This window comes from Coptis chinensis, chromosome 4, assembly GCF_015680905.1.
Source record: "Coptis chinensis isolate HL-2020 chromosome 4, ASM1568090v1, whole genome shotgun sequence".
In the NCBI taxonomy this organism is placed as follows: domain Eukaryota; kingdom Viridiplantae; phylum Streptophyta; class Magnoliopsida; order Ranunculales; family Ranunculaceae; genus Coptis; species Coptis chinensis.
Genome location: NC_141459.1, coordinates 56,000,468 through 56,072,556, shown reverse-complemented (window position 1 = coordinate 56,072,556; position 72,089 = coordinate 56,000,468). Strand labels below are relative to the sequence as shown.

The 72,089-nt window shown below is 35.7% G+C and overlaps 2 protein-coding genes and 1 pseudogene across 40 annotated transcripts in view; 1 reads left to right on the top strand and 2 right to left on the bottom strand.

Annotated features, from left to right (window-relative positions):
* The first annotated feature begins 31,378 nt into the window (after positions 1 to 31,378).
* Positions 31,379 to 43,925, top strand: LOC147504080 (uncharacterized). Of its 38 annotated transcripts, none has more exons than XM_086557165.1 (13): positions 31,380 to 31,735; positions 33,415 to 33,697; positions 34,035 to 35,017; positions 35,895 to 36,517; positions 37,474 to 37,575; positions 37,666 to 37,812; positions 38,747 to 38,809; positions 38,927 to 39,043; positions 39,126 to 39,223; positions 39,965 to 40,066; positions 41,671 to 41,757; positions 41,855 to 41,971; positions 42,423 to 42,570. In XM_086557165.1, the coding sequence occupies exons 8-13, from the start codon at positions 38,929 to 38,931 to the stop codon at positions 42,495 to 42,497; spliced, it is 594 nt and encodes a 197-aa protein (XP_086413291.1). In that variant the 5' UTR covers positions 31,380 to 31,735; positions 33,415 to 33,697; positions 34,035 to 35,017; positions 35,895 to 36,517; positions 37,474 to 37,575; positions 37,666 to 37,812; positions 38,747 to 38,809; positions 38,927 to 38,928; the 3' UTR covers positions 42,498 to 42,570. The 38 variants fall into 38 exon arrangements, 16 of the variants coding, with proteins under 16 accessions (XP_086413294.1, XP_086413291.1, XP_086413290.1 ...); XM_086557164.1 differs by having other exon boundaries at positions 34,025 to 35,017; XR_015192937.1 differs by lacking the exons at positions 33,415 to 33,697; positions 42,423 to 42,570 and adding exons at positions 42,587 to 42,704; positions 42,850 to 43,054 and having other exon boundaries at positions 31,384 to 31,735; positions 34,025 to 35,017.
* A 6,199-nt stretch (positions 43,926 to 50,124) lies between these two features.
* Positions 50,125 to 58,127, bottom strand: LOC147504079 (uncharacterized). The gene is given in 12 exon segments (XM_086605057.1): positions 50,125 to 50,494; positions 50,820 to 51,095; positions 51,412 to 51,480; positions 51,655 to 51,759; positions 51,846 to 51,884; positions 51,998 to 52,250; positions 52,252 to 52,295; positions 52,371 to 52,434; positions 56,044 to 56,085; positions 57,199 to 57,283; positions 57,433 to 57,476; positions 58,006 to 58,127. Coding segments are annotated over 11 exon segments (1,143 nt in total). The 3' UTR covers positions 50,125 to 50,494.
* A 10,507-nt stretch (positions 58,128 to 68,634) lies between these two features.
* The window catches only part of LOC147504078 (uncharacterized), a 4,913-nt pseudogene continuing 1,458 nt past the window's right edge, over positions 68,635 to 72,089 (bottom strand). The window contains exons 3-8 of the transcript XR_015220986.1: positions 71,672 to 71,792; positions 70,516 to 70,644; positions 70,165 to 70,271; positions 69,919 to 70,077; positions 69,148 to 69,322; positions 68,635 to 69,029 (exon numbers count right to left, since the gene is read on the bottom strand). The product of XR_015220986.1 is annotated as an uncharacterized LOC147504078 (transcript). The remainder of the gene's footprint in view (positions 69,030 to 69,147; positions 69,323 to 69,918; positions 70,078 to 70,164; positions 70,272 to 70,515; positions 70,645 to 71,671; positions 71,793 to 72,089) is intronic.

Sequence of the window (72,089 nt, the reverse complement as noted above, 5' to 3'; positions counted from 1 at the left end):
TTAATTGTTTTTATATTCATTGGAATTTTTGGGATCGTAGTGCTGGTGGGTTATCTTGTAAAATGAAGAGGAGGATTTTGTGGTGGGGATTGAATGTCGTCTCATTACCGTTTCCTAGTGGTGGGGGAGGCAAAGATGAGGTGTTCTTTGATGGCGGAGTCACAATAGTTGGATTCGACCTGGGGGATAGGCAATATGTGCTACATGGATTCTTTGTAATATTGAACTTCCTTAGGTTGCATGGCATGAGAAGGCTGGCTTGAATCCAATATATGATCCCTATGTAGTGTGTTGGGTGACTAAAGTAGTGTAAACTGTGCTCTCTCAACAGTGAGTTGAGTGAAGAGCATGTTGTGAGGAAGCTAGGTAGAACGTAGACCATGCAGGACGTATGATCGGTCAGCTCAGATTATCTAGGAGCCCTTGCGTCATCTGATTCTTCAATACCTGAGTTTGGCGGTGGTTGTTTGCTTTAATGCATCTGTGGTGTCTTCAACATTTTGATTGGTTGGGGATGGCCTTAGTGAAGCTTCCTTAAGGTGCGCAGCCCTGTTGTAGCCACCGAAACCTGTTGGGATCGTTTAAGGATGGGTATAACTTCTTGTGGCAATACCAAAAAAGAATGGCACAATTAGAGTATATGCATCAACTTCATAGATATCAACAAAGCATGCACCAAAGATAGTTTTCCCTCACCTCGCATCGACTGGCTTGTTAACAAAACATGCGGCTACGCCCTCTTATCATTCATGGATGCATACAATGGTTACAATCGAATTCTATTTAGACGACCAAGAAAAGAAAACATTGAAAATGACTGCTATGGTGCAGTGAACATTCATCATTGAAGACGGTTTATACTGCAGCACCGTACACTGCTGTTCGGCCTAAAAAATATAGGAACCACATTTGGACGACTCGTCAACAACATTTTCAATGACATGCCGGGAAAAACAATGGAAATCTACATTAACGATATGCTAGTTAAAAAACATAGAAGGAGCTGACCACATCACGCACCTAGAAGCAATAAATTATTTCCAAAATCTATAATAATGTCTTCTTTCAATGAAAAATAATTATGGATATATTTTCCAAATGCTACTCGTCTTCCAGATGTTATAAGATCTGGTATGGTGATTCAACTACTATAAGTATGTGTTAAACAAAAAATGCAAAATAGAGGAGATACATTGCCTATCATAACAACACCTTCTTTCAATTAATAGTATAGTAATTATGGATGGGTCTTCCAAATGCTACATAAGGTATATAAGTGTGAACCTATAGACATATTACAAAGCATCCTCATCATTAACCACCACTAAGTATTGAAATGTGCTCTATGGCTTGTAATGTGTGTTTTATTACCTTTATATTACTGCATTACAGTCTTTCTTACGCATAATAAACAAACAACTCATAGTTTTTACAGGTTATATACCATTTCAAACCACTTATCATAAAAGATGCATTTTAGCACCAAAATGGGCTCTATTAATGCTTCTTATGAAGACTCGAGCTTATATGAAAAAGTGCTAAAAAGTCAAAGTCAACGGTCAACGGTAAAAGACTCAAACCCAGAAAACGAAAGATTATGTCCTTAACTCAGAAGGCTAGAGATGGATGACCTTGTCTCAAAAGTAGCCTTGCTCAAACCCTAGCTTGTTTAAGAAGAAAGAAGAAAAACAAAAGCATAAAAGAAAAAACAAATGTGTGAGGTATCTCAATTGTAGAGGGCAAATCAATCATTGTAAAAGTAGGAGTATAAAAGCAATAGCAGGGAGAGAAAGCATTATCCAATTTTTGGTTTGACAACCCAAAAATTGAGATCAAATTTTATCATGTTTTCTTAGGTAGATTTACATTATTGCAATTTATTTTTCTTGTCTTGGTATTTCTTTTATTTCAATATATTTCTTTTTCTTTGTTTTCAATTCTTCATTGCGATTAATATTTGTTTTCAATACTTGTTTTTAATACTTGTTGAAATCTTTCATTCCAATCTACTTGTTTTTACTTCATTGTCATTTAAATCTCAAGAACACAAATTGTACTCATTTGAAGACATCAAATGAGTGTGACTTGGTGATAAAGTTATCCCCGTTATTTTCTTCCTACTTCATGTTTTAATCCCACAACAACTTCAATGCTTTCAATGTTTTCTCCTTTATAAGCAACTTGTTTTTCCATACCCTTTAAATCTAGAACAATGAATAAGAAAAGTTGAAAAAGTTTTTGTTTTTAATCATCAACCATTCTTCCCATCTTAAGATTTAGGATGAACTTCAAATACTCACCACTTATCACAAAACTTCAAATGGCGCGGCCGTCATGGACCTGAGCTTGGGAAGAGGATGAAGACAAACAACCATTTCTAAACTTTTTTTCTTCATTCTTTGTCATTTATTTTCTTATCAAGTTTTCAAGTTTTTTTTTTTATTTTTTTTTAGCAATTATTGATTCATGTTTTCTTGTTTTACTGCAGATTAAATCAAACGGAGACCACCATTAGAACACGGCGGAGATCCTGAAGATACCGTCAGAAGCTTGGAGAAAAAGGAGAAACAAGAGCCGCGACTATGCCTCCTCTTTAACGGAATGAGATTCCGTAGGTACAAGTCCTTTTTCGTTTCCAGTAGATTAATTTCGTAGGGTTTGATTAGTCAAACTGTTAGCCTTTTGAATGTTTAATGTTTTAAAATAAAATAAAAAAATATTGTTTACATGATAAATTTGGTTATTTTTTTTGGGTTTTGTAGTCTTCCATCCATATGACACATTTGTATTTGCAGTCACTACTCTCCAACAGATTTATAGCTATTGGTATTGCCCACTACTTGAGTTTCCTTAAAAATATTAACTTTATTTCTCTTTTACCAAAGCTTGGATCTGGATTCAAGTAAATTATTGTTAACATTTATAAAAAAAATGTTGTATTATTTTTAGATAATCAGCCGTATTATTGTTTTGAGTTTATTTTTTTGTGCATTTGATTGAACTTAATGACTTTCATTGGGTTTAATGGTGTTATTTTTCGAAATACATGGTCTATGTCTACCAAATTATCTGGTCCATTTCTCTAGGAATTAAAAGAAATTGCTGACAATAGTGTCTTTTGTTTGTTATTTTTAGGCTTAATTACATAAATATGCAACGTACTTAGGTCCTCTTAACACTTGTTTCAACATACAAGTTTTTTTAACAAATGTATCAACGTACTAATATCGATTTAACAAAAATAGCAATCCGTTAGGATCTGTCAGTCAAGTGCTGATGTGTCTGTTTTTTTTTCAATTTCATTTTTTTTGCATTTTCCACTCGACATAATACAAGGACATAATGTGGCAAAATGTTGGTTACAAAATATGGATCTTTATGAAACCCAAAGTTCGAGTTAGAATGGGTCTCAAACCGACCCATTTGTCATTCTTCTTCACCCATTAAACCCGTTTTCACCAACTCATCAAATCTGACATAGAGAGCATAATCCCCCAAAGTATGCACCTTTTCCCATTTCTATGCGGCAATCAAAAGATGGAAATTCTAAATCCACTGTCTCGTGTTAGTTTTCTTCTCCCACCAATCTCTATGTTGGAAGACTTTGTTGGTTCAGATCCCTCATATTGTATTAACAGTACCCATTTAGTCATTCTCCCTTCTTCCTCATCAACAGTCCCTTTAAAAGAACTATTTGTTGCTTTTGTACTTTTTCGTGAAGACAAGAAATTGGCTTTTGCTAGACCAACTAATAGAGCCTAGACAACCATGAAAATCTCAAATACTTCTCATGAAGACATCTTACTGTTCAATAATAAGTTTTACATTATTGATACGGAAGGTGTGTTGTGGTGTTTTGACATTACCAGGCGTGTTGGAATTGAAATCGCTTTACCTCCCAAAGATATAAAAGATGAATGTCAGAACCTTTATCTTGTGGAATTGTTTGGTGATCTGCATATGGTTGTGAAATTTTTTAGTTATGAGATTCGCGTGGTTCGGAAGACGATGAGGATGAGGGCTGTTATTACTTCAAAGTCTTTAAATTGGATTTTGGCAGCAAAAAATGGGAAGAGGTGCATACTTTGGGGGATTATGCTCTGTGTGTCAGATCTGCTGAGTTGGTGAAAACAGGTTTAATGGGTGAAGAAGGACAAATGGGTCGGTTTGAGACCCATTCTTACTCAAACTGTGGGTTTTAAAAAGATCCATATTTTGTAACCAACATTTTGCCACATCATGTCCTTGTATTATGTCGGGCGGAAAATGCAAAAAAATGAAATTGAAAAAAAAAACCAGACACATCAGCATTTAACTAACAGATCCTAATGGATTGCTATTTTTGTTAAATTGATATTAGTACGTCGATACATTTGTTAAAAAAAATTGTATGTTGATACAAGTGTTAAGAGGACCTAAGTACATTGCATATTTATGTAATTAAGCCTTATTTTTATCAATAGATGGAGGCATTACTTTGAGTGAGTTCTTATTATGGGCTGTTTCTTGAGGTCATTTTGGCTAGATAACATGATATATATATATATATATATATATATATATATAAACAAAAAAAAATTATTTTCAGTATTAGATAAATAATAGTTGCTCATATGTTTAGATTCCTTCTATAATCTTAACACATCTGTATTTACTTGGAAAAACATCATAGGACACACTATTGTATTCTCCCGTACTTCCGCTTTTGTCCAAATTAAGCAATAGCAAACATGATTTCAATGAACTAAAGCTGAATAATATTACTAATTATGGAATCAAAACAAAACAATTTCCATAGCTAAGAATACAATAAAACTAAACATAAAATATCATAACATATTACAAGAAAGCAAGAGCACTTCCCATTTACAATTCAAGGTTTTTCAATCCTGATTATATATAATCAACTTTCATACTCATAAATGTAAATGTAGAATGATTTTTTTTATTTAAAAAATGACTGAAAAGGTAAATATTAATCAAACATATAGCTACATAGAAGACCAAATCGACAATCACCAAAGATATTTACGTCAAAAAATACATTGGTGATTAATACTACCATGGTGGAAGCGAGAAGTAGCATACTTTCAATGTATGTATGTTGTGGGTGATAAGCACCAAAAACAGTGTTATAAACCCTGTAGAGACACTACATATTGGTTGATTATATGTTTAATAAAAGTAAATTAATTGTATTTTCGTGCTTTCACAGGTTTCGCAGTTAACGACAAAATTGTAGCAAAACCTGCATTTTAGCATGAAAAAGTTGTATGGAATAGTGCTTGAACATGAAGTCTTCTCTCTCTGCCCTTTTGAAGCTCAAAAACGGCTAGAATAAAGCCCGTGTACTCAACACCGACCATTTCCAGGTCAAATCAAGACAATGATGCAGAAAAGTTGTGGAACTTCTGTTGATTATATATTCTGATTATGGACTCCAAATTTGGCATGGGAGTTGTCAAAACGATCAGTGCGGCAAGCTCTACGCAAAGACATGAAGTTGTAAAAATCACCAGGGCCCACATAGACCCACCATTGGTCAAAAAATGTGGGGCCATCACTTAGTGGTTGCTCCATTATTTGAGCACTAATTAAAGACAAAGTGAAGTGGAGCACTAAATGAATAAGTGGAGCACAAAAGGAAATGGAGAGAGCACTTGTGATTTGTACTAATTTCCATTTTTAGATATAAGTTAGTTTTTGTAAAACATCTTTTTTTGGTTTTTTGTTTTCTAGTTTTAGAATAGAAAGCTTGTAACTTGTTAATGAAGTCTTCTCCATAGGAAATAGGAATTTTTCTCTCTCAACCTATTTTCTCTCTTACTTCTTCTTCTTATTTAGTTCATACATTCTATGATCATGAGCTAAAACCCTCCTTGCGGAGGGTTAATGAAGCTCATGTGAGGAATTCGACTCTGCTTCTATCTTCTAGTCATTTTCTCAGGGCGTTCAAACCTGATCTTACATCCTATCACAAAATGGTAGCAAACGGCCGAATTTGAGGACTTGGATTCAGAATTCCATAGTGGGGCGTGACTACTTTAGTAGCGCCCACGACTCGTTTGTAAGAGTAGACTCCGATCTTTGAACGATAGGTGTAAAGTTACGCTAGGAGTTGAAAAATACTCTTAGAGATGAGGTATGTGTTTAACTCCTCATGCTAACAGGATGTTCTCAGAGATGAGTTCATCGTGTTAGGGATCACGACTCAAAACTCACATTTGATTTGTCTATGAATCAAATGAGAGATTAGAGATGCAAGACAAGTTGTAAGCAGTGTAGGAGTAACCTACATGAGTGGATTTAACTCTCCAAAATTTTCTTTCTCTCTTAATTCTCTTTGTATAAGTGTTTAAAAGTTGAGTTTATGTAATTTATAAGTTAAGGTAAAAAGAATTCAAGTGTAGTGTAAAAACTTCCAAACAAAATCCTTCTCTCATTTAAGTTCTCTCTTGAGTAGTCTAGCAAAGGTATGAACAAGTGCTTTAATGTTTAGGCATGGGACAATTCCCTTACTCGAACTAAATTTCAACATGAATCGAGAGTAATGTACTTGACTTAAGTGTGAGTTAGAGTAACATCTAATAAACTCTTATCAGTGGGCATTATTGTAATTAAGATTGAAGATTACATATACATAGCTGAAATAAACGAAAATCAACAACAATTAACAAATGAATTCAAAAGCAAAGTTAGGGAAAAAAACTGCTGATGTACAGTAAAAAAAAAAAAAAAAGGATCGTGAATTGACCTCATTATTTGATCTTGGAAGTATTATGATTGTGAACCTCATTTTTGGAATTCAAAGGATCGTAATCGAGTTGACCGTATTTAATAATAGTGTGCATGTGAGCATTCTGAGTTACACCAAGTCATATGACAGTCCTAATCAATTATTCAGTGAATTATGAATAAGATGTAAAGCCAATTGCCTGAGTTCTAAAGAAGTTTCACCCTAGATAGCAAATGTATCATATATTCCATTCAATACAACATACGATATATGAGATTAATTTATTTTGATTTCAACTTTCAACTACTATTTAGTAGTATGGCAAAACAATAAAACTAACCTTTGGAGCCGAAACAGATGCTTGGCATTGGTAAATACTTATATACACCCCAAGCAACAAATTTACATACTGGATGAAAAAAAGAAAGAAACCAAACAATGAGAACATATAGAGCACCTTTCTATGTGCCTTATTAGAGGAAAAACAAATGACTTCGATTATGGAGTTCCTATAGAACTCCCACATGCGGCAGTTGTACGTGTGTGTGTACTAAACATTGCAATAAAATAAAAATCCACATGGCATTTTCTTGGAAAAAGCTATGCAAAAGGCCGATGCCAGTGAATCATTATTATTGGGAACCAAATCTCTCTCCTATATAAAATTTCATCAAATACTCTAGTCTAATAATCATGATTTGGCCAAATCTTTCACGTACGATAAGTACATGACCTGGCATTTCAGCGCTCCCTACATGTATGGAGTCCATATTAAAACTAATTCATTATCACCAAATCCTAAATAATCACTGCCACAAAAAAGAAGATCAACTTTAATACCATGAACATTGAAGACCCTTGAACACAACCTCCCACTAACAAACTCTTTCATATGCACATTGAGTTGGGTTGTAATCAACAAAACTAACAAAGTGATAACCTTAATGAATTATGATGGAAATATGTTGTTCTTAGACGTTACATTCGAGTATAAATCTAAATATGAGCATAAATGAAAAAATAAGAAAGGTGAAAAAGAAGCAATTTTTTGTGAATCATGATGATATACAAAAAGAAATACACACACACACATATATAAAACCTAAGAAGATAGAAGAATATATGGAAATCATAACCCAAATTCATTACCTTGTAATTTCTTACCCCAAGATGCGGCAACCCATCGCAAGAGATTAATGAGAACTTTCGTAAGGTTTCTCAAGTTTTCGAAGGTTTGTTTTTTTTTTGTTTTTTTTTTCTAAGAAGGTAGAAGTCACACAAAGCCTTTTCCATTTTTATGTTCTCTGTTTTTTTTTTGGGGGCATAAGAAAGATTATTTCAATTGATTTTTTACATATTGTTATTTGAAATTTCAATCAATTTGTTATTGGAAACAAGGAGGTGTATATACTATTTAATAAATGAAGGAGATTTATTAAATATTATATACACCTCCTTGTTTCCAATAACAAAATGTAAAAAATCAATTGAAATAATCCTCTTCTCGGTCCATTATCTAGACCGTTGAACTTCCCAACGTTAGAGTAGTTGCCAAACTGGAAAAAATAGAGGGAAAGAGTCACGTATTCCTCGCGTGAGTGGTTTTTTTTTTTTTTTTGGTGGCCTGCCTTGCAGCCCAAACTAATCTAAAATGTTAGATCTAGCAATCGGACAGAATAGAAAACGAATACAAAATTGTGTAAAGAACAAACAAGGGAGATGGGTATACAAAACAGCTAGAAAGAAAATCCAAGCTAGGGGTTTAAAAATGTCAATGGTGAAAAGAGGAAAAGGGGTTATCTTACCTCAGTTGCCCATTACCGAGGATTTGCTTGTAGAGATACTCATTCGAGCCCTTACAAAAATATTGTTTGGATGTTTGTGCGTCAGTGCGTGTGCAAAAGTTGGCGAAGTTTGATATATCACCCTGCCTTTATTAATAGATTTAGGATGAGATCGAAGTCATTCAGCCCTCTTATAACTGGTATTTTTGGGGGGCATATCAATCCCAGTAACCCTATATATAGATGTCACGGGGGTGAGCTTTTATGATTTTGGTAGTGAAATCCACTCGAATGATACACCGTTGGATACCAATTTGAGCTTTCTCCGATGCTCCGTTGTAGTTGTTGCCTCTCACAATGGGTTTGTGCTTTGTGCTGAGAAGACAAACCAATGTAGGTTCTTCCTTGACTTCCGCCCACAATATATCATTTGCAACCCTTTAACCAAACCCCAACGCAACCGTCTTATAAAGGATACTACTTTTTTTTTTTTTACGGTAATGAAGATTATGATATCCAAGAAATAAGATTTAAGGTAGTTTCTTTCATACCTTCGGACGCCACCGATCTAAAAGTGGATACATATTGTTTAGAGATAGGAAAATGGAATAAGTCTTGTATCTCTCATCATGAAACCTTTTCCTTAAGGCATGGAATTTTGTTTAATGATTCTGTGTACTTTTGGGGACCTCGATATATGTTTGCTTATAATTTAGAGGAAGGAAACTTAGGGGGTGTTTGGATCCTATTTATTTATTGCCAATAAACATTTATTAGTGAAAAAAAATGTTTTTTGAAAAAATAAACATGTTTGGTCTCTATTTCTGTAGAAAGTAGTTTTTCACCAAAAAAAACATTTATTGGTCTAAAAAACATGTTTTATGATAAATAGCAAAAACTTGTCTTTTTTTTTGCACACAAGTAAGAAATTATATTAGAAAGAAATGAAAGTGAGAGACATTGCTTTACATCATACATTAATTAAACCTATAATAAGTTGTGAAAGGACTTTTTATATGTGTCACAAAGTCAGGTCTGTTTGTGCTCGAAGATATGGTTCATAGTGGCATTGAAGAACTCTTTCGGGCTGCCGAATTTGCTCCAAAATTGCCTTCCTACCAGATGTGAGTTAGCTTAAGTTCTTGTAAATTCTTGGTGGCGTGTTTCCATCTAGGCAAAAACTTGTTTTTCAAATAAAAAAATAATTTTTTCTTCTCACTTTCTCATCCAGCTCCAAAAGCATATGGATTGCCCATTAGTGAAAAATGTCGAGATATGCTAAGATATTTTGAGAAACATCACGAAATTTCCTAGTTTGATAAAATAGGGTTTAAGAAAAAATCTCAACAAAACATGTTTATTTAATTAGAGAACGAATTTGTGGATAGACTTGTCCACAAACATCAAGTTTTGATTGGTTCAATCAATTTTTGGGCAGAAAAACAAATTTTTCGGGCAGCTAAATAGTTTTTTCAGGATTCGCACCTGAAAGACTTTCTGAACTCTTTCACCCTACCACAAAATCTTGGAACATCAACCTGTTTGAGTCTCTCTTCTAGGAATTTATCGTGGGAAATATTTTGAACATTTATGTGAAAGATGATTCGCAAGAAGAATCTTTGTTTGCGGGGGGAGAGAGACAAAAAATGGGGGTCTTTCAGTATCAAATCCTTCTATGAGTACCCGAGTCTTGCTAAAATTAAAAAACCCATTATTAATAATCCAAGTTTTTTCCTTAAAATTTGGAAGTCTTAGGGGAACCCAAGAACCGAGATTTTTGCGTGGAAATGTGTTCATGACATTGTACTGACTCAAGAGAGAATCAATCATATCTTTGCCATCAAAGATCAACGGTGTGTTTTTTGTAAAGCACCGGTTGAAACTTTACACCATCTGCTTATTGCTTGCCCTTTCACTAGGGCTGTTTGGTTTGCTACTCCTTGGCATATTCGTATTGACTTTTTCAAAAATTTAACTGTTAAAGATTTTGTTGGCCTATGGTTTAAACCACCACCTGATTGGAGTGTAAAATTAGATGAATGGAAGTTGACATGCCTTTACATTTACTGGACCATTTGGAAAGAGAGATGTAGCATTATTTTCTCGACAAAAAAACAGCCATCACCTTTTGACATTGCGAAAACAGCCACCCATCTCACATCACTCCACCTAATCAAACTATATAAAAAACCATCACAACCATCCACTCTTATACGGGGCTATAAAAGCTGGATAACTCCACCATCGTCCTATGTCAAAATCAATGTGGACATTGCTTTCTTTTTGGAATGTAAACCTATTGGTATTGGTTATGTTATGTGAGATGACAATGGTTTTTTCTTAGTCGCAAACACACCAGAACAAGTATAGACGAGACGCCAAGGAGGGAGAAAGCAGGGGGCTCAAATGCACCATTCAATGGGCATACGTCCTAGGCTACCAAAGCATAATACTACAAATTGATTGCAAGACAGTAGCTGATTTTTGGAATAGGCTAGCTACTAACATCGGGAGGACAACCCCAAATATAATTATAGATGCACAGGAATTTTCATCATCTTTTGTTTCCTGGCTTGTAACCCATATAGATAGATCTTGTAATAAGGTTGCACATCAGTTAGCAATCAAGGCTGATCATCTCCAGGAATGTTTTTGCGAGATGGAAGCTTCCATTTGGTTACAAAGCCAATTGCAGGATGATCTAAGTACATGTAATATTCAAGACTCTAAAGCTCGATATATATATATATATATATATACTAGTAGCATATCCTATAATGATCCTAGCCTCTTAAATTCATCCGGGTATTTTTCTTCCGCATAATGCCCCTAAATAAATAATTAAATCAAAACACCCAAATACCATTTACCAGGATAACTTGGTCTTTTTCTGCTTTAGTAAATATATGGTAGCCATATTGTCCTTAAATGAAACTATTGGTTAGTGCTTTAATTAGGAGTAATTGGTCATTTCATGTGCCGGTGAATAAAAAAAAACAAAACCACGCCATCATTTCAATTGTACGCCACCATAAATGCATTTAATTAAGCAATTTAATTTATTAGCCGTTAAAAAAAACGAAAAGACCTTAAACTTCTCTCTCACCAACGAAGGGTTGCTCTCATCTTTAATTTTTTCAATATTCCATATGATTATTTAGTTTTTATTTCGTGAATGCAACTGATTATTCACCTCGGCGAGTTGGTTTCAGATTTTCGAGAGAGACAAACGCTAGACACAAAATAAGGTTCAATCTTGAAATAAATCATGTGCTTGATGAGGTACTATTACAGTTTATAGTTAGTCAATCACTCAAACTCAATGAAGATAAAGATAAGTAATAGTAGGGATCACTACACAATGAAAGACCAAGATCACCCTACTTACCGTATGATAAATCCATAAGGTACGCAAGTTATTCTCTTTTCTGGTTAACTTTAATTGTGTTCTAAATAATCATATAATTTATGTTTTGATTCCTTTTTTACGGTTTACACTTCGAATATTCATTTCAAGGATTGTTCCAATTTCAGGGTACTGCTGTCTCATCAAGTGCAATTTGCAACTTCTCATTTCAAATGCAAAGGTTTGGTCTTCTGCCTTAATTTTTTTCTATTTTTTTTATTGAATTTTTGGCCTTTCAACATATGCTATGTCGAGATATTTTGGATTAAGCGCACTGTCTCAACAAGTTGTTGTGCATTATAGTTTTGAGGTAAATCGTTTAACTTCTTATATCTGCTTTGTCCCGAATGAGATTTCTTAGCATAGATGCACAGATGTATTAGTTTTGAAATGCTTTTACTGTTTATATGCTAAGTGTGGGTTGCTCATATCTTAACAAGTGGGCGTTACAGTTACAGCACACAAATATGATTTTGATGCAACAACACCATTCCAAACTTTAGATATATTTGATCTCCAACCTATGGTGAAGCATTCAGTGCCTGTATGTTGAGAAGCTAGGGATCTTGTGGAAACTGGGAAAGTTTGGTTGGCAGAGGTATTTTTTTTTTGTGTTTCATCCTCTCTGAGCGATTCGTTTCCATAGAAATTTTCTTTTTGTTTTGTGTAGTAATTGGTAGTGGATACTATGTTCTGCTTTGGGAATTGTTTAAGGGAATGTTTAATAAGGCTTACACTTTGTTTTCGGAAGCATTTTCCATGCTTCAGCAAGTATGCTCTTTCCATATACCCACATTTCATGGTTTCTATTTTTTTTTCCTTTTTTATATTAAGCATCACGTTTTAGTGCTACCAATAAAATAATTTAACTTCTCTGTGCTTCTGTTTGACCGCGGGTGCAACGCAGTTACTACTAGTCCCATGCATCGAGAGGTTGCAAATTGCTGTTGGCCGTAATTACCATTTATATATTGACTTTTCTCCCTTCTTATATACCCCTTGGTTTCTTTTTCTGTGATACATCTGTTGGGTGGATGAGACATCTATTGTTCTTCCTTACCAACTATCTTAGTGGTACCATAAACTTTTTTATGAATTTTCTTTGAAAACTAAGGTCTCATCGTCCATGCAAGAGATTGCACATTTATTATCTTTTCTATTCGACTCTTGCATTGACGGGTTTTTGAACTAAAAACATAATGTAGTGAGTAGATCTAGTATTTATAGTGTCTATAATTTTTTTTATGTGCATGGTGTTGATAATGTAATTTTTCTATCATTAGGTACCTTGCAATGGTGGAGACATGGCAGGAGCAAAAATGTAGCAGCACAAAGAACTTATCATAAATGAGTGCTACCTTGGATTGGACCACCCAGATACTGCTCACAGGTACCAATTAATCTGTCAATACCCTCATAATTATAGCTGTAGAAGGGAAAACTCCTCCATAAAGCAACACACAAAGAGCTTTCCGATTCCTTATTTAACGTTGTATACTAGCTTTCGATCAAATTATTGTTGGTTTGTGTATGTGTGTCTTTCATTGTTACAACTATGGCAATATGGCTCTCTTCTATCATGGTCTGAACCAAACGGAGCTCGCTCTACGACATATATCCTAGACATTGCTCCTACTAAGTTTATCATGTGGTCCCGATCATCTTGTCGTGGCTGCAACTTTCATAAATGTACCTATGATGTACCAGGACATTGGGAAGATGAATACAGCTCTTCGTTATTTGCAAGAAGCCTTAAAAAAGAATGAGCACCTTCTTAGTGAGGAGCATATTCAGACCACTGCATGCTGTCATGCTCTGGCCATTACATTCAATTGTATGGGGGCTTTCAAACTTTCTCTACAGGTAAGTCTTTGTTAGGATTGTTTCATGTATAGGGTAGTACTATCTGTAAAGAATGGTTAATAGTTTTCTTACCAGATCAAATTCTATGTAAAATTCAAATTCTATGTATTTATGTGGCCCTGATCATCCTGACTTGGCTGCAACTTTCATAAATGTTGCTATGATGTACCAGGACATTGGGAAGATGAATACAACTCTTCATTATTTGCAAGAAGCCTTAAAAAAGAATGAGCGCCTTCTTGGTAAGGAGCATATTCAGACCGTTGAATGCTATCCTACTCTGGCCATTGCATTCAGTTGTATGGGGGCTTTCAAACTTTCTCTCCATGTAAGTCTTTGTAAGGATTGTTTCATGTATAGGGTAGTATGCCCAGGAAATTGAATGCTTGTAAAATCATACAAAGTTTTTTGTTTGTAGCACGAAAAGAAGACATACGACATACTTGTGAAATAGCTTGGTGAAGAGGTTCAAGGACGCGGGATTCTCAGAACTAGATCAAGACATTTAAGATGCACGATCTTCAGGTCAAAGGATGTCTTAAAGTTACAAGTGTTACCTTTAAGTGCTATATTGGAGTTTGTCAATTCACAAAAAGATGTTTGTTTCACCCCTCACTTGGTGGTTTTAACTTATGTAGGCAACTGCACATAAGCAAAAAGGGCAAGCAACCAATGTTGCTTATGCTCAAAGTTTTTTGATATATTGAAGGTACTTGCTGATTATTATTATCTTGATAAGATAGCTTCATACGAAAATTTTGAAAATATATGCGAGGTATTGAAGAAATGTGTTTTGGATAGCAGGCCAATCCGGAGTTGATTCAAGCTTTCCAAGCTGCTGCAACTGAAGGGTCTGGAAATGCTTTGGATTAACAGCCAACAAACCCTTTGGTACATCAATAATGGGGGAGAACCTAAATCGAGGTATGGGTGTCGATGAACGAGCTGCTCGTGCGACAATAGAGGTTAGGAAGAGCGCGGCAGCAAAAGGCCTTCCTGTATGCCCACATGGTGTTATAGTTCAAGTTGTGCCTTCACTCACAAATTCTTAATATCATCAATTATGGGGTAACCACATAATCTCTGAGCAATGCAGAGTTAGAGGAACCTAAGAAAGAGACAGCTGGTCTGTCGGATAAGCAAGGTGATGTTAAAAAAAATGGAGTTGTCACAGGTCGAGAAGATAAGGCTCCTACTGGATTAGGCACCAATTTAGCTTCATTGGATTCGAAGAAGCAGAAAACGAAATTGAAGTCAGCCCTCTCATTAAGTATACCACCAAAGCACTATCTATGAAGAACTAATAGGGCATGCCATCAACGGATTTTAGTTTTGCAGCTTAAAAGTTTAAAGTAGATTAGTGGATTTTTTTTTTTTTTTTAATTACCTCCATGCTGATTTATAATACAATTATGTGACCTTTCTTAGATTTTCTACTATTAAATGAGTTAATAGGTCTACTGATTTGCTTTTTATATTATGTTTAGCAGGTGTCATTTTTCATGACCACGTCCCAAAGTTGAAACAAAAAGTGTTTCACACTTAAAGTAAGTATGCGAATAAAGCGCAAGTAATCCATACCCCCCTTGGACAAGGTTAGTTCTAGGAACTGAATGTTAGTTCTTCATAAAGATCAAGCACTATCAAGGTGTAGTCTCTTGGAACTCAAGGCTAGTTCTACATACATATCTTCCTACTTTATGCAACACATCTACTGTTTAATCTTTTGTACCAATGGATAGTTGATTTGGATGTGCATGTGGTTTGAAGTGTACGTGTTGGAATCCAAGTATGATAACTATGGTTTTTTTTTTTGCCCGTAAGTGGATTTTATCATATTGTTTGTTTCAATTGGAAATTTAAGCTTCTGTGTTGCATAGAAAAAATCATAACGATCAAGGTTGTTATGTTGTTTTTCAGTATATATGACAATACGGGGGATTAAGGTTACAACATCACTACTTTAGCATGATTATAATAGTTACAAAGATTATGGTCTTCATTTCAAATCTGTGCTCTCAAATTTTTTCCTAGCAAAACCTTTAGATTGTTGGGTTAGCTCTTAATTCATGCTGATTGAATATGGTGTGTTCTTGATTTAGCTTGGGGTTTCACCAATTCCGTTTTTGGTTCCGACACAAGTAGCTTGGTTATAACCATAGAATTGAATGGATATATAATATCAACTTTGTAATATGGCGTTGTTGGTATGTAGAGGAACCACTTTCTCCCATCATCTTCCTATATAGCCATCCTTACGTTTTTAGGTCGCTCAGCTCATGTCCAAATGGAGAGAGGTAAACTGAGGTAGATTTTTTTTCTCCCATTTACATTGAGATGATCCTTAGGTTAGTTAGGTGAATGTTTACTATATGTATGAGCTTCAAATAGGGCTTCAAATTTTTTTTATTCAAAAGTTTCTTTATTAAAACTGTATGTATTCTTACGTAGATTTAATGCATGTCCACCGTATTTTGAATTAATGTATGGTGGTGGTAACCGATTTTTTTTAATGGTATGGTCCAAAGCATGCATGCATTCTTCTATTTCCTTTAAATTCATCCCATGTTACTGGCGACACCATTGATAGATAGGATAGGAGAAAACATTGCACACCTGAAAAGAAGCATGACCATTAGTTTAATATTGTACCTGATTAACAGATGGGTAGCGAAACATAAATAACATGGTCACTTGTAGAGATTAACCAGAACTCACAATTTTAAGATGGACAAAATGTTATTGCATATATAGGATTGATAAGTGCTCAAAAAGTGCTATTTAACCCTCGATTATGCCTCTTGTTTAGCCATCTTAGTGGACTAATAGTGTTTGTAAGTTATATTTTATGATTCTACAGGTCAAAGAGAGAGTTTTGTGGAATATTAGAGAAAATGGGGTAAAAATGAGCAATTCGGAGCATTAAGGATCACATGGGAAGCCCGTGGACAATCATGAAGAAGGCCAAGGAATTGAAGCTATTAAATATGCGACTTGGACCTATTTTAAAGCCTATTTGGAAGCCCAAGGCCAAAGGATTCGTTGCTTGGACCAAAGCCTGCAAAAGAGGATAGAAGGATAGAGCAAAAGAGATGGATCAAAATGTCCAGGCATTGATTGCGTCCACGAGGCGATGAATAGTCGTCGAGGATTGATTCGTCTCGGACGCATGAATAGTCGTCAAGCAATTGAACAAGGATCACATGGGAAGCCCGTGGACAATCATGAAGAAGGCCAAGGAATTGAAGCTATTAAAGATGCGACTTGGACCTATTTTAAAGCCTATTTGGAAGCCCAAGGCCAAAGGATTTGTTGCTTGGACCAAAGCCCGGCAAAAGAGGATAGAAGGATAGAAGCGAGAAGAAGAGACAAAATAGGCTTCTACGCGTGCCGACGATGGATCGAGTGTCGGCATTGATTATTTCACATGAATAGTCCAATTTCCAATTTCTTCTCAGTTTTGGAGATGAAGTTGGACTCTGAAAGAAATTTATTTATATTAGGAAACAAATGATGGTTTGAAATGCTTCTAGAGTTCATTGTAACCTCTATAAATAGAGGACCTAAGTGCCTCATGTAATTTTCCAATTCACTTATACTCTTGTCTCCAGAACTTGAGGCAGAGAGAGATTAATAATAAAAGATCGGTTTTAACTAGCTGAGTCTTAATAAATTAGTCTTTCTAGTTTTATGTTCTTCGACTCTTCTTCTTCTCGTTCTTTGTGTTCTTCCTTCTTTATGGAAGGCTAATATTCTCCTTCAAGGGAGAAGATGAAGCCGGTGCTTAAGGTTTAATGATTCTTCTGGTTCATGGTATTCTCCAATCAGGTTAGTTCTTTATGTTTTTAGTTATTAGTTCCATTGCCCAGACCAGGAGATGGAAATATAGATTAAGGTTTTTATTTATTGCAATCGAATATCACGCTAGTTTAGGGTTGTATTTATTGCAATTGAATATTTGTTAGTAACATGCTTTTATTTATTACAATTGAATACAATGCTAGAATAGGGTTTTATTTATTGTAACTGAATATTATACTATTATTCTCTACTTTTCTTCTAGTTGTGTATTGTTTTAGAGTAAAGGAAGTATTCATTGTGTTTGCCTTAGATAGTGATTCATTGAATAGCTACCCAAGTTCACATAAAAGGAAAGAAGATACTAGTAACATGAATATAGGAACAACCTTAAGTAGAGTTATTCGTTAACGATGTTTAGATCGAAGGGGCATCGACACTTTCATTCGATTGCCTAATTGTAGTCTACTTGTGAGAACAACCATGAAGCAAAAGGTCATTGAATCAAAAGTATTGGTGGATTCTAATCTCTTGAATTCCCTCTCTTATAAATTCTCAATAGTTTAGTTTAGTTTAGTTTAGCATTAGAATCTACAATATCTATAATAATAGTTTTTAATCCCTCAAACCCCCTTTCCAGTCCAGTCCTTCATATAAACATACACTTAAAAATGGAATGATACCCTACTCATTAAGAGATAATTAGGTTTTGATACGCTTCTATTTTGTTCAACGACCATCATCTATCTACATCATCCATATCTCATCTACATACACACAAAAAGAGGGCTTGTCAAATGGCGCCGCTGCCATTTTAAGTTGTTTATGTTTAACGTTTTCTTTCAAGATTAAAATTTTGGATCTTGAGGTAATTTTAGCAGCATCATCCATCCTTTTGAAAAAGAGAGAAGCTTGAAGGACATCTCAAGACAAGATTTACCATCCAGGTTAGTCGAATCTTCATTCTTTTTATTTCATTCTTAGTATAGTTGCATCGTAGTTTAGTTTTATTGCTTTCTTAGTATAGTTGCATCATAGTTTATTTTTATTGCTTTCTAGTATAATTGCATTTAGGACATTTTCAACAATTGAAGTTGTAAGCCAACACAGTGAAATATCAAACACTAGTGTTTCTTGTCTGAATCTTGACAAATGGATTATCATATATGGGCCGTGGTACTTAAGCAATCCAAGTGATTCACCATAACCCTAAAAGAGACAGCTTTAGACAACGGGCGCGATACTAGCTGCAAAGCCCAACCCAGTTGAAGGAAAGTAGTTTTGCATATTAGTATAATTTAGAATAGTTGCATATTAGTTTAATTGCAGTCAAGCATAGTAGTATAGTTTTTCATCATCTTCGCATAGCAAGAATACTAGACAAGATTGAAACAATGGCCGCACGCAATGATGGAGGTCTTATGGACACCAATAATCCTAAAGTTATCCCACCCATGCAAACACAACAGAGGAAGAAGCTGAGCGATTTCTATTCGCCAATCATTGGAGACCCACCCAGTAGTATTGTTTTTCCAGAGACAGAAGCTAACCAATTTGAACTTAGAGCATCAGTAATCTCTATGCTTCCAAAGTTCAATGGTTCAGACAATGTTCAGCCATATGTTCACATGAACAAATTTCTATCAGTCCTCAGAACTTTCAAGAACCAGAATAACAAAGATGAGAGTATCAAGTTGATTCTTTTTCCGCTCTCACTTGAAGGTAAAGCCTCCGAATGGTTAACTGCACAGCCGATCAATTCAATAGACAACTGGGAGAAGTTGAGAACAAAGTTTATGAAGAAATTCTACCCACCCTAGAAGACAGATTCCATGCAGCAAGCCATCATCAATTTCAAGGGGAAGGTGATTGAAGAATATCATCAAAGCTGAGAGAAATTCAATAATCTGCTAGTCTCATGTCCACATCATGGTTATGATAAGAGCACACTGGCTCATTTTTTCTTTCGAGGACTTTCTACTATGAACAAGCAGATGATACAGTTAATGCACAAAGGCAAGTTTACGTCAATGGATGGAGAGGAAACTTACAACTTTCTCGAGAATTTAGCTGAAAAACACAACAATGGACTATTAGCAACGAGGATGTCGCTAGCATGGAAGGGGAGCCAAAGCAATTGGGTTACCAAGCACATGAACAAGCAGATCAAGAATTGAAGTCTACATTGGCCAGCTTGGCCACCAGAATTGAAACTCTGAGTAAGAAATTTAACCAGTTCTCTATGAATCCCTCCAAGATCAACAAGTCTCAAGCTAAATCTCTACCAATCATGCAAGCTAGCCAATACTGCGAAGTCTGTTCGGACACTTCCCATGCAACTCTAGAATGTCCTGGTTACTATCAACATGCATCAGTTGGAGTACAATATAAACTCATTTCAGAGGCCCAACCAAGGTGGTAATAACTTTCAAGGTAATTATTGGAAACATAACGCTGGACCCCCAGGTTCTCAAGATCAAAGTTATATTCCACAGACAAGTCAAGCTTCATAGTTGGTTCCTCAACAACAATTTTACTCTCAGCATAATTCCAATACAAGTGAAGAGTTAGTGCCTGATCCTAGGAGAAATTATGCCGCACCTGCCAACCTGGAGAATGCTATTACTTTGCTATCACAGAAAAATCAGAAGTTTCAAAGTGTGCTAGAGCTTCTTGCATAGTCTCAATTCAATCTCCAAAGAATCCCAAATCAATGTTCTAGAATGGAGTCTCTATAGGCTAAGGTCGACCAACTCACCACTGCTTTGTCTGTAAAGACACAAGCCACTCAACCTAGCTTATTGGAACCAATATCAAGGAGTGAAGATGTATACCACAATGGGACAACTTCTAGTACTGATCACTTCCATGATCATGTCAACTCAGTTACTACTCTCAGATCAGGATTGAAAATAGACAACAAGGTTGACTTACCTTCTCATGATGACATTGCTACAGAGCAATCGGTCAAGATTTCAAATGAAGTTCGAAAGGAAGTGGGGGAAATCCTTTCCACTTCCATTCATCAAGATGACCAAGACAAGATATGCAAGAATGCCAAAGAGAAAGAAGAGCAAACACATGTGATGTGTTTGTACCAAAAGCACCTTTTCCTATGTTTTTTGCTCAAAGCAAAAATGATAAGCAATTTTTAGAGATGAAGAATGCATTTGAGAAAGATAACATTAATATCCTCTTTCTCAAAGCGATCAAGCAGTTGCCATCATATGCCAAATTCTTGAAGGATGCATACAACATAAAGAGAAGTACTCATGTTCCAAAGCGAGCGTTTCTTAGCGGACAAACAACATCTATTATCCATCAACAAGCTCCAAATAAGCTCAAAGATCCGGAAGTCCTACAATATCATGCAAGATAGGAGAAAAATTCACGGGTAATGCTCTTAGACCTTGGTGCTAGTGTTAATCTCTTGCCATATCATGTGTACCAAACATTGGGCCTGGAGAACCTAAAGCCTACACAAGTCAAATTGAAGTTAGCTAACCGCTCTACCAAGATTCCCAGAGGCATAGTTGAGGATGTTCTTGTTCAAGTAGCCGATTTCTACTATCCAAAGATTTACATCACACCCGAATTTCATTAATCTGGAAAAACATTATCCCTCCCGACTCTTGATTTTCGAGGTGTGACGACTCCACTTCCAAAACCCATAAACAGTTTAAAATAGGCGGATAATTAAAAACCAATAAAAATTTCAATTATACATAAGTCCTCTTCATTACAAAAATTCCCAATTAAGATTAGGTTACAAATCTCTTTTCAATAACTCTTTAATTAAAATATACAAATGAGAATACAAAAACATTGTCTAGACTGAAAAGCTATATCACCTCGAGGGAAAAACAAAAGCGTGTCCGGAGATGTAACGCTAATGCAAACCACAAGCAAAATGACCAACCTTCTTCAACACTAAACTGTCAAAACTTATCAACTATGTTCATTGAATGAACACACCCGATAAACAAACATGCAAATCGGTCGGCATTATAAAAATCTTTGGTGTGAGTAGCCCTAAAAATACAACATATAATTATACATATACATACACAATCCATACGGCAGTTAGTTCCTCCATCGAGGCACTTTTAACGACTAATCTGAACATCCTTAAGTTCAATAATCTAGGCAGTTCCTTCCTCCACCGAGGCTCTTTAACTTCCCACTAACCACACAACAAACTATACACATCATAAATAAGGCATGTAGTTCCTCCATCGAGGCCTTTAGGTTCTAACTAAACAAATAACCAACCAAACATATTACCATAATTAGATTATTTCAGGCTTTCTTTGTGTGTCCCTAAAATCACGTCGTATCTATGTCTTACCTAGTTTCCCCGGCTACCACAATCGCTACCCACGCCGAACATGTACATCCACATGCCTCCCTTACATAATGAGCCACTCCGTATAACCACCACCGGTAGGGATGCCGCGACACGGTAAATCCTCACACGGAAGCCAAATCTATGTAAGCACCGCCACTATTCGGCATAAAATATTATGATCATCGTTCTATTTTGGCGGAAAATAATCAAGCCACTATTCGGCTCGCCCGGAGGGCCATTCAAATTTTATGAACGCCCGGAAGGGAAATTAACTGAAACGCCAAGAGGGCCAATCACATGAGTTGTGGTAGTCAGGTTCTAGGATTTTCGTTACGTAATTTATTCAGGTGTCATACATTAATGACTCATAAACATTTCTACTATATATCACGTCTAGGTCAATTACCTTATTGCACTAAGCCATAATATCTAGAAACATCTCAATTATATCTCATAGTCACTTTCATTCTTTCACGTGCCAATATATTATTGCACACTCCCATGGGCAAATATTCACCAATACTATGCTACCTCATAGTAGCATCTCACATATATATAATAATGGAGTGTATATACATTTCTCCAATATATTGCATTAATATAAATATCCCAGCATATTATCTCATGTCCCAATGCTTCAACGTATCACATACATTTTTATTATAACGTATTAGGAATATAATGTCTCCTAACATCTCAATATCGTCACGTGTCAAAAATACACAACATCAAGGTCAAATCTTTCTTAGATAATGACCACCAAATTTTACAAGCTTCCACAGCATTTTATTACTATATGTGTCCATATAATATACACATAAAACGTAGCACAAATAAACAGTCCACAGTCCACAATCAAAGCCCAATATATATATGCTTTACACACTACTCACGTCAAATCTAAATTAGATAATGACCAATCAAGTTATATAATATTCGACAACGTTTTATTATTACATTTATCCATATAGTCAAATATGTGAAAAACTGGAAAAGTCAACGGTCAAAGTCAACGGTCAACGGTCAAAGTCAACGGTCAAAGGTCAAAGGTCAACACATCATGGTCAAGGTCAAACTCAACATGTCATGGTCAAAGTCAAAGTCAACATGCCATGGTCAAAGGTCAAAGTCAACGGTCAAAGGTCAAAGTCAACCGTCAAAGTCAACGGTCGATAGTCAAAGTCAAACTGTCATCGTCAAAGTCAAACTGTCGTTTCCATATTCGACAGGTTCAGGGTCATAGCCATGGTTCATGGCTAAGGTTAAGGGTGCATGGCTCATGGGCTCATGACTAAGGTCATGGTTCGGACCCAACTGGCCAAAACCAAACCTTAAAACCCGAAAGTCTAAACATTGAAGGACCCATTTAGATCTATTTTACGTCCTATGGACTGGCCCCAAACAATATTATAAATTGGCCCAAACGGTTAAGTGATCGCCCAAAGGAAACTAATTAAACCGGGTAAACACACAAATGGTTCGACCCGTCAATTTAACCTGAATCCGTCCACAAATTAAAACAAAACCGGCCCAAATAGCTAATAGAATTTGGCCCATACAACTAAAACAAACCGGGCCCAAAACTTAAACATTTCGCGCCTAAGCAACAAATGAAATTAGGCCGGCCCAAAACTTAAACCGATGACCCAAGCCCAAGCCCGTCGGCCACAATCTTCTTCCTCACCCATTCTCTCCTCCACCACCACCACCAAAACCCACCCCCTCCCCATTTCAACAAGTTAGTTTTGATCCCCATAAGAAAACAAACAACATTAACAAAGACCATAACTCTAATTCATTCCATCCCGATTTCTCCTCCGATCTAGATCTAAAATCCGACCTCCATTAAAGCTTGTTTTCAAGCTTCAATCGACAACACAACCCTCAACCACCACTAACCAACCAATAACCAATTCCTCCATCTTCAATCAACAACAAAACAACAAAACAATAAAATATCAAATTCTTGAAGGGCGCCTGCGAAGCTTCTAGACCTTCCTTCAAGCTCAACTCCACTCTCCAAAGACCCAATCGACCAAATCCCACTACCACCATCATCAAACCATAATCACACAACCAACCAAAATCATACAATTCAGCTCAATCTACATATCGGCGATATTGTTCTTTGGGCTTTAGCGCCAAGCCCAAACAAGGTTCGAGATTCAAACCTCCATTAAGAGTTCAAACAACACGCAGGCAAGATGCGACTTCTTTATTTTAGTTTTGTTAACCGACATTAACGCTTCTGTCGAGCTTTTCGGCTTTAAGTTCGAGTAATCACAGCTTCAACGATTTAACAATATTACAGTTCGACAATTTAACCAAAATATAAAAACAGAAACCCATGCACCGATATACGAAAACTATAACTCTTGGTGAAATAGCAAAATAGCTACTCACCTGTATGAACAGCTCCTACGAATTTCTCCGAGTCCGAGCCGTCGCGCTCCACCTTCCAGAAATCCAGCTTTCATCTCTGCCTCCATTTTCATTATTTTATTTTTCTCTGAACCCTATTTTCTAGAAAAATGTGTTTATATACTTGGGTCCGAAACCCAAGCCCAACACCGACTCGGGCCCAAAAACCAGGCCCACGTATCCCGAGTCCGATCCGACGAATTTTGAAAATAAAATAATTTAATTAATTAATAAATAGAAAAATACGTATTTTAAAATACGGGCGTTACAATTTCATTGTGATAGACACCAATGAGGCTTTTGATAAAATTCCAATTATTCTAGGCCGACCTTTCCTCGCTACCGCAAAATCTTTGATAAATTGTCACAATAGTGAAATGAAGATCAACTTTGGTAAGATGTCGATGGACATAAATATCTTTCACCTGTTGCATAAGGATTGTGAAGACATCGAAGGTGGAGAGGTGTACTTTCTTGATAGCATGATACAAGAATCCTTCCCATTCGAAGATACAATTGAGAGTGCTCAATCTACAGAAAACTGTGGTGAACCTGAGAACCCCACCACAGAGGCGTTGCTAGCCATGTTCTTGGAATCTCTGCAGAAAATTCAGGATTTAAGTGAGCAGAATGGAAAATTAACAGAGAGAGTATCATATCTTGAGAAGATGAACTATACATTTCAGGATGAACAACAGACTTCTACCCAGAAAAATTAGTTGTTAGAGAATCAGCTTAAAGAAGTTTTGGAAAAACAACGATTCTAGAAACTGAAATGAAGTCTTACGAGCGAAAGTGGACCATATTGATAAGAAGCATTGCCTTTGTTGAAGCCTCTTCTACACCATCATTGTCGAGCGAACGAGAGAAGTATGTGAACCGGTCTACCGCCCACCTTGGCCAATCGGCCGGACATCCATTATCATCATCTGTTGTTGTGGTAAAGGGGCACATCGGATACTATTATCTGTTAGAAAGAAAGATTTTCATCAATCTTCTACACAGAATAACCACAAAGCCTATCACACAATCATCAGACCTGAAATAGTTCAAGGTAGGGAAGCAACTTCACCAACAATCTTTCCAGCATATCAAGGAGTATTTTTGACAAACCACAAGGTGAGACCTCCTCGTCCTCCAAACATTAAAATCAATTTGGGTAAGAAAATCTGATCTCCTCACTCCAAATTGATAATGCATGATATATAATCTTAGGGATCTGACTTAAAAAGACCTAACAAAAAAAAAAAAAAAATCTTGGTAAAAGGAAATGTTCTTATTTTTGGGATTAATTTTGATATTCGGCATCAATGGTAACATCTTCCCTTTTTCTCATTCATTTCATTTACTTAATTTCTATACATTGAGGACAATGCATATGTTAAGTCGGGGGAGGAGGTGTACTTGAGAAATGAATTTCAAAAATTAGTTTTCAAAAACAAAAATATTTTTGTTTCTATATTAGTAGCATGAGAAAAATGAATTTTAATGATGAGTCTGGGATATAGATTTTATACTGCTTAGTGTTGAGTTTGATAGATAGTTGATATTATTGATTTCATTACCGCTTAGACTATTTATTATGCTCGGACATAGTTCTTGTTGATAGAATTCTTTATCAAGGCACCACCATAAGTACTTGGTCGGGTTTTGTGTACTTTTGCTAGAAGAGATTTAAACCCCTAGTAAACTGAAGTAGAATTTTTAGACTTAGCTCGTGAGACTTGAGCTTTATACCCATTCTTTGGAGAGTTCTTACGAAAAATCCGAGTCTTAGTGACTCAACATCTTTCAGTTCTTTATGTCGTTGTAATATAGTCTCATTATTTATTGATTTGGTTAATCACGAAGTGACATCAACTAGGGAGATAGCCATTAGGTCTTGTAGTCTATTCGAAACAAAGTATCATACTGATAAGTGAAGTAGTGAACCCATTCAGCCTTTATCCCACCTAGTAGGACCATAATGTTAAACCCTTTTGAGCCTTACAATAAGCCATTTTCTTTCATAAAACCCTTTACCCTTTACCCAACTCCAGATAAGGAGTATAGCCAAAATATTTATCAGCCATACCCATATGTTTCTGAGAATACGAGGGGCACATTGAGGAAGAAATAGCACAAAAGGAAGATTACAAGAAAATACCAGAGAGATACAATGAAGACCATCATTCTGTTCTAAGTGAAAGAAGTTAGTGGAAAACAAGCATATCCAGTACTAATCAAGGATATACCACTGAGCTAAAGAAAAATGATAATAATAATAATAATAATAAAAAAAAAAAAGTTGAACAGAATGGATAGAAAAGCTAAGACAAAAGAAGAATTTGAAAAAATCTTCCAAATAATGAAGCAAAACCCGGCCCTTAGTGTTTTTCAGAAACAACCTTTGAATCTTTTTTACCTTTCCTTCATAAACCAATACCCAAGCCAAGTTACAACCCATGACTTATCATTCAGTATGGTACGAAGTCTAAAATAGGTGAGAGGATGCTAAAGTGAAGGACCCGACACTTCATATGTGATTGACATTCTTTCCATGAGACTAATTTCATCCAGAAATCCATTTTTCAAGGTAGTATGTGGGATGTTAGTATTCATTATTCTTTTCCCCACATATATGAGGTAAAATAGTAGACCATCTTCTGAGAGATTCATTTCTGAGAGTATGACCGGTGAAGGTTGAAAGTCGAGATTATCTACCTATGGTAAACTAGGGATTCCGTTTCTTGGATAGGAGAGTATAGGAGATTGACTAAGTACACACATAAGCCTTGATTGAGAATTTTGTCAATTTTTACTATCTCCCATCATAATTTATGAGTCTTTTTTCGACAATGTAGTTAACAATGGATCTTGCCTATTGGAGTAAGCACTAAGTGGGTAAGGAATTTCTCTCTCTGAAAAATACTATCATTCTTGAACATGCTATTGATTGATTTTGTGGGTATATCACCTGAAAACCCTCACAAGACTATAACTCGTCCTTTTTGGGGAACTTAAAGGTTTAAAGCCTTGTTGCATATGGTAAATACAATCGCGATGCCTGCGAAAATGAGTTAAGATTTTATTTTTGTTATTAGGATGTGATTTTGATTACTTATCTATTTTTTTTATCTTATTTGCTAAGAGAGTAGCAAAAGGCTAGTTGGGAGTTGTGATAAGTGCTCAAAAAGTGTTATTTATCATTCGATTATGCCTCTTATTTAGCCATCTTAGTGGACTAATAGTGTTTGTAAGTTATATTTTATGATTCTACAGGTCCAAGAGAGAGTTTTGTGGAATATTAGAGAAAATGGGGTAAACTGGAGCAATTCGGAGCATTAAGGATCACATGGGAAGCCTGTGGACAATCATGAAGAAGGCCAAGGAATTGGAGCTATTAAAGATGCGACTTGGACCTATTTTAAAGCCTATTTGGAAGCCTAAGGCCAAAGGATTCGTTGCTTGGACCAAAGCCCGCAAAAGATGATAGAAGGATAGAAAGCGTAAGAGACAAAATAGGCTTACGGCCCTGGGGCCGATGGATCGAAAGTCCTAGACGCGTTAAACGCGCGTCGAGACGCATGGATCGATTAATCTTGTAGCCAATTTCTTCTTAGTTTTGGAGACGAAGTTGGACTCTGAAAGAAGTCTATTTGTATTAGGAAACAAATGATGGTTTGGAATGCTTCTAGAGCTCATTGTAACCTCTATAAATAGAGGACCTAAGTGCCTCATGTAATTTGTCAATTCACTTATACTCTTGTCTCTAGAACTTGAGGCAGAGAGAGATTAATAATAAAAGATCGGTTTTAACTAGCTGAGTCTTAATAAATTAGTTTTTCTAGTTTTATGTTCTTTGACTCTTCTTTTCTCGTTCTTCGTGTTCTTCCTTCTTTATGGAAAGCTAATCTTCTCTTTCAAGGGAGAAGATGAAGCCGGTGCTTAAGGTTTAATGATTCTTCTGGTTCATGGTATTCTCCAATCAGGTTAGTTCTTTATGTTTTTAGTTATTAGTTCCATTGCCCAAACCAGGAGATGGAAGTATAGATTAAAGTTTTTATTTATTGCAATCGAATATCACGCTAGTTTAGGGTTGTATTTATTGCAATTGAATATTTGTTAGTAACATGCTTTTATTTATTGCAATTGAATACAATGCTAGAATAGGGTTTTATTTATTGTAATGGAATATTATACTATTATTTTTTACTTTTCTTCTAGTTGTGTATTGTTTTAGAGTAAGAAAAGTATTCCTTGTGTTTTCCTTAGATGGTGATTCATTGAATAGCTACCCAAGCTCACATAAAAGGAAAGAAGATACTAGTAACATGAATATAGGAACAACCTTAAGTAGAGTTATTCGTTAACGATGTTTCGTCCAAGAGGGCATCGGCACTCGCTCGATTGCCTAATTGTAGTCTACTTGTGAGAACAACCATGAAGCAAAAGGTCATTGAATCAAAAGTATTGGTGGATTCTAATCTCTTGAATTTCCTCTCTTATAAATTCTCAATAGTTTAGTTTATTATAGTTTAGTTTAGTTTAGTTTAGTTTAGCATTAGAATCTATAATATCTATAATAATAGTTTTTAATCCCTCAAACCCCCTTTCCAGTCCAGTCCTTCATATAAACATACATTTAAAAGTGGAACGATACCTTACTCATCCTTTACTCATTGAGGGATAATTAGGTTTTGATACGCTTCTATTTTGTTCAATGACCATCATATATCTACATCATCCATATCTCATCTACATACACACAAAAAGAGGGTTTGTCAAGGATATCTATGATATATTCGCCTTAAACGCGGTAACAACCTCTTTGAGGAGCAAGCATGGTTTTTAGCATAATATGACTATGGATAGTCAAGGTATATGACTTTTTATTTTCACCAATGACCTATTTCTTTGAACTTCTGGACACTATATTTGTTGGAGGAGATGATTATTGCTTCTTTAGTAATTTTATCACTCAGGCAAGATGTTGTAAATACGAATACTTCACCGTGCACATGCTGATATCTATTTTATCAATATATATAATAATTATTATTTGGCGTGTTTCTAGGTGATTGTGATTTGATATTGTAAAATCTACTTTCTTTGATTTTTTTTTTGCCCCTCTTACCAGGGTCATGCTAGCTAGCCATAGTTCTATAAGTCATATACCGTACATAATTGAAATTAGCTCAACAACTCAGGAGGAATATCTATTTCACGATGCTACTGTCAGAAGGAATATAAATGTGGATACAATTCCAAACAAGACAAAGAAATGTATAAGGTATAAGGTAAGAATCTCTTAGTATATTTGGGCTGATGTATGGAGTTAGTTTGAGTGTTTGCTAAGATATATAGTTGCATATTCAAAGGATAAAATATAACTTTTTTTTTATTTTATCTCTGTTATTGGAAGACAATAGCTTCTATAGTAATATTGAATGCATAAGCTAAGCTAGAAACCGTGTTACCTCAATGGGATTAGTAACTAAACTTTATCTTGAAGTCCCTAGGGTAATAGACTTCAATTCTTCAATTGGATGGTTTTGCAAGTTGTTAACACCTCCAACGATTTCGCAATCCCATATAAGCTCTCACCTTTGATTTTTAGTCTTTCTTAGTGAACCCTCAAAGATACCATTATTACATCTCCATTCAACTGGTATTAGCAAAGGTTCATACTTCTGAATGGGGTTGTTTTATGCATCTATCATTAGGCAGACTCATTTAATTGCATTTGAACTTTTAATAAGCTCTTCTTTATTTAATTTCTTTAGTACTATGCTCTTCCTCCTTATATAAAATTAAATCTGGACTCCTTTTTTTTTTTGTAGGGTCATTAGTTAAGAGCAAGCTGCGTGAGCCAAACAACTTTGGACCATTATTGGCAACTAAGTTAAAAAACCTCGATTTAAAATTATCAAACCTTGCAAGAGGCTGACAAATTAGTAGTATAAACAATTTTGTAATTTTAGGCTGAGTTTTACTTATGTTGTATAAACATGAAAACCTATTCTGTAATCTACTTTTGATGTTGCTTTAATATTAATGTGACACATGTAAATACTCAAATTCATCTTACTATTTAATTTGCAGCGTACGGTTGAACTGCCAAATTATTGCATACAGAACAAAAACAACAATTTGTATTTCAGTTGCATGACTCTTAGTGCTTCTTCTATCTAGGATCGGTGTCGTTGCTTTGACAAGTAAAATATTGAACATATTGGATTGTGATGGTCAGATATATAAGTTTGTGCTTCTACTACATAACACTATTCCAACATCCAAGTGTCATATTATTTGCTCGGAGCATTTCCCAGCTTGAAGCGGTATGCAATTCACAAGGCTTCATCCTTTCTCTTCTAACATCATAACTCAACCTTTTTTTCTCTTACCATCTATATCACCATTATCTTTAATTTGATGCCATGTATTTGAGATACACAAACAATTTTTTTTGTTTAAATATTCAAAATTTTCGTTGTCTATGTTCTACAACACATGTCATCATGCCAACCGACATTGTGAAATACCATAGCCAATGTCTTCGGTTAAATAGAAGCAATTACTCAAGACTACCTCTCCACTTTAGGCTCATCAAGCATGTCCAATTTACCTAAGGGTTGGATACTGATTTTAGTGAATAGCGTTACATAGATGCTTTTGATGCACTAACTTTTTTATCTTTGTCGTTTGCAACGTGCACTTGCTAGGATGAGAGGCTCCAAGTACATGTTATTTGGAGCTATACTTAAAAATTTATTACTTAAGTGTGTCTGGAAATCAAATAGGAATGGAGTTCCATTCAATTTAAAATTTAAACGGCGGCCTAGTGTGTCTGCTCACACATAATATCAATTGTAAGTGTGCTCACCCAAATTATGTTTACATTTTTAGATAAATTTTGTTTAACATGGTGTGCATAGTGTGTTAAAAAACAAAAAAAAAAAATTAAATTAAATTAAATTAAATTAAATTTTTTCGAGCAGCAAAACATCAGCAGTTGATGATTTCTTGTGGACAACAAACACTGTCTGTCCACAAATTTATTCTGATTTAAAAATTACAAATCTCCAATGCGCACAAGTTTCTATGCAACTTAATGCGCAAACAGTAGATTGTCCATCTGCCCCGAACAAAAATGGGTAAAGGCTAAAACCGGTAGAAATATTTAATTGGTTTCTCTATGACTATTTCTCAAAGAAACAGCTTCCTTCCTTTTCCCAAATTTTCACTAACAAAACCAACATACATTCTCAAATAAAAACCTAACCTCCGATAAATTCTTTACTGCTTTGCAAAGGAGACCACTTTTGCTATGTTTCTTTGGATTTATCAGATGGATGGAACAAGCTTTGCACATGCGTACATGCCGTCATGAAATAAAGGTAATTGTAGTTCCACACTCCACCCTGTTTAACCTCACTTAGCTTGTCATATTTGGTTGTTTCATCTCAGTCTTCATATGCTGAGATCATTACAAAAGCAGAGGGTTATTTCTCTTAATGTATCAGTGAGAATGCCTGAACTCATATCGATGTTTTTAGCACTTTACAGCTTCTTTTAATGTATCCCATCTTTTCAGTATCTTCCACGCTCTTGAAGTCTTTGTAACTTACCTTTATGTATTCTATCTTTTGTCCATAAACCAATCGAATTTACTTTAGTTTTTCACTAGTCCAACTTACTTGCATGGAGTTAGACATTTTGTCCACACAGACATAAAGCCTGCTAATTAGCTCGTAAATGTGAAAGGGAAGCCAAAGAGCAGTGACTTGGGTATCACTACTGGCTCAGTTCACTTTCAATGTCAATGATAAGTTTTTTAGGACACTTTATAAATCTGAGCTTAGACTTTGTTCTGTGTATAATGATTGGTGGTGTTCATGGCCATTCATTATGTATTTTATTTCTTAGTACTAAATGTACTTCTATGATTGTACAAAGTAAGAATCAAATATAGTTTTTGGCTTTTCTATTGCCCTCAGTGCACCTCCTGCATGTGCACAATTTAAATAGCACATCTTGAGACAAGCGTGTGGGAAGTTGGACAAGTTTTCATTTTCTTGGCTATTGTTACTTGCTTTTAATGACTGTTGTCTGGGTTATTGATTTGGATAAGCAGGTTTGGTGTGTCAAGTTGAGAATGGTGATAGCGTGTCAAGTTGGTATCTTGAATTAGGTCGAATTAGGGGTATATTTATAAATAGTTTTTTCAGTTAGTGTTTGTTTTCATTTATGGATCCATAAGCTCAAAAGGGTAAGAACACTCATTATTTGAGTGGTTGATGGTTCGAATCCATCTGGATCCGCGTGCGAATTATTTCTTAAGTTGAAAGTGATACCTCTCTCTCTTTAACCCGATTTGACCATGAACAATTAATTACTATTTTTAAAATGAAAAAATTGGCAAATGAGATTGAGAATGATCTTACGTGCACACGAAAAAAGAATTAATAACTTAGTTTCAATATTTGAAACAAGTACTCTTTGATGAGGGTACTGATTGTCTGAATCAGTTTCTGTAACACCGGGTTTTTCTTTACAGTTGACATGTACTAACTAAGGGATGGTGATAGGAATACATCTGAAATAATGAATCTACTTCGTTAAGTTTCAAAGGCGCAAACAATATTTGCATCAATTTGATTAGTCTTTGAACAAGGTAGGGTCGAATGATCATTTGAGCGGCAAGTATAACTTGAATGATTTACTTTTATGGTGAGAAAACTTCGACACAGTCATGCTTAGATAAACCAAGACAGTTGTGGTCTACTTTGTCAAGTTATTAGCTTAATCACTTTTGTTTGTCTTCAAGGATTGCCAGAAAAATTTCTGCATCAACTTTGTATAATGAGTTTGAGTATATGACATTTACATTTTCTAAGGTCTGAGTCCCCAAATTGCTTAACAGGGGGAAAATAAATTAGATGCCCTACCCCGCTACCCCTCCTATGCTAGGAAAAGGTGACTTGTGCTGACTTTTCAGTGCCAATTGATATATAGTTCTCTTCATATATAACTTTATGCTTCAAGTTAAACTATCACATATTTTCGCTATTGCCAGGATCACTATCATTTAACATGGTTAAGAAGCTTTTCTCTTTCCTTACAAGAGAGACAGGACACAAAGGATTCTATCTATCAAGAGTTAAGAACGGGCATTCTTGCTATCTTGCTATCTGATTGAGTGGGAATTCTGGAGATTTTTAAGTGAATTAGACAGCAAATGTTGTTAGTTTGTGGCTGTGAGTTGCAATCCTGTTTCAAAATGGAAGGGTCCACCTAAATTCAAACCCAAATATATCTAACAACTTTGTGACTTGCATAGATTTACTTCAGAAGTACAGGTAAAGCTATTAATTATCATCACTCCCAGAATCCAATACAATACTTATGGGGCTATATCATTTGTGTGAAACTGACGATAGACTATTGGACATAGACTTGTTTGTGTGTATATCATTTAGAAACTCAGTTTAATCAACTGTTATTGGTTTCTACTGAATTATTATGACTGTTTACGTAGATTACTGATTGCGAAAGTTCATCCTGGATGCAAGATCATGTTTTGATATTTCTCTCTTTTTCTCCTTGTCTAGAGCTGAACGTTCCATAAAAATTACAATTGAGTTCTATTATTTATTTTATTTCAGCTAATCATTTTACTAGTTTAGTTACTTGCAGGACTGTATACATTAAAGCTAAGTCATCTGAAGACAAGGAACATGACTTAAGTGAGCTGAGATATAAAATTCTAGCTCTTGATCCTCTTGACAAGGACTTCTGGAGGAAATCAGAAGGATATAGAGTGGGTTGGAATGATGAGATTTTGGGGTTCGAGTGTGGTGGTCTGGGTTATCGATTTGTAAAAGCAGGTTTGGTGTGTAAAGTTGAGAATGGTGATAGCGTGTCGAGTTGGTATCTTGAATTGACGGAGAAATCATAACTCTGTCGAAAAGAGAGTGTGTAACTGTTTCATTTCCGAAGGTTCAAAATTTCTGAGAGTACGATGGTTACTTTTTTGCTTTTATCTTTTGAATTAGTATCATGGGTAGATTCGGTATTTTCTATACTTGTTTCATTATCTAACCAGTTTCTCCGGTTAACAAGTTTGCTTTAGAATTTCGTTTTTCTAACAAAAATCCAGATGTGTGGCTGAGATTGATGCACATTGGAATGGATTGGAGGTTTAAAAATTGTTTTTAGAATAAATGTTTTTTCAGAAAAAGATAAAAACTGATTTTTTGAAAAAATGAGATCCAAACACCCACTTTAAGTTTATTGGAACTTCCCCCCATGAGTTATGAACATTTTCCTTTGATGGTTTCTGCTGGATCATTATATTATGCTCAGAGCTCTCAGACTGATGGAGGCACATGGTCTTTGAAGCATAATATTGATTATATAAGCTTGAGAAATGAGTTTCCACAGATATTTAAATCTGGAGTTGGTTTTCATCCTTTTGCTATTCATCCATTAAATCCTGAGCTTGTCTTGGTGAAGTTATGGAGTGTACCCAATTGTCGCTATCTTACTAGCTTGGAGACATATATATATCACACCGGCACGGCAAAGATTGAGCTCATCAACAATTTCGATCCTAATCATATATACCCTGTCATTCCATATTGCCTTCCAGCATGGCTTCCTTGCTTAAAGAATTCCAAGTAAGATATAGCTTTTACTATATCCATTTATTTCATGTGACTTCTTATGTTTTAAGATATTGTTATTTTACTTTTCTTTTGGGCTTAGGTGATATCATGTGCTCTATTGCACCCGATTGAGGTTAACTATGTTAAGATTGCTAGTGGAAGGATACTGCTGTTATTATCGTGACAATTGGAAATTTACCAAATTAGTGACTCTTAATAAGGATTCTATTGTTCAGGAGTTCACTCTGTGAGCTAATCTTTGTTTTCTGTTGACAGATGCTATAAGCATATACGTGAACAAATCCTATACCTACCCTGTTCATAGTATTCATATTAAATGTAAAATGTTATTTTAGTGTCTGAAGTTTCTTATGGTAAGATAACAAATATAGTTGGAATCATTGTATCCTTAGAATTCATCCAAACACATTCTAATGAGATGTAAATACCCCTTTTTAGCTCACCCATCAGGTCTTACCCAGTGCCAACAGGACTTCTTTTGGGCCCTTATTGCCACGTCATTGCCTTTTATATGTCCCCCTCGCACCACTGTAGCCGCCATAATTGGTTCAGAGTCACTAATATCTGATGGCTCAATCTCCGCTACAACATTAACCTTGAGTTTCTTCCCTTCCTCTTTAGCTGTTATTGGCTCAAAATGTGACAGGTCGATGAGAAAATGTTACTAGCCCTATTTGCTTTGTTTCTTCTTATTGTTAACGAAAATCCACTTGTGATGATAGTGATCGTCTTAATCATAGTTCTTAGTTGGGTATTAAGATTTACATCTTTGGAAGATTGACATTTGTGTTAAGAAGAGTAACAGAGATCTACGTGTACATAAATGTTGTTGTGGGTTTGTCATAACCTAATTAGTTCATGCTTGCAGGAAGCTATTGACGCTTCCCCGGACGTTGAAGAGATGTGAGACTACTAAAGGAAGGAAAACACAGGCTATACAACAATAACACTGCTTCACTTGAGAGCTGTGGCATAGACATGCATATTAAAGACTTGTTTAATCAGTGAACCCTCCTACGGCAAGGTCACTTATTAGCTTATGTATGGATGTAACGACTGTTGGGAGCTCTTCCTAGTTTTGGAATTGTCTGTCTTTTTATCTGAAAAAAAAATAGCATACTAGATCATCTCTTAGCTGTTATAAAATGGGCTAGCCCAGTTTACCATTGCATGTGTATGTGTCAAGAATATGTAGGTAATGTGGAGTCATGGAATACGAATGAGACGAATGGAGATGTGTTTGGGGATATTGACAAGGAGTTTGTGGGGAAAGAGAGTGGAGGTGGTGGGGAGGAGGAATGGGAGGTGCACAAGGGATGAAGGGTTGGAGTATTGGGGATGATGATAAAGTAAATGATATTTTTAATATTGGTGGAGAGGAAGGTGGGATTGAGGATTTGTCTAGTGAAGTCGAGGACGATAGGAATGCGAAGAATGAGGCCCAGCAGTAACTTGAGATGGAGAAAAAACAACTTTTACTTCAATTGAAAGGTCCATTTGCATGCAAAATCCTTGTTTTGTTTAGGGAACAATTGATTTTAATGAAGATGTAAGAAGAGATTTAAGACCATAGTTTACAAACTGGTATTAGTAAGGGACCTTTTTGAATTGCAGGAGATGTATGATAGGGAACAATTGATTTTAATGAAGATGTAGGAAGTGATTTAAGACCATACTTTACATTTGTGTACATCCTTTTATCTTTTACGTTTTCTATGTATGATTTGGTTATGTATATAGAGTTAAGGAATTTTGTTAGTTACAGGAGACATGGACATGTTTCTGATGTGATTTCATAAATTACATGATATAAGACTGACAAATTTATAGTCCTAGTCTTACTCTTCAGCATATATTATTGCTAGATAGGTTAATGAGTAACCCATCCAAAGCATGTGCCCATCACAAATTATAAATTTGCGGCCGCACTTTTACATCTGCATAGAAACCAGTATTACTGTAGGACCTTTGTACGGGAAATGTGTAATATTGGGGACATTTTCGGTTTTACGGTCTTTTATGCATGTTTGCTGCTGTATAGTGTATATAGAGTTGTGGACCTTTGTAAGTTACATGATGCATATGTTTTTGACCTGTTTACCAAAATCTAGAGTACGCCTGCTGCACTATAGCCTTTGGTGCACAGTATTCTAAGCCACATGTACTGCGAGGGTAAAACCGGAACAATGAGTGAACAAGTTAATCCTACGAACTAAATAACAAGAAAAAGAAAAATGAAAGAAGGCCAGGGTTTCACGCACCTTCCCTCTTCCGTGGCTTTCTAGCGTTCTTCGCAACTCGCCGCCTCCTATGGAAAGTTGAAACCTTCTTTCAGTTTATACTTTCAATAAGTTTCATAAACTGTAATTCTGTTTGCTAGGTTTTTTTCTTTCCCTTTTTGATTGGTTTTGTTTGATAGTGTTAATTTAACAAATTGACATTTGCAGAATCATCTTGATCTTCATGCTGTTCTATGGCTAGAATCATACCTTGTGAAATGGCCGAAGACATTTATAGTGGTTTCCCATGCTAGAGAGTTCTTGAATTTGGTATCACTCTCCCTTCTCGTAAAATTTTGGTAACAGAGATCATCCTTGTTCATGCCTGATTGTCTCGCTTATGTCAACATTTTCTTACAGGTTGTTACAGATATTCTCCATTTACATGGACAAAAGTTGACTTCCTATAAAGGAGATTATGATACATTTGAGAGGACACGTGAGGAACAGCTCAAGAATCAACAAAAGGCTTTGGAGTCGAGTGAACAAAAAAAAGCGCATATGCAGGTACGTTCTTTATAGAATCACTATTTGATAACACTGAAAAATATCCTCCTGTGTTTTCATAGAATTGAGTTAACAATGTTTGAGAGGCGTAGTTCAAGTAGACAGGTACTATGAGTTTTGAATTCGCTATTTGTCTCGATGCGTTAGGAGTTGTAATCCTCTTTCGAAAAGATCTTTTGAGTGTAGAAACCACGGAAAACAACATAGTTTGTGTGAAATAATGACTTGGTATAGAAGCAATGGAATCCAAATATTTTCTTTGACTATCCTGGTTCACTAACTTGCAACTTCTGGTACTCCTCTTCATTAAGGTTCTCTCTCACACTAGTCTTGTACATTTCATATAGTTTCTATTTTACGACATATAAAGGAAAAACCACTATCAGACTATCAGTGCAGTTCAAAGCTGAATGGCTGAATAGGTGAATGCTTGTTTTTAAATTTGGAAAAACCATGTAGTTCATATATGTATTATCATATCCAAGTTGAAGTTTAACAAATTGTAAATACATAGATAGTAACTGAGTGCCTCAAGGTAAAGTTTAGTGGACGATCAAATTCGTCTTCTACATCCTCCATGTTAGACAGTATATAGTTTTACCTAGTAAATTGAGAATGGTGTATAATGTAGTTTAAAGATGCTGACATTTGGATTCTTTGCTCTCTTTTTTACTGAACAAGTATTAGATTATTTTCAATTGTCTGAAGAAGATACAGAAAAATCTTCTGCGTTGCTGGCACTAATTTTTTTTATCAAGTTCTTGTTTTGTCTTGTTCATGGTGCTCAACCTTCTTTCATAGTAGATAAATAGTTTCTTGTAATCAAGCTTGGAACGTTTTTGAGAATCTGATTTTTATTTTTTGGTTTTCTTTTCCTTGAATGATTTTGATTTTGGTGGTTTGACGGCCAATTCTTTGTTCTTTCACCTTACAGGCTTTCATTGAAAAGTTCCGCTACAATGCAAAACGGGCATCACTTGTTCAGTCAAGAATAAAGGTGTGTATTACCACTTGAATGTTAGTAGAAGCTCTTGGGAGAGTCGATAAGTTAATGTTTAGGCTATGGGATCAGATTATAGCCTTAATTAATAAAATTCAGCTACTTTTATGCTAGGCATGTCTGAACAAGACCTACAACAACTAGCTATTGACTTTGGTCAGCAAAGCTACCAAGGGAAACAGTTGCATCATCTTTTGTACAAGACTAAAGCTAAAGAGATTCAAGATTTTAGTCACTGGGAGTCCTGACCTCTTTCTTGTTTTATTTTAATGATATTGTTTTTGTTACTGATATTGGATAATGTTGAACACAGTGCCACAAGCATTCAGAAATGACCTTCAGGAAGCTGGATATAAAGTCGGGAGATCGCCTATTCATCAAGTTGTTACTGCTGCTGATGGCACTATTAAGGTTTGGTTTATTAGAAAAGTTATGGTGGATATTATTATGTTTTTTTTTTTGTTGAATGCCTTTCCATAGTTATGACGAATCCATGTTGTGTCCATTGATTACAATTTACAAGTAATGGCTCTCCTAGCAAGATGTTATACAAGACCTTTAATCTACACCCCTCCACCTACAACACACAACACCCTCAATTACGTTACAAACATATGTCAATTTATATATAACCACTTTAAGGTAGGATTAGCACATGGAAGTCATAGAGCTCCTCGTTGATTCCTCCACTAACTTGTGAGTTTCTTCCTGCTTATGTTTCTATCCACCTTGCGTTGCTAGAGAGTTGGAAATGTATGATCTTACTACTTGAAGCTTCTTTGAAGGTTTAGGGGGTACATGTGGTAGATTACAAGAACATATTGGTATATTCTATTGCTAATCTTACTGAGTCGTTTATAGTTCAGAGTCGTTGGTTGGCCTGAGACATAGCTCATGTTCAGTTGCCCCACCCTTTCTCCCCTTCATGCATGAACAAATGATCTCCAGTGTCCAAGTGGACTGCTGCTTTTATTCGTAACGAAAAGGAGTGCGCTATACTATAAAGATCTAGTGCGCATTAATCTGGGGACCTGCTACTGTTTATGAAAGTAGACATTAACCTGAGTTTGTGATAACAGCTACTATTTGATGGATTGAATGAAATGCACTCTTAGGCCTCTTCTTCTTTTCCTCTCATTTCTGATCCTTCAGGCACTTATAAAATTGGAGGATAATAGGCTCATTGAAACTGTTGGTATACCTGTCGAAGATAATAAAGGTTCTTCCCGCCTCACTGCCTGCGTCTCATCTCAGGTATAATGAACACAGGTCAAGGCCGGAACCCTGCCTGTTTACTTGATTTCATAAAATTGTATTTTTTATTTGGTTGCTGTGTAGATGAGGTAGTTTGTTTTGCATCCACCATTTTCTATTTAACTTCAACTGTTCCCTTGAAAGCATGGATGCAATGCCTTATTTTTTCAATGGAAGATTATCCAGAAATTGCTGTAATACAATACATTTGTGCACTGTCTTTTTTCCTTTCGCGGTTAATATTGGGATTCTTCCCCTCTCCGTAATCAGTATTTGATCCCGTGCTTATCACACAATGCTTTGCCAGGTTTCTGATCTCTCTCTCTCTCTCTGTGGTAGACTGGTAGTTGCTCCATGTGTTTTTTTTTATTCTTTTCGTTTACTGTTGTATTTGCCTCCAGTCCACTCTGGTTGTAGTTTTTTGTTTTCTTTTTTTTTCTTGGTAAAGTTCAATTGAACTCCTTTGGAAGTCAAGTTGCAACTTGATAGAAGTTGCAAATGATGATCGTGTGTAGCAAGATGTTACTAGACCATGATAAGACATGTCCCTCAAATTACAAGTTTATCACAATTACACATAAAGTCCGTAAAGCCCACTCTCCAAAAGCTTGCACACGCACTAGCCAAATGAACAAAGCCTCTTTTACCTCTTTCACTATCTTGTGAGATTTAGTCATCAAACCATGATACAAATGTTCCTGTTTTGATTAATTTCTTTCGTCCTAGCTAATCTGTTAGCTCTTATCGTGTTTATTTATATTGTTAGGGTCTGCCTAGCGATGGAGCTATTGAGCGCGCAGATTCGTACAAGCATATCTGTGATAGTTGTACTGAAGTCTGTCGAACTACTTGTTGATCTTATGCGGTTCCCTGGCCAGCTAATACCCTGTTCAACCAGGGCAATCTTCATGTCTCATATTGCTGCTGCAGGGGAAAGTGACTCTGCTGAGAATGACTCCTGTGATTCTCCACTTGAACCAAACAGTCCCCTTTATGGATATGCAGATAGAGCAGACGCCAAATGGTACGAATATTATACTCCCTGGCCTTTTCTTCTATCAGAATATGAGTTTAATCAGCAGTTCATAACCCAAAATAGAAAGAGAATGGTCAGAAACCTTCTTCAGTGGAACCCCACACACAAGACAATAACACAAGAAACCCTGCCTATAGAAGGACTCCATCTCCTTGCACTAGGCAAACAACTTCGGACAATAAAATCTAACTTGCAAAATAAAAATAACTGCCCTTCCCCCCGGTTATATCTACTCTTTGTTCTGAGATGCTTATGCTCTTTAACTTTGTATCTTCTGGCCAAAATGTGTCCATTTTATTGCAGTCTCGAACAAGATGAGGCAATTCAACCCTTCCACCAACGGAGACTAGAAGCATCTTCAAATGTAGCAGGTCCTTCATTACGCAATGTAATGTTGCGGCCCACAACTTCTTTGGACCGAAATCTAAGGTAGGGTTACTCGTAATGGTTGCACATCAAATCAGAAATAATTTTGAATTACCCTTGACATTCTGTTCACAGTCTTTCTGGACTATGTTTCCAGCTTAGTGCATTTGTCCGTTGTAGTGAATGGTAAAGTTACTTCAAGGTTGGCTGCCAATTGCGTTGCTCATTCTGTGCTACTGGCAAGGGAGGATACTCGAGGAATCTAAAGCGGCATGAAATTGTTGAGCAGGTCATCTTGTGGGTTCGCTTTGACGAATTTTCTTTTAGAAACTTTGTTTATGATCAATTACTCTATATCTGTTGCATATCTTGTTGTATTTATTCAGGTCTTAAGTGTAGAAGAGCTCTTTAAGCATAGGGTTTCAAATGTTGTCTTTATGGGAATCGGCGAGCCAATGTTGAATCTAAAATCTGTTTTAGAAGCGCACAGATGCTTAAATGAAGTAAACTGTCAACTCTGTCATACACTATCTTGAAGTATTTATGGTTCGGTCGATCGAGGTTTTTAACCATGAAGTCATAAGACCTTTTTAATGAACATTGACCTTTGGAGAATTTTTTTCTATCAACAATTATGATGTATATATGATGCTCTAAATTTCATGCTTCAAATTAGTGAAGGATTGTTGACTCTATTAGACTTGACTGTTCTTTAATTGTGTAGCCAGAGGTCTTGTGAGTTTACTTTTAATTTCATTATGATCCTCGAATTACCCCAAATATTAGGATTGTTAGCACAAATAATGTTTCTCCATTTATCACTATATTAATATATTTTGAACAGTAAGGCATTATTTTGATGTGTTTTTATACTTCCTATTTTTAGTCCTTCCTACTTTTTCTATTTAAATTTTAATTCACAATGTTGATGGCTATTCTTGAGCCACCAATAAGGATGTGGTGGTGATGGCTATCAACGGGTTGAGCACAATGTTGGAAATGGAAAGGTTGGCCGTCAGGGTGGGATGAGCCGACTGCTGTTTCTGCGTGACACAGTCTTGTTTGACTCTTAGGAGTTAGGACCTGTTTCCTTATATCTTTATTTTTTTCTTTTATAGAGCAAGTAGCAGGGTTCTCAAGGTCAGGGCTTGACCCTTGAGTGAGGTTATAGAATGTCAACTATACATGAGAACTTATTCTTTGGCTTTGGTGATAAAATCATATGCTGAGTTCAGGGTAGGTTAGTTTTCTGTAATTTTTTATTTTTTTGGGTAGTATTTATGTGGAATCATTGTTGATAGTTTGTTAATTGATTGATTTAATTAGTATGATTGTTTTTTTGAGTTCATTATTTGTTTTGTGATTTTTTTGGAATTAGAAGCTTTGTGGAGCGGCACTAGAAAATTATTGAGTGAAGCCATCGTCACTAAAGCTTGTTATTGTATTTTGAAGATTCGGGATTGCTTGGAAAATCGTATAGAAATTTATAACCTTTAGTAAATCTGAATTTGTAACCCTTAAAACTCTTTTGAAGTTATATATATGGTTTGATGAATATAATATTTTTTTTCAAGCGTTTGATTGTATTAATTTTATTTGTCAAATGGTATGAAAAAGTATTGGTAATTTTATTTGCTTCTATATGAAACCAGGAGGTTCAGGGCAGGAAAAAAATTAAAATAATTTTATTTACCATATCAACACATTAGTAACAGTTGTAAACTGTTGCAAAGCAAAAAATAAATTTTAAAGCATTTATCAATAATTGTTACAAATCAAAATACGCAATGCTTATAAATCTGCAACGGTTAATAACTGTTGAAAAATTTGGTTTGCAACGCTTTTAACCGTTAGTAATTGTCACTCTTCAACAGTTAAATAATAGTTGGAAAAGTTAGTTTGCAATGCTTTTTAATCATTGTAAATATTTCCAACACTTTACCCCACGCTCTATTTGCAACGTTCTAAGCGTTGCAACAATTATTCGCAACGGTTGTTTGCCGTTAGTAATAGCCTATTATGGTGTAGTGGTGCCTTTAGTATTAAGTTATTTTGAAATTTGGGTCATGACATTACCGCTATATTTTTCGTTTGTGTATGATCACTTACTTCAATACCTTTGAAGAATATATTTGAGGTTCTTCCATTTGAACTAGTAGCCCTTATGTAGCATACTTGCACACTGTACTATATTAAATTTTGTCGCTTTACGATTTGTTGAACCTAACTACTATCTGTTTTTGTTTTGTTTTTCTTTTTTATAGATTGAACTTAATAGAACGATGCTATGATGGCTGGATGGATGCATAAGCTAGACGTGAAACGATTTTCCGCATGGTGTTGGGTTTTATTTTGTTGGTTTTTTAAACGTTTGAAGTTGTATCTTGGTTGGTTGGTTGTAAACTAATGTTACATAATGAAATTATTTACTAATGAAAAGAGTTTGTTGAGCAACAACTATGTCTTCTGAGTCCCCCTTTATATATCATGGTAAGCCTCGATGGCTATATAAATGGGAGGCTTACACTAGCGTTTATTTTAGATTTGATTGAATGGAAGTGGTACTTGATGCAGTGATATATTGGAGGCCTACGGGTTACAATCTCACTTCATCAGTGTATGCTGCCATCTTTTCCCCTTTCTTTATTTATATTCTTTATTTTACACTTAAACTCTTGTAATCTCCTACCCCTTTCCCATACTTAATACAATTCTAAGCTCACTAGGCAAAAAAAAGATGCCAAAATCTACAGTGCGCAGGCTTGTGAAATGGATAACTACATATGTAAGACATCATGCCATTAGCCATGCAGCAAATATATATGACCACTCACCTTGAAACTCATCTAACTCTATCGACATTGACAAGTTAAGTGCTGATGTCAGAATGGAGTTCTCATTCAGAAAAAAAAAATAGTGCATAGTTTCCCCATAAAGTCCAGAGTTTTGTTCATGATAAAAATGATCCATAATAAACCAAGTGCGAAATATTAAACATTACAGTATACATTGTATGTATCATCCTTACTTTAGCAGACCAAAACTTCCAGTAAAAATGGTGAGAACCAAGTGATAATGGTGCTCAAAAGGATGGTATATAGTATGTAACATTCCAAATAATGGATGTTATATACTATGTATCATCCTTACTTTGGCAGACCAAAACTTCCAGTAAAAATGGTGAGAACCAAGTGATAATGGTGCTCAAAAGGATGATATATGGTATATAACATTCTAAATAATGGATGTTATATACTATGTATCATCCTTACTTTGGCAGACCAAAACTTCCAATAAGAATGGTGAGAACCAAGTGATAATGGTGCTCAAAAGGATGGTATATGGTATGCAAGATTCCAAATAATGGATGTTATATAGTATGTATCATCCTTACTTTGTCAGACCAAAACTTCTAGTAAAAATGGTGAGAACCAAGTGATAATGGTGCTCAAAAGGATGGTATATTGTATGTAGCATTCCAAATAATGGATGTTATATACTATGTATCATCCTTACTTTGGCAGACCAAAACTTCTAGTAAAAATAGTAAGAACCAAGTGATAATGGTACTCAAAAGGATGGTATATTGTATGTAGCATTCCAAATAATGGATGTTATATACTATGTATCGTCTTTACTTTGGCAGACCAAAACTTCCAGTAAAAATGGTGAGAACCAAGTGATAATGGTGCTCAAAAGGATGGTATATGGTATGTAGCATTCCAAATAATGGATGTTATATACTATGTATCATCCTTACTTTGGCAGACCAAAACTTCCAGTAAAAATGGTGAGAACCAAGTGATAATGGTGCTCAAAAGGATGGTATATGGTATGTAACATTTCAAATAATGGATGTTATATACTATGTATCATCCTTACTTTGGCAGACCAAAACTTCCAGTAAGAATGGTGAGAACCAAGTGATAATGGTGCTCAAAAGGATGGTATATGGTATCTAACATTCCAAATAATGGATGTTATATATTATGTATCATCCTTACTTTGGCAGACCAAAACTTCCAGTAAGAATGGTGAGAACCAAGTGATAATAGTGCTCAAAAGGATGGTATAGGGTATGTAGCATTCCAAATAATGGATGTTATATACTATGTATCATCCTTACTTTGGCAGACCAAAACTTCCAGTAAGAATGGTGAGAACCAAGTGATAATGGTGCTCAAAAGGATGGTATATGGTATATAGCATTCCAAATAATGGATGTTATATAGTACGTATCATCCTTATTTTGGCAGACCAAAACTTCTAGTAAGAATGGTGACAACCAAGTGATAATGGTGCTCAAAATGATGGTATATGGTATGTAGCATTCCAAATAATGGATGCTATATACAATGTATCATCCTTATTTTGGCAGACCAAAAGAATGCTATATGCTATACTTTGGCAGTTCATTTGAAGATCTACAACATTATAAAAAATCGTTTAGAATGTAATTAAATTCATAACAACTTTTGACAAGATTAAACTTATTCAATTAAGCTGATTTTTTGTAGATGTGTTCTTCATCATGTGATATATCTCTCTACAAAAAATTAGCCCTCAATTCATATCGTAGGTCAACTTTTAGGAGTGGAGTAACTTTGGAGTCATTATAATGTGGAGTTAATATAACCATTCCCGTCAACAAAAGGATAACCTATATATCTTGGTTTATGGGGTACATGATATATTGCTCGAATTCGATATTTTCGTCCTTGCCCCAAACTGATTTAAAAAAAAAAAAAAAAAAAAACAATATAACACAACATAAAGGCAACATAAAATTAACCAAAATCTAGTGTTAGATGAGAGCATAGTAAACCAAGTGCGATGAGTGCATAATGACGGAGTTCTAATTCAGAGAAAAAATATAGTGCGTAGTTTCCCCATAAAGTCCAGAGTTTAGTTCATGATAAAAATAATCCATAATAAACCAAGTGCGAAATATTATACAACTGTCATTAAACAACTAAGTTGTATTCCTGATAATACTGTCATAGAAATACACCTGCCAAATAGTAAACAACGAGTTCTATGTATTCATGATGAGAAAAAACTGTTTGGTAAAGGAAATTGCGAAATGTTAAAATGGTCACTGAATCAACCCAAGTGCTAAACCATAATAAAATAAATTAAATTAACAAGTAGGACCTAGTAAATCATTCCAAAATAATTCATAAGACAACAATAGCAGTGAATTTTATCAGGAGTACATAATAACACCCAACATTAAATGATCGGGTAAATTGAAAATTAGATAGTCCTACCAGGTGCATGAAACTATATTATATATAGCAACAATGATAATTTCATCAAACCAATCATATATACATGTATTGGCAAGAAATTAATAAGGGGGCATCACTACAAAAAAAAAGTCAAGAAACAACGACCCATAGCTGTTGTTTAAGAAGAAAACATGTGTTATATTTCGTTGTTACGGCCGTCATAAAAACCGTTGTAGTTTTTGAAATACGACGGCCCGGGGCACTTGTAAAGTTTAAAAAACAACGACGGCTTTTAACACTTGTAAAATAATGATGGTTGTTAGCACATATTTCCTTTTAAATTTGTCCCACCTATATTTAGAATAGAAAAACAGACTCAAGCCGTTATTTATAGAGGAAATATTTTAGTGGTTCTTCCTTTCATTTATTTATTTAGTATTTTTTTTTTTTTTTTGGTATCTGATAGAAACAAAATATATTCCTATAAAGTTATTGATGCATGAGCATGGATTATTAATTAATTAGTAGTTTATATTTTATTTGGTTTCCTAATTCAATTAGGAATAGGATTTAGGATAGTTTCTGTGTGTACCATACATTATATTTCCAGTCTAAAGTGTACTCGAACCATGGACCGGATATGGGCCCAGCAGCCGACCAGTCCAGTGGCTGTCCAAATAAACACTTTCGGATCGTTCGGTCTTCGAATCCATCAAAGTTCAGAATAGGTCCAGGGCCCATCCGAGTGGCCCAGATCCATGGATCCAATCCGTTCGGATGATTCTGATCCAATAATCCGATCCGCAGAAGCTAAAAATCCTAGTGCAATCCGATAAGATCTTGCGCAAGGATAGAATGAAATCTTGGGGAATGATCCTATTTTAGATAGGATCATACTAGGATTCATCAAGAACGGCAATCTCCGAGAATCCCTTTCTTGGCCGCCAAGGCAGGGGATTGCTATATATACGGAGGCTTCTGCATCCTCCAGAACTAAATTTTTAAGAGACTTGATCCCGGATTCTTCACAGGGTACGTAGGCAACCAGAACGTTGGTGCAGTCTCTCTTCCTCAAAAATCCCAATCCCCATCTCTTTTGAGCTTTCGGAAGCACCATCATATCGGGAGTGTCGGGTTAACTTTTTGCCCCGACAGTTTCCAATTAGGTTTAGTAGTTGTTTTCTTATATAAAGGCATCTAGGCCTTCATTGTTAGGTTGGTTATTATTGATTATTAATTCTTTTTGAATTGTTCTTCATGTTTGAAGGTTTAAACCCTAGATTTAGGTGTTTGTTTTATTAAATCTTATTGATGTTCATCCATTGTTGAAGCTTCCGCCAACAAGATACATCAAATTTGGTATCAAGAGCTAATCGATTTTTGGGATTTTTTTTAAAAAGAAGCACTGTTCACGAGTACTGTTCACAGGAACATTGTTCATCGCGGATTACTGTTCACCAAACACTATTCACTGCGGGGAAAAAAAAATCTTCAATTTTCTTGGTTATTTGTCATAGAGTATCGTAGGAGAAGTAGCAGAGAGTCAACGCTGCCGCCCGATCATTGAAGTTTCCATGGGTTGAAGTATTATGCCGATCACAATTATGGGAGAACTTATGATATGGATTGCAGCTGCCACGAGAGTTTTATTCATTCAAGAAGGTATGAACTTCCTTCCCCTCCTCCATCACCGGTTGTTAGTTTGCGACGAAAATTCAAGTAAGAGAAGGGATGCGAATTTTCCTCCCACGAATCGATGTATAATTCCGATTCCGACCACACAAAGAGGAATGGTGTTTCCCCTCTTAAAAATTGTCACTACCACCACCACAAAAAAAACTTACCTTTGTTAGTCAAGCGAACTCTCTCACCTTCTCTTCTTGATCAACTTAGTAAGTCATCTAAAGTAGGAAAACCTCGCCATTGTGATGAACTTGCTTGGGAAATTCCTCCACCTCAATCCTATGAAAGTGAACGGCAATGTCAACACCTTTTGTTTCAAAACACCTACCTATCATCCTGCTCACAACCTATTCCTCAAACCCTATGCGACAAGCCCACCCCACTAGTTGCTCCAAGCCTACAACATGGTCTAAGTTATCACCGCCCATCACCCCATGTTCAAAGCCCGCCACCCCAGCTCAATATTGATCTTTTAGCACTAGAAAGTGAATATGGGAGCACAATAGACGAGAACAGGCCACCAAATTTAAGAGAAGACAAGCAGGGCAGGCAGAAATTATTGTCAGTGGTAAATCTGCTAAGTCAAAATCCAGCAGCTAAATAGACTGACGTGGCATATGTTGCTTCGCCAATTGGTCATTGTTTCAATGAACCTTCTCTTTGGAACTCTAGTTTTAACAACAGGTTTCCCTTCAGTCTTATGGAAACAGAACTACAACATCCCCATGGCCATGATGACAAGCCGTTACAACAAACACCTTTTTGTCAAAATCAGCAATATCAATGTCGGCAACCGACAGTGGGGGACGTTAAGTCAAATGTTTCCAAAGGTCCTATTTTCCTACCAACTGACGATGTCCATCAAGTCTTGGGTGAGGTTCAGAACAACTTGCTCATTGTTGTTAGTGAAAGACGAGTTGACGATGATGCTTGGGTCATATTGCCTTATAGTGCATATATGTGCATAGAAAAAGCGGAAAATGGCAGTTACGTAAAATTTCCAGCACAGGAAACTACTATCAATGATAAGGAGAACCAGTCCACTACCAAGGAACTTTTGCCTCAAGCCCGCCAATTATTTGATCCAATTCCAGAAGTTACTTTCAACCAGTATGTGGATCCTTTTGAGTCGGTTCAGGAAAAGAATATTTCTTGGTTCACAAACAAGTTCCTTTGGTGCTTGTATCATGAATGGAAGCCTACCAACTATTCCCAGAATTACACCATAATAGCATTGTGGTACTTAATTCCGTTTGAAAACCAATACAAAGCCAAAATTCGAGGACGAATTTTCTGCAACCCAGGGAGGGTGGTGCCGTATTCGATTATGAAGAACTTTTGCGGGTTTGAAGATTTTCAAAACAAACTCGAGGATGAGTTTCTTTCAAGCGGGGGAGTATGATGCATGAGCATGGATTATTAATTAATTAGTAGTTTATATTTTATTTGGTTTCCTAATTCAATTAGAAATAGGATTTATGATAGTTTCCTATTTGGTTTCCAATTTGGTTTAGTAGTTGTTTTCTTATATAAAGGCATCTAGGCTTTCATTGTTAGGTTGGTTATTATTGATTATTAATTCTTTGTGAATTGTTCTTCATGTTTGAAGGTTTAAACCCTAGATTTAGGTGTTTGTTTTATTAAATCTTATTGAAGTTCATCCATTATTGAAGCTTCCGCCAACAAAATACATCAGTTATAACTAAAGAACAATAACAAAATATAAAACAAGAACAAGAACCTAAATCAAAGCAAAATATTTTCATTGGATACTTGAAACTTAACCAAAAAAATCTCATCCAACAAATTGAACAAATCCTATCATACAACTTTGTACATAACCAAGTCTTTCATATAACTTAAGAAAATAGTTTAGATTACATTAGTAACGGCTTTAGGCCATGTAATAGAAGATCCCACGTCAATGTCACTAAAGATCTTTCATCTAGCACCAAACAACCTAGCGTTAAATTCCAGGATCTCGTCCACTATAATCCGATATGCATTCTCAAGTACATCCTCTCGATCACCAAACATTCTTCCAATGGCAACCACTCTTCCCCCATGCTTTGCAGCTCACACGTTTGTGCAGAACGTGATACCATTGGTCACCTAGAAAATAAATGATCAGTTGTTTGCGACGAACAAGATATGAAGTAATAAGAAAATCTCAATACGACAAACATGTCAACTAGCTAAACTTTAGCTCGTATTTTTCCACAACTAGTTACATAGAGTTACTTCCCAGTGAGAGTGAGAATGTAACAACCTATGATTTATTTATTTTTATTATTAATAAAAGGGGCAATGATGAAGCTCGGAAAGAATTGATTAGAGTATGTGTTCTTAAGTATTTCAGAGTGGGATTATGTAGTGATAGCATATTTACGATTTGCAATTTACAAATTAAAATGGTACACTAATTTTAACCAAATACCTAATCAGATGGAGAGTTTGTAGAGATTCGCGTTGGTACTCCCTGATTAATTCCTTGCATTGTGAGCATTGCATTCACTTGAGACTGTATCTCCATTTGTGTCTTTTTCCCATCAATCACCTGCTGTTTCAAATCATCTATTTGGCTTTGGAATTCCAACTTTGATCTCTCCACTTCTTTGGTTTTCCTTTTATAAGGAGCTGCAGCCATAAGAGTGGTCTTGGAGACACCACCACCCATGCCTAGTACTCGACCCCTTCCATCCTTTCCAAAGACCTACAAACTCATATTCAGTTAAGTTTGTTTATCTAATATTCAGTTAAGTTAAATGAAGTCAACCTGTCACCCTCAATGCACCTATCTACATTATTTACGAACACGCTGGCTCAGACTTGCATACACAAGCACAGATGTAATAGGTTATCTGTTTTGAACTGGTCACATAGAATCTTCACTCTTTTAGGGCCAATTCCTGCTTTAAACGAGCCTAACCTTTTAGGATTACATAGCAACCATGTTGTTGCCCCTCAATTGAGAAAAAGAGAGAAAAAGAAAACATGAAACTAAACTTTGAATAATAAAAAAAAAATACCAAGTGGGATTGCACATTTGCCAGCTTCGTCTGATCAAACTCATACTCTTTAAGAGGTACTTTGGCTGCCTGCCAGTAGATAGTGAAACAACATGAAAACTATTAGCAAAAAGAGAAAGGATTTGAATGATATGTTTTCTTTGTCAAGCAAAGAAAAGGGCTGCTCGCCCTCTTCTTTTGCTATTTTCTTATTTTCATCAGATAGGCAGAAAAGAGCTGCTATTGATCACAAGAATATGCGACCTTTAGATAGCTAAGAAATTTCAACTCTTCAGGTATAAGGATGAGTAGAGCATGTCCTTTTCCGCCTTCTCCACGAGCTGTCCGACCAACGCGATGAACGTACTCCTGATGAAAATAACAACCAAAAATCACTTAAGATCAAATCTATCCACGAGACTCGAAATTCACAATACAGTGGGAATAAGTGGCACCTTAGGTTCATCTGGAGGGTCATACTGCACAATCCAGTCCTATGCATTGGGAAGAATTTGAAAAAAAGAAATATTATGTGAGTACTCAGACTCATTCAAAAACTGTATAATGAATATCATTGAAATCAAAGGAACACGTTGAGGAAGCATACCATGGCAGGAATATCAAGCCCACGAGCAGCAACGTCGGTACATAATAAGATGCCCTTCTCTGCCTTACAAAAGTCAAAAAAAATGGAGGTACGTTTTTGCTGCTTCTGCTTTCCATGTATATCAGAACAATCCACTTGAATGTATTTGAGAAGTTCCGAATGATACTTGACCGAATTACATGAAGAAAAGAAAACCATCACTTTCTTTGATAAATTCCTTTTCAAGAATGAATATAGAAGAAGAAATCTCGTCACTTGGCGCAACACAGCAACCTTGTTGCAAACCTTCTACAGTAACCTACATTGCTAGGCACCTTGTCAGCACAAAGAACAATGACAATACTTTTGTAAACACTATATATTATTTATGTACCTTTGACCTTCCATAATATATACACTGGAGTTGTTTGAAATGACAAACGTGCCAAATCTTCAACCTACAGAATGTAATGGAAACCACAAGTCCAATATGGGGATAATGAGAAATGATCATGGATAATGTCTTCAAATTTCCATATTAATTGCTATGTTCGATCCACCCAATAAAATCAATATGTACCGCTAATTTATCAAAAATATCATTCAATCTATTGGGCGTCAAGGCTTACTATGGGGAGGAGGGGAGATGTCACACCACGAATTTCGATAGAATTCGGAAAAACAATATTTGTTTCCGACTTTTCGATTTTCGAGGTGTGATATACTCTTAACTCCCAAAAACCCATAATCAGTTTAAATACGCGGCTAATTAAAAACCAATAAAAATTTCGAATTAAACAAAAGTCCTATTTGTTACCAAAAATTCACAAATCTAATTAAGTTACAAATCTCATTTCAACCCTCTTTAGTTATAATTACAACTGAAAATATAAAACAACGTTTGTCTTGACTAAAATCTATTACACCTTAAGTGAAAACAAAACATATTCTGAATGCGACGCTAAAGCAAATCACAAGCAGCAACCAACCTTCTTCAACATTAAACCTGTCAAGATTTATCAACTATGTTCATTTAATGAACACACCCGATAAGCAAACATGCAAATCGGGTCCGCATTATAAACAATGCTGGTGTGAGTAGCCCTAAAATACAATTTATACTTATACATATATTTACACACTAAATAAGGCAGTTAGTTCCTCCACCGAGGCGCCTTAACATCCAACGAATAATACAACATCCTTAAGTACAATAATTAAAGCAGTGGTTCCTCCAATCCGAGGCTTTTAGCTTCCCAACAATAATACAAAGGCATTTAGTTCCTCCACCAAGGCGCCTTAGGTTCTAACTAAACTACTAACCAGCCAAGCATATTCTATATTTACCGCATTTCATACTCAATTACAGAGTGGGTCGTCTCTACATACACTCATATATTAAAAGATATATCATTAACCAATATATTACCATAATTATATTATTTAAGGCTTTCTTTGTGTGTCCCTAAAATCACGTCGTATTTATGTCTTACCTAGTTTTCCTGGCTACCACAATCGCTACCCAATGCCGAACATGTACATCCATATGCCTCCCCTCACATAATGAACCACTCCGTGCGAAGCTACCCTAAGCGGGATATCGCATTCCAGGTAACCCTTACACGGAAGCCATTATGTGAGTACCGCCATTATACGGCATAAAAAATATCGCGCGTCTCGTTCTAAATTTGCGAACGGAATAATCAAGCCACCATTCGGCTACGCCAGAAGGGCCATTCAAATTCACTGAAACGCCAGAAGGGCCAAATCACATGAGTTGTGGTAGCTAGGTTCTAGGATTTTCGTTACATAATTTATTCAAGTGTCATACCTTTATATCTCAGAATAATTCTTATTCTATCTCATGCCAGTATACTTAATTGTACTGAAGCTCAACGTTTCTCGTTATAATACAATCCACATTATCCCGTGCCAATACTATTCATTGCATGATATCAAAATATCTCTATATCAAATCTTGAAACTTATTATTTCAATTCACGTGCCAATTATATATTGCATTACACCATATGGAATATCTGAAGCCTTCATAAATACTACAATTAATTTAAGTAGCAACTCATAATAGTAATCAATCCTGTAACGTATTCGTTCCATATATTTATGTGAACTCAATTCACCATCAAAGGCACGCATTATTTTCATTTGTGCACAATATAAATAGTATATAAATAATCAAAATATAAGTCCATTCCACCAAATATCAAAATGAAATGACTTTAAAAAGAAAGAACAACTCAAGTCCAAATATCACGCATAATTATTCGAGTCCAAATCACAAGTCAGGTCAAACTGATCAACCATCAAAAAGCCCAAAACTACAGTCCATGAATCTGAGTCCATGTGTAGTTTAATTTTCATAAAAACGTATATATCTAAGTCTTATTATAAGAATTCCCCTTTTGTTACGTGCCAATATTTATATTCATTACACATTACTCATGTCAAATCTTAATTAGATAATGACAAATAAAATTATACCCTTTTCGACAATATTTTATTACTATATTTGTCCATATTCGTAAATATGTGAAAATCTGGAAAAAGTCAACATTCCACAGTCAACGGTCAATGGTCAATGGTCAATGTCAAAGTCAAACTGTCGTTTCCATGTTCAAGAGGTTCAGGGTCATAGCCATGGTTCATGGCTAAGGTCAAAGGTGCATGGCTCATGGGCTCATGACTAAGGTAATGGTTCGGACCCAACTAGCCGAGCCCCAAACCCAAACCTTAGAACCCAAAAGTCTAAATGTTGAAAGACCCATTTGGATCTCTATTAAGTCCTATGGACTCCCCCAAATAAATATTAGAAAATGGCCCCAAACAATTAAGTGCTTCAGCCCAAAGAAAGCTAATTGAAAATGGCCCAAACCACTAACTAACTTAGTCTGGCCCAAGAACTAAAATCTAAACCCAAAAACTGAAACCGGCCCAAACCAAAAGATTAATTTCGACCGAAAATAGAAAATTAGATTTCGGCCCAACCCACAGAGTCATCTTCCTCACCAGCGCCGGCAGCTTCTCTTCCACCACCAGTCACCACCACTAATCCCCACTTGTTCGGCACTCCAACCTAACCGAAAATACTCACAAAAAAAAACCCCTACAACTTTAATTCACACAAAAACCTCACATCATTCAATTACTATTCTTCATCAAAACTAGATCTAGAATTTATCGCTGCCATTAAAGCTTCTTCAAGCTTCAATCTTACCCCTTTCCAGCACCCATTCAACCATCAATAACCAAACATCAAAACCCACACTCTTCCCATACCACCCAACAATTTACCCACCGATTTGTTTACTCGTTTGATTACTCAACAACATAACCCCACTAACACAAACAACATAATAAAGGCAGTACGATTCCCAGGGGCTCACGCCTCCATTAACAAATCTCCAGAGTTTAAACCGTTCCAACAGTTTCAATAATTTCAGTAGTTACGAACCACAAACAATATATAAGTAACCAGTTTAACAATCTGACAAGTTTAACACTTCAGCGCGATAAGAAAAATATCGAAAGAAGAATAATGGCAGCGCATAGAAACTGAGCTGAAAAACTCGGCAGTAAATGTTTTTATTCGCAGTAAATGTTTTAAATTCGTAGACGTAAAACTCTAGTTTCGATGAAAAAGGAAAACATAACTACTCACCTTAATTAAAAGCTCCACGAATCTCTCGTAGTCCGAATCATTACGCTCCAACCCTTTAGCAAACGAGCCGCCTCCATTTTTATTTTATTTTTATCTCCAAAACCCTATTTTCTAGAAAAATATGAATATATATTTGGGTTTGAAACCTAAGCCTCACATTTACTTCGGGCCGTAAATCGGCCCACGTATCCCAAATCCAATCCAGCGAATTTTAAATAAATAATTACATTAATTAATTAATAAATAAATACGTATTTTAAATATTACAGGAGAGGGGTTAGATGCTGATATATCTCTTTAGATTGGTTCCACTATAAACCGATATATCTGAAGATATTTTACACGCTATTTGGATCACCGTAATATTGAAAAAATAACATCTACATACCTTCTTAGTCTGTATAGCTGAAAAAAGAGCTGTCTGCCTCGCCTGCATATTGAATAAAAACTTTGTCAATGAGCATTGGATGAGCACTGGACAAAAGCAATATATAATACAATACGCAGCAAAATTTGCAAGTCACAGATGCTAAATCATTAACCACCGTACTAAATTAGCTTACCCAAGTTTGTTCATTACCCCCCATATTGTTGTGACTCCCCTATTTCATTCCCTACCATCATGTTTTTTCCTCCCAACCATGTTTGTATTACTCATTTATTTGCCAGAAAATGAATTTATTCGTTATCCACCAGACCACCACCAAAAGATTAGAAAAACAAATGATCACTACTTCTCTTCACCAGCCAAATCTCAAGATAAGGAATGCATAACTCGGCTTGGATGAAGGATAGGCTATTAGTCACAAAAGGAAATCACCACTTAGCAATGAATCACTCTCAGCTAATATTGTACCAAACGTCAGTTTCAACACAGCGCCTAGTAAAGCGTAATCAACTAAAGAAATCACTTTACACCAGTATCACAGCCAACACAGATCAAGTGGCTAGAAATTTCTAGAAACTAGAAAACCATAGTAAATAGATGAGACCAGCCACCGTGTGAGTGTTTATACGAATCGAAATGGGTTGGAGCTTATTGGGTAATCTGATCTGATTCTACAGCACAGACCAACAACCAAAATTCATTGGACCAACAGATGCCACCAACATATCGTCCTCGGCCTCCTTGCTGAGGTCCTCCCTGAGGGCCACCACTGTATCCTCCTCGGCCCCCCTGTTGAGGTTGAGAAGGTCCCCAACCTCTTCCACCCTGTTGCCCTGCACCACGACCACCTCCTTGCTGGAGTGGTGGACACTGTTGCTGCACTGGTGGTCCTTAAAGCATAGAAGAATACTTATCATTTGGGAATACCTACTTTACGCATCCAATCAAATCATATATTCTTTCTTTCTTTCACTTTGGCCGTGGTTATGCTGCGTTAACTAAGTAACGATCATAAGACTGAATATGCATAAGGATCTGTCACTTTTAAACACAAGGAAAGTTCTAAGTACATGAGTTTTGGACCTTCTACTGCTACCTAATGACCAGCCACTAAACCAAAGTTCTTGTCCATCCACACTGATTCAAGGAACTCACCTCCCACACTGATTCAAGCTGCCTGTCACCAATTCAAGCTGCTTCAGAAGTACACAAACAAGGAGCAGTTGATCGGGGAATGTTTCTGCATGGTGTTAAGGGCTTGTTAAGCATTCATACAAGTGAGCCAACAATCTAAATATTCATTTTTGTAAGGCCAAGAAGACAAAATAAACAATTAAAACAAGAAGTACCCTTGCAGCAAATATCTAGCCTTCAGTAAGATTTACTGACCTTCAATCAGACCTTGGAAATTCACTTGCAGATGACAAAAACAGCTGTTGTTTAGCAATCTTTAAAGCCTTAACGAAAAGCGTCAGAGTTCCATCCTACCTCATAAAGTACTGTAAAAAATATATTTATATTTAATAGCAATTCATACTTGATTAGAAGTAAACAACGGAGTTGTATGTATTAATGATAAGATAAAACTGTAATAGAAATGCAATTGCCAAATATTTTATTTAAAATGTCCATATAATCAACCGAAGTGCCAAACCATCATAAAACAAGATAAAAAGTGTGCTACCGAGTAAATCATCTCGGAATAGAGTTAGGGGATTACAACAAGAGGGGTGAATTTCATTTAATGTACATAACCCTAGATTCAATAGTAGAAGATACTTATGTCCCTTTAACGCAACCCATCATCTCTTTCATTGTTCGTTGCAATTCACCTGAACAATTAAATAAAAATGAGTCAACGGGAGAACTAAATCCAAAAACATGCTCTATTGTCAAGATAAATAAGATAAAGCGGCGACAAGTACATGATGGCATACCTGATTAACAACGCATTCAAATTACTCCTCGTCACCATCTGCTTCCACCTTAACTTCCTCACTGTCACCATCCGCTACCGTCTCAACTTCTTCATCTTCCTCACTGTCACCATCTACTTCCGCCTCAACTTCCTCCACCACCACCATCAACTTCCTCCATCGCACCTTCCTTTCCTCAACTTCCTCCTCATCACACCATCCACTTATGTCTCAACTTCCTCATCTTCCTCATTGTCACCATCTGCTTCCGCCTCAACTTCCTCACTGTCACCATCCACTTCCGTCTCAACTTCCACATTATCATTAGCATTTTCCTCCAGATTAATATCTAATGGGATCCTCTTCTTCCCCTCTTCTTCCTCAGGACCCTCATAATCAAATGGGATACAGTCTAAATGCGATCCAAAGGAACTGATTGTATTGAGTTCCAAGGAGGATAACGGAAAGTTTGGGCATGTCTTCCTCAAGTATTCTACCACTAAGTCCAGTTGGGATCTGTTACTCAGCGCTAGCTAGTAAAAGTATTTTGTTTTGGCAGCAACAGAGACTATTGGGTAGTCGTTATCACTATCTAGTTCGTGAAAGGAACTGTTTGTACCGAGTTCCAAGGAGGATGGAAAGTTTGGCCATGTCTTCCTCAAGTATTCTAGCACTAAGTCCAGTTGGGATTTTGTACTCAGCGTTAGCCGGTATAAGTCTTTTGTTTTGGCAGCAACAAGGGCTATTGGGGAGTGGTTATCACTATCTTGTTTGTACACAGTCCTACTTGTCATCCTTGAAACACTAAGTCGGCTAATGGGGGAATCCTGCTGAATACACATGCAATGGGGAGGAACACCAGCGCTTATGATGATTTTGCTGATAAGAATGCCATGAGGCATACATATATTCTTTTTGGTTTTACCAGAATGCTCCACAATGTTATGCCAGATTATAGTTCCCAAGTCGAGTTTATCCCCTTTCCGCATTGCATTGATCAGATAAAGCCCAAAGTCATTGATGTGGTTAAAATGACCACATTTTGGTAGGGTAGTTGAGAATAATATCCGATGGAGAATACGGAACCGCGGCTTCATCCTAGTCGATAGCAAACTGTTTTCATAAGACCCCACTACAACAAAGTTGGCAATAAAATCTTTGTGACGGTGTTGAAAATTGGCCTTCAATGGATAAAGAAGATGAACGTCTCCTCAAGAAACCTAAAGGGTTGACGCGATGCTTGCAGGAGTAACTACAATATCTTTCCCACAGACATTTGTTTAAAAATGAGTTTTTTCATTTCCACTCCATGAATATTTGCGTAAAATAACTTGACCAAATAGGGGTATGCCACTCCTTTTATTTTCATCAAGTTTTGCCAGTTCATCCTCTTGATCCATTTGGTAATAATATTGTCACCGATCTCATCGAGCAAAACCTCGCGTTCCAAAGCCAACGATCTATTATTACAAATCTCGTCCAAGTATGTTGCATAAGCTGACGGAGATACAAAATCTTGATGAGAAACCTCACAACTTTTCACAGTCGAGGCCCTATTACCAATGGACTGAGAAGACCTCTTTCGCTTCGACACCATAATCTAATATAAGTTCTCAGGAACCTAAATTAGAAACAATAGCAAGAGGATTACATCAATAACAATTTAATCAATTTGATAAGTAAATGCTATGTCAATAGAGCTTAAATTTAGATCTAACAATGTTTGACATAATACATCGTTCCAATTAAGCGTTTATTTCATGACCATGTATCAAACTAAACACACACTTGATGAAAATATCCCTATTTCCAATTCAACACAACAATACAACAATACAACAATTTTACAATTTAAGCAAATTTCCTTATTTCCAATTCAACAACACAACAATTCAAACAAATTTCCCAACTTTCGATTCCCTTATTTTCTAAGTCTATATGTCCAAGTTAGTATTAATTTCGGGGATTACAATATTGACAAATTAACAAGTTCTAGCTAAGTCTACACAATATACTCAAATTAAATAATGTGTAAGGTTGCTCGTTCCAATTAGGAAGGCCACAAGTGTTGATTATTAGTCTCTCTTTTTGGTTCTATCTTATTATTTTTCTCACTGGGATCCCTAAACATTTTTTTTCCAAGAAAACTTACGTCAAAAGAAAGGATACGACAATAATATAAACACGCATATTGACAACTATATGTGCCACCTACACGATAGAATATAATTGAAAGTAAAACGAGCATAAAAATAAAGTTGTAACTGCCTGTCTTTCCTAATTCATAACTTCTTGCATAGATGTCCAAATCAAATGAAACTTGGTTCATTTGAAAATTGACATATAGCTCTATCTTTTCTGTCTAGGTAACTGAAGCCTAAATTTGACTCAAACTATGTCAAAAGTGAGCTCAAAATCAGACCAGTGCAGCTTCCTATAGCAGACTACAACACGTGTGTTCAACCTTCTAACAATCATACAAGTAGAAAACCATGACTATGGATATATTTGAGTAACTACTTACTTGACCCTTGAACATCCAAAGACGTAAATAAAGCAAGAAAAGATCAAACCAGTCCATGGTAGCGATTAGATTACAATAAATATGTGTAAGAGGTGCACGAAATTGAATTGGAATAGTCAACCTTTCAAAACACAACTCCCAGCTCAGTTATCCAAATACAGTGAAACTAGAACCATTAGAAACTAGACACAGAGAACTAACTTTTCTCCCTAGGTCAATGGAACCTAACTACGACAAAATCTAGTGCGAAGTCAGTCCAGCGCATCTTCCCTGGGCAGACTGCGGCACAAGTATTCTTAAACCTCTAGTCTACAATATGGAAGAATGACTAAACATAGTAGAATTTCTACTTATCTGGTGTTTGAACTACCAACTTAGTGAATTTGTTAAAAACCATACAAGAGATTGTTAGGATATTACCACCATAAGACTGAACTTTGACAATTTCACCCACCACCACTGAAGTGCACTTATTTGGATTCATTGTCACACTGGTACTTTGACTTACCTTGTATCTTGTATGCATATACTGTGGAGATTGGAATCACATGACTTGGTGTCGTCCTTTTCCCACCAAGCTAGCTTAAGGTCTTGATCTCCTTTTGATTCACCAAGCTAGAAAGTATATTGATCAATTAAAAGAAGTGCCACTCCAAAACTAAAGCAATGATATCCAATAGTCTGCCCCCTTTTCTGTCCTCAATTGCATATTGAAATCTCCACACCATCAAACATATCAATTAAATGTTCAAACTCAATCTTTTTAACCACCTTGAACGATCCATATACCCAACCCTTAAACTAGTGAGAAACCAGCTTTTATCAACACTAAAATAAGGAGAATTAGAGTTTTCTTTTTTTCCTCTTCCTATACAAGCTTAGCTTCCTCCATATCTCATTTCTTGTTGTTCCATTTTTTGGTTGTCCTTATCTCTTTTCTTTTTCCTACCTCTAACAATATATGGCTTTTAAACTCCCTTACCAAAGTGCTACTTACCTGATTCCAGCTCCTCTTTCTATTAGTAACTAGCAGGAGATGTTGAGTTCATGGTTGTAGCCTTCCAAGCTTATAATGGTGATAATTCATTTCAGGCCAGGTGAAGAGGCGTCCCTTTTCTCACTTTTAGCTAATTTAGATGACAAGCTCTTGTGCCTTTCCCGAAGGAGGTGTCCCCCCCAACTAAGATGAGCCAAAACAGCAATAAAGTGGTGAACCACACCAACTCTTAATTAAACTCAAGTAGGAGCTGAGGTGTTTACATGCTCAGCAACCATGCAATGTAGACTAATGACCAACTCTTGGTATTCTTTGTCACGGTCAACCACTCAACCCTTAGCTACAACTAATAATACTCTAAATACATATGCATATGATTTAACTAATTATATTGGTATATAGTGCTCCCAAGTTCATATATAGTAAATTGCACCCATGAAATCAACTAACATTGTTAAATTAAATCCTATTAATTGTTGTAAAACTAGATGAATTGGTACTTGGTAGTACTTCCCTAGTATATATATATGTGCTTAATGAAACAATTGACTCCCTCTCAATCCTTAAAATTTCCGACATGCGCGACAAAACTCAGGAACACAATCTAACTAGAAAGCACGTAAAACGTATTTCGGCCCAGTAAATAATATCAAGGACACACATTCACTAACCAATACTCGAAATTAAATCATTTTAATAACCAAGCTCACAATAACACTGACTCCACTAGCATCACTTAAAATGGTACGTTAAATTTACCGAAATACCATTGTGTAAAAATTCAAGGTATTACATATTCATTCTAAAACCATCACGTAAGGTCATTGCAACACTTGTTATAAAACAAGAAAAGACAGGACTTCAGACGTACTCATGATCAAATCGGGCAAACAATACATAAGACATGATATAACAAAGGACATGGATTATTCAATGCAAGAACTCGGCAATATGCATATGGCCATCTAGAAACATATAGAATTATCCATCCCTGCATTCATATATCAACCTGAAAGCATTTGCACCCTTCCCAGCATTGAAAACAGTTGCGCCTATTTCTATAGCAATATAAAGCTATCAGATTACTGCTTCCTTGTTCTATCACGCACATTTCTTGCAACATAGTTTATAAAAGCTTCAACCAAAGCATACAACAAAGAATACACCGATACAACAGTAATAGTAACCACAAAGCAATACAAAAAATAGTATTGACATACATGAAAGCAAAGTATGGCAACATAAAGAGAAAACGTACACTACTTTGCAGCTCCAAATCACAAAAGACCAACATGCACTTTGATTCTCCACGTCTAAAAAGAAAATTAAAGTTCTTTTCATTTGAAATTATTGTTTAAAATCCTAAAACAATCCTGTCCATCAATTAGAAAACTCGGTTGGATATTTCAAAATACAAATTTTAACCCAAATTGATCAATTTTGCAAAAAGTTTTCAATTTTATGAAATTTTTGGACATCATCTACCTCGTGCTTTCAAAACCATCACCAAAAAAAAAAAAAAAAAAAAAAAAAAAAAACTTGTTGTTAAAATTAACCAGTTTGTTTCTTCCCGAACGTTCTCCTCGAGATAGTTGAGTCAGAACAGAACCCAATATGAATCCAAGAGGACTGGTTAGGTCTTGAAAGTGCAAGACAAACCGGATTCAAAAGAAAACTACTTTAGACCAAACATTGTGTAATCAGAAAAGTCTAACACGAACAACAATAATAAATGAAATTATTTCCATAACCCAAACCAAACGAGAGATGGAAAAAAAACGTACCTGTGAGGAAGTGAGATGAGCTAAAGAAGTGAGGGAGTGAGTTGAGACAGCCGCTCTTCTCTTCGAGTGTGTGTGGTGGTGTTCAGAGAGAGAGAAAGAGAGAGATGGTTACCATTTTTTTTTTTTTTTTCCGATGAAAAAAGGATTTTGAATTTAAAGCTTCTAGAGTACTCTAGATTTTGGATTTTGAATTAACAAGAAAGATAGTTACCATAATTCTAGGTAGAATATTTGGTTGTCTTACTTTTCATTTCGCGCTCCTTTACTTTTCAAGAGATCTAGCCGATATAAAAACACTTGTCAATATCTACGGTTCATAGAGATAGAAACATGACCGTGGTGAAAAACCAAAACCTAAACTGAAAACACACAGATATTGCCCATAGCTCCCAAAGGTTGTAGCCAGGATATACCATGATCTAACCCACCCGAACCCGACCCATTTCCATCCCTAGTAGTGCCCATCACAGAGTTTAATTAATACAACCTTGGCGTCGACTTTTGCGTAGATGTCTTCTTTGAATTATGAATCTCCTAGTATAAAATATGTAAAACGTGGAGATTAGCTAAGCAGTATTTCTCTGGAGATGCTCAAATGTCAAGTCAAATACAATAACTCACATTACATACACAGAACTGGTGTTGCTATCAACAATCAATAGTCACGCCTCAACAATCACCTATAAATAGGAGAACCATAACTACTTGGCTTAATTTTGATCCCTACCTATTAGGTGAGTAGGCAACTTTTACCACTTTCGAAGCCACAACTATATATGTTTTGTCCAAATTAAACACTCGATTGCATTCAGCATTATACTCATTTAAATAAATTGGTCAATTGTTATAATCTTAATTTCATTCTACTTTACTAAACTTACTGGCTTAACAATTACAATACTTGAAACTCATGATAAGCACACTATCTCCTATTAGATGTATTTGTTATAGGGAGTGACTCTTAGGACAGATCGGGGAAAAAATAACTCTAGAGGGCACATTTTTTTTTAATCACTCACAAGGACTATGTAGATGAAAAGTCAAGCATACCCTTGACGCGAAATTAAAAAGGCTCGGGTAGATGAAAGGTCAAGTATACCCCTGTTACAAAATAATAAACGGCCCAGCCCTACCGAAATGACCCGATTTATGGGTATAAACAATCACTATTCATACCTTAACATGAGTTATGAACACTAATTGTTCATATGAACAATCATTGTTAATTGTTTATATCTATTTGGAGTATAAACAACCTCAACATAATGTATGATTAGTAAAAACACCTATTGGAGTATGAACAATATATCACTATTTATACCTCAACATGAGTTATGAACAATCATTGTTCATACATAGGGTACGTTATTGTATGAGCTATTTGGGATATGAACAATCATTGTTCATACATCTACATGCATGAGCTATGAACAATCATTATTCATACCTATTTGGGGTATGAACAATCAATGTTCATATCTCAACATAATGTATGATCAATAAAACACCTATTAGAGTATGAACAATCATTGTTTATACCTATACATGAGCTATGAACAATCATTGTTCATACATCAATATATTGTATGATGTACGTTCACCTATTTGGGTATGAATAATCATTGCTTATACATCAGCATAAGGTATGAACACTCATTGTTCATAGCAAAATGACATAACGGGTAAAATTGGAAAATATTTATTTCAAATTCGGGCCATTTGTCTTTAAGGGTTATTTTCATTTGAAAATTAGTTTTCCGGGTTATTTTCACCAAAAATTTGTCCCTGAGAGTGATTGAAAAAAATCATTTATTTTGAAAGTGATTTTCACTCGAAAATGGGCATTGGGACCAATTTATTGTATTTATTAATACTTATAAATAAACAATGGTAACGCATGTTCCACATATGGAAAGTGTTCGAGTCTATAGATGGGTGGTTATGTAACCTGAGTTGACCGTTGGAAGGAAAAAAATACAAGTAACAAACTATAAACAAAATCAAACATTGGTGTATAAACTTTTTTTTAGCAAATTTGGGTAACGAAGTGTACCACGTTTTGCAACGTTGGCTTCTGTTTCACTTCCGTCCATTTTTTTACACGTGTTAAGTTTTTTTTTTTTTTTTTTTTTTTTTTTTTTTTTTTTTTTTTTTTTTTTTTTTTTCTTTTTTTTCTCTAATTATGTGTCACTTATTTTCCTATGTGGCGATCTAGTGGCAATCTTACACGTATGAAAAAACTTGACACGTATGAAAAAAATTGGACGGAAGTGAAACAAAACCAAACGTTGCAAAACGTGGTACACTTCGTTACCCAAAATTGCTCAAACAAAGTTTATATACCAATGCTTGATTTCGTATATAGTTTGTTACCTATCTATGCATTTAACCCAATTTGGAAATATATGGACTCGTGTTTTTCATACCTAAGTATTTTCTTTTGAACCAAATCAAACATTTGATTTGCATATTTTATTTGCTCGTTGCAATGACAACTCCATTACCACTATTTGGTTACATCACCATGTTGACCATCTCTTCAATCTATATAATCACCAACAAAACCTTGAGTGCGAAGACAATCCATCATTTTTATTCTCCCTCTACAATTCTACATATACATACATGACAATACACTGACAATCCATCACTCTCTTTCTTTAGATCATATGATAATTTCCCATGTGATGAAATTTTACCAAATTATATTATATGATGCAATTGATATGTTAAAATATGTGTAATAATAAAATCAATTAATGTATAAATACTAATATAATCACATATTTGAAAGAAAAACCACTGGGTGTAATGATAAACCTATATACTACGCACCACTACAAAATAATTATTAGGCTGAAGAGATCCTCAATCATCTTTCGTTCAGAAGCAATGAGAAGACAAGATCTACCTTCCAAACTTCTATTGGTAAGGGATTACTTAGTGAATCTTTCTATTAGACACCTTATAAGAACATAACATAATGCTAATTCATTGATGATGACTCGGCTCATTCACTTGTTAACTCAGTTTCATGCTAGGTTATAATTGAACGAGAATTTTATGAGGAAAAAAGAATATATCAATGGAAAGAAAAGACTTCTCACTGAACAGAATAAACCCCAATTGGAAAGTATCTCGATACAAATCATATTAAAACGAATACTACATCTCAACACAAATCATTCCATTCAAAATTTAATTTTGACACAGCCTCCTTTGTATTTTTAACGCTTTTAAGTGTGAAACCTATCATAATGCATTCTCAACCGAATCCAATCATTTTCCAATAAATCCAACAAAAGCAAAAAAACCATAAGAGCTTGCCATACAATCTATCAAGTGTGGTACCTTCATGTACTCAAATAAGTCAACCTCCATATATTACATAAAAGAAGATAACATTGTTTTATTACATATAGAAACTACACCGAAAGACTGTAGTACTACACGCAGCTACAATCTGTTCTACTATTAGATGTACACAATATAAATAATATAAAGAACATAATATACAAAAATTCATTTATAAAACATGATTCAAATGGATAAATTTTATTTCTTATTAAATTAAATCATATACAAACGCATCTCCCGTGCATATAACTAATTAACATGTGAAGGTAAAAGATCTACACTAAGTGAGTTCAACTTCTGTATCATCTTACTCAAGGTAGTCCTGGAATTCACAAATTAATAAAGAAAGATCAGTGCAGTAAAAAAATGTGGAAAAGCACAAATATATGCAAATGCCAACTTTAAAGTTAAAGTGTAGCAAATATATGAAAATTTTAAATTCTTGGATAATAAGCCTAGCACATTTTTAAAACACAAGTAAAATTCAAGTTCATGCAAACACCAAAAGAGAAGTAAAAACCAAACCAGTTATTCCACTAGCAACAAACTCAACCATACTAATATGCAGTTTTGATTTCATTAGAAATGCGTGATCTTATCGCGACTTAAATAGTGAAGAACTACAAATAGTTGAAGATGGTAACAAAGAAATACTTAGGAACTAAAATTCAAAACCCATGGCCAGTGTGAACTTTCTATAAAAACTATATATAAAAAATGTGTCACTGCTTAGCAGTAGTCTTAATAGTTAATACAAATTGTCCACCTCCAAACTTATCCACAAATAGTTTCAAACCTCCCATTAGATAGAATTCTCGATCTAACACAAACAATGCCATTATAATATACGTTTTAATCACAAAATACTTATGTGGGCGTACCTTAAGTGGATAAGATTTGTAAAGAAGGCTTTTTGGAAACTACAAACACTCCATCCTCAAACTCTTTGGCCATCGCTAGTTCAACTACACTCCTTTACTTGTATTCATATCATGTTTGGCCCTAACGAGAAATTAGATTTTGTTTTGAGAAACAAAATAGCTCCGACAACATTTTAGTGAGAATTATTAAGCATAATATGGTGAAATGAACAGATTGACAATTTCGATAAACACACTTGTAAGTCATAAATCTCAAAGTTTGATGACCCAACAATAACCCACCATCAATAACCTCATCCATATAATAATCTTTTAACATATTTCCAATCTAAACCACTCAATTCTATATTTTCAGATCCATGAACATAGAACCCTAAAAGAAACTAGGTTACATTGACACGCCGTATCGGACACGGATACGAATTGTCGAACACGGCAAAATATCAAAATTCGAGGTAAATTACATGCAATATGTGTCCGACACGGACACGTGGATACGTATCCGACACGGATTTTTTTCAAAATATGGCGTGTCCATGTAACCTAGAAAAGAAATAACTAAACTACCAAGTAAGCACTCCAAACCCAACAACGCCAATCTTCAAGCAATGCTTTATGTGACTTGGGTTGTCCGTGTGCAAAACCATTAGGATGTACCACGAAATTCAGAATCAGGGAATCTAATGTTACCTACAACCCAAAAGGTCCAAATACAAGACCAACATTATACTTGGATTTAAAAAACAAATGAGTGCATGTTGTCGAATAAGCTCTCAAAAGCCATAAGCAATTAGATATAGGTATTTCTCAAGTTGAATAATAGTGACATAGTATGTTTAACATACTGTGACAGGACACAGGAGCAAAGCATGTTGGGAGGCTTCTTAAAAATGTTAGTCATTCAGCAAACACATGGTAATATTAGCTAAGCATATTTTTTCAGGATAATACTATCAGGCAGAATGAGTATTTGATCAGTTTCTTTTGGTTTCTACATTACTAGCTTGGACCACAAGCAAATAATGCAGCAAAGTTAGAAAATAAGTAAGCAAAGCAGATCCAGTATTGGAAGTAGAACTATAAAGCAAACCAAAAGAGAAGGTCAAAAGACATGAGTTAACTGTCACTAATCTTAAGTTAAAAGCGTAAGCTCCTTCTTATTCATGACTCACAGGCTCACAGCCCATCAAAACAACACGAACTGAATGAGGATTAAACAGTATTTACTTTACCAGTTACCTTGAAAAGGTTTTACAATTCCAAAGTTGGGCTAACCAAAAGAAGAAAGAAACGAAACAAAAAAACAGCAACTATCTTTGTACCTGAAGTTGGAGCTTCTTCCCATACAACAGCATCACTGCCATTTTCTTCACGCCTTGATTTCATGCCAACTCGGCGATCAGAGGGTATTTCTTCATTTGAAATATCATTCGCTTCTTCTAATTCTTGATGTTCCCTCCGGGCAGCTTCTTCCTGTTCTTGTTGCCTCTTGAGTAAAGCAGCATAATAAGCTTTAACATACTCATCCTACACCAGATGAGCCATTAGAAAAAGAAAGAATAAAATAAAAAGAATAAAATAACTTCCAGTTAGTAAATCTTCAAATTGCATGAAACAAAACACAAAGTCAATCACTTTCACGAACCTATATACTCTTCTCATCTTTCTCATCAACTCTTGATTTTTTGTCTTCAGATGAACCTTCAGTAGCTGAACTGTTTTCCATTTCCAAGTCCTGCTTCAAATCTCCACGTTGTTCACTTGTCAGATTCATACCCTGCTTGATCAACCACGGAGGCACAACCTTCATGGCCCCAGCTTAAGGTTTGGTGTCCTCTTCCATTACTGCAACACCAGATAGAGCAACTTCCACCTGCCACACAGTCAAATACTATATGTAAATTATAAGCAAAGCAACTAATATGAAGGATCTGATCTTTATGTTCAACGCTATTTCAGTAACTGTTTTCTTCCAAGAGATTTCTAGTCGTAACAAACGCTGCAAGAAAAACTATCAACTAGAGCAACAAAGAAAAATGTCTAACGCAATGGAAAGAAAATCCTGTCCATGTGTCATGCAGTTGTTTTAAAACTGAAGTACTTAATCCAACTAGACCACCAACCCTGTTTTCAACCTAGTGCAATTGATTCTCAAGGGAGGCGATTTGGTAGGGTGTTATGAAAAGGAAAATTGACTTTGCTCCTCCACTTTATTAAATTATTAGAATCAAGGCAAATTAGAAGACAAATTTCAATCGGAAAGAATCAAGACAGTGGATACCTTGTGGGTGATCCGGTGATTTGTGATTGGAAGTGTCTGAATATGTAACCCAACTAGAAATTGCCCGTTTAATTTGGTATGTCATTTTAAATGTTAACTTACACATATATGGTAATTTAATTTGATGTACGATACCCGTTTAAATTGCGCCGCCTCTTCCTCGCATTGTCGTCAATATCTCCCTCTTCAGCAGCAAATTTGTCGCTCTCGGCAACAAGTTCACCACGACAGCTTTCACAGCGAAAAGATTCATCATCAGGAGAAACCAGCTGCAGGGCATCAAAAGCTGTATACCTAAAGACCAGACAACTATGAGCTATTGGGATAAACAAGTAAATGTAGATATGGAAAATGGAGAGCTCAAGACCATGAGTGACAAACCTTCTCTGACAAGGACATACATATTCTTGAACTGTGTTCCTGTTCTCCAGTTCATCCTTCAGTTTTTTTCTCATTCGATGCAGCCTGTATCTCACAACGTCATATATCTGCAATATATATTCCATTAGACCTTATGTTTCATACAAACAAACATGACATATTTAATACTTCTAATCCAGGCAACAAATACTACATTCTCAAAAACTGGTTAAAATGATACATCACTGAATGTTGTGTTAACACTCATTTACAAGTTACGCTTTAACCTTCTTGTTACAGATAACAATTAGAAACCAATGTGGCATAGAACAATATTAAAGTATAAGCTTCCAGACATCTGTAAAGAGTAACCTAAGCATAATCTAAGCAACAGTAAGAGTGGGTGTGCAGCTTGATCTTTTCTTCACCCTCCTTCCCAGTTTGATGACCATCAGCAGTGGCAGCTACTGCGGCGCTAAACAATTTTGCACCCTTAGCTGTCTGTACAAACCAATATTTCAGATAAGCACCACCAACAAATATTTGTGTGTGTTTGAATGAGTGCATTAGTGAAGCATATTTAACACACTGTGATGCGCAAGAGCTATGTTGAATTTTTGCAGAGCTTCACGCTATTAAATCATGGAAAGATTGATGTAGGAAAAAAAGATGGCGGACATTAGCACCTTCAGACTTGCTGGAAAACAGTGCTCTTTAGCAGTTATTCTATTTTATTACTAGCTTCTAAATTAGGAATCATAGTTTAATTCACTTTAAGTAGGATCAGTATTATGTGATTAGTAGTTTCCAATAGCTTTTTAGTGCTATCTATTTTGGTTTCCTAACTCGATAAGGAACAAGAGTTGGGTGGTTTCCTATTTGGGATCCAAGTATCCAACTAAATATGTTCATATTTAAATGCAGGTTAGCCTTCATTGGTATAAGGGGCTGTTAATGAATATTATTTTAAGAGAACTCTTTAGTTTTAGTTTCAAAGTTACATCCTAGTTACTTCAATTAAATTAATTGGTATCCTTCATTGTTAAATCTTCCGCCAACAAGATACACAATAAGTTCAAGAAAGATTAAAAGAAAGTGGAAAAACATATCGAGGTGTATATTTCAAGTTATACCTAATTCTAATGTGCTTTCGAACCAACAAACTAAAGTTATTATTGTGAGTTATCTTTTCTTATAGTTTCTTTTTCCTTCTTCTTTCAATCTATTCTCCTCTCGTTCTTTGTTTTGCAAGTTATCACAACCTTTCAACTTCTAGCAGATTTCATACATATTATCTTTTAAACAATGTAAGGAAAGATATAAGGACAAAACAGACATTTGCAGCATATTTAGTTGACATCACATAAACCCGCATTTTTTTTTCTCTTTGTTACTGACAATACAGGCTAGATATGGTATGACAACTATGATAGTTAGATCATCATCACAGCATCACACTAGTAATTATTATTTAAGTGCTTCGCCCCTTGGAAGGCAACTTCTATAATGGTATTACAAAGAAACCAACCTCTTTCCTATGATCCCTGGTGACTAGCTTTTCCTCTTCAAAGAAGCGCAAAGTCCGTCGGAGTTGCTTTGAGTGCAGCTTTAAATCCTTTGCCAAATCTTCTTCTCTAACCCATTGAAGCCTGAATAAGAAAAAAGCCACCGCTAAGAATTGACAAACAGGCGGAAAAGGGCTTAGGTCAAAGCCAATTCATTAAGGCCGAACAATGCTCCATAAGAAATTTGTATGTAGAACAAAATGTCAACAAGGACTATGGGTAGAAGAATAACAAAAACAGGAGAGACAAGTTAGTGCCTTACACGTGTTTAACATCTTAGACATACTAACCCCCAACAAATATGCCTAAACAATTAGCAATAAAAAATAAACTAGTAGAAATCAAACTCATGTCGTTACAGAAATGCATGGGACCCACACA

What these genes read in the sequence shown, in the direction of transcription:
- LOC147504080 (XM_086557168.1), top strand. Translation starts at nt 38,929, where the DNA reads ATGTCTGAACAAGACCTACAACAACTAGCTATTGACTTTGGTCAGCAA. An exon ending in CTGCTGATGGCACTATTAAG is followed by an intron (nt 39,224 to 39,964) that starts GTTTGGTTTATT and finishes CTGATCCTTCAG; the next exon opens with GCACTTATAAAATTGGAGGA. An exon ending in CTGCCTGCGTCTCATCTCAG is followed by an intron (nt 40,067 to 41,670) that starts GTATAATGAACA and finishes AGTTACTTCAAG; the next exon opens with GTTGGCTGCCAATTGCGTTG.